This window comes from Mytilus trossulus, chromosome 12 (genome assembly GCF_036588685.1).
Source record: "Mytilus trossulus isolate FHL-02 chromosome 12, PNRI_Mtr1.1.1.hap1, whole genome shotgun sequence".
In the NCBI taxonomy this organism is placed as follows: domain Eukaryota; kingdom Metazoa; phylum Mollusca; class Bivalvia; order Mytilida; family Mytilidae; genus Mytilus; species Mytilus trossulus.
This window is the reverse complement of record NC_086384.1, coordinates 38,852,047-38,924,135: the sequence shown is the minus strand read 5'-3', so window position 1 is coordinate 38,924,135 and position 72,089 is coordinate 38,852,047. Positions and strand designations below refer to the sequence as shown.

The following is a 72,089-nucleotide window of genomic DNA, read 5'->3' as shown; positions in this document are numbered from 1 at the left end:
TGATTTCATTGATTTATCAAAATATTTCACTTTATTGGCATATGGCTTTGTCTAAGCTAAATTTGAAACAAACAATCATAGAGGAAATATTATAACAGAGTTTTGTGTGCTGACGAAGAAGAATCATGAAATCGCGTCGAAATCACGAAATTTATAACGTGTTATTTAAAGAAAAAATTATTATAATAATAATAATTGTTGTTTCAACAAAAAAAGAAATGTTATGTAATACACTGTATTTGATGTGGTTTGATAGGCACATTACAAGAGGGCTGCAAAGGGGATATCTACACAGAAGAACGCGATGAACGAACAATTAAAAATGTCTTGCTCGTTGATCTTTATACCGATTTTACGAAACACGGTAAATAACGAACCTCTTTATCGGCTGCATGTGAAAAAAGGCAAACTTAGTTGCACAGAAATAACTCTTTACCACCATCTTATAACTGAAGATCATCTAGAGTGCATATTGTATGTATTACACTTGTGATCAAATTGAAGAAATGAATCGTACTAAGATATACTGATAAAAAAAACTTGAAGATATTTATGCATACCAATGAAGGGAGAATAATGGCGCCTCCTATGTGGATCTTAAGTATCTTCTTATGAAAAACCTGAACTTATCTATTATTTATATATGCTTCGTTAATTTTTTTAGAAGCGATTAAGAAACTATGGATAATCTAAGGTTGAAATTGTTGCTTTATCAAATTTTCTTTTGGTCAAAGAGCTCTAAAAGTATAATTATTCATTGAACCCACCGGTTTTACCGTTCATGAGCGTGAATCCAATAGCAAGCTTCGGTGCATATACTGATCGTTATGTTGTTATTATTTGCTAAGTAGTATGTAAACGCTGAATGTCAAAGGCCGAATCATTTCAGTTGCATGCAAATGTCAAATATTAGAATTGTTCTCCATTTAATTCAGTATGATTTAGATTATTAATATAACACTAAATGCAAATATGAAAAAAATAATGATGAACATGATTATACACGTTATATGTTTTTATATAAGCTGATGCCAATATGTCGTCTTCGGCATTTAATAACACCACAGTTTTAGGAAACACTCTGGAAAATGAAAATGTGTGGCACATCCAGCAAAAGATAGAAAATAAAATAAAACGGGTTTCTTGTTGTTTTTACATACATAAAAGCAACAGTAGTATTTGGATAGTCAACAGTCATATTTTGATTTAAAAAAAAAGTACAAATAACAAAATTACTGAACTCTAAGGAAAATTCAAATTCTGAAGTCTCTAATCAAACGGTAAATCAAAAACCCAAACACACTAAGCAGGTGGATAACAACTATCATATTCCTGACTTGGTACAGGCATTATTTTATGTAGCAAATGGTGGATGAAAACAGGTTTTATAGATGGCAAAACCTCTTTGATGTATGACAGTCGGATAACCGGTGGAAACACGTCAACTACAGCATGACACAGAGGATCAGCAGAAACACTGACAACAACAGCAAAAGCAAACGACAACATACATAGAAGCTGACTGTAGATTAGAACTGCCACTTTCCTGACTTTATACAGGACATTTTAAGACAAAATGGTAGGTTGAACCTGGTTTAATGGCTACCCAAAATATTCGCTAATATGGCAATGATAAAAATCTATATTTCCACTTGAGTCGATTTCAATAGGCATCCATGTTTCAATATGTGTTAAAAATAGCAAATATAGTAAATGTTAAAATATGTTAAAAAGGGTTTAGCACAATATATAGCATGCATCAGACGCGCTTTTCATGATAACCTTCGTCAGTTACGCTTTTGTTGAATATATGAATTGTTGAAAAGTTCCTCAAACTCAAATCATGATGTGAATAATGCCGGTAAGTCTTGTGCAATCATGCATAATTATTAATCTACTGTAACAGCTACTTTTATCATTTCTTAATTTCAAAAAAAATAGGAGGATTTGCATGAAAGGCCATTCTGTTAGTAGCATTATGCATATTGAGCGCTTCTGTTTGCTATTTTTTATGTCTGTGAAATAATTTCAACGCATATTTTTTTCAGGTTTCATTTTTGTGCCATGAACACCTTTGACAACTGATTTCAATATTGAAAATATCGCATTAAATGTCATTGAGTTGACCCGACGAAAATACGCAGGGAAAGAGTATGCCGTACCTAGTCACAAAACGAAACAGCGCATGTTTATCTCAAAGTTACATGCATGAACAAAAACAGATACAGTTTGTTTATGTAATTAATATTGTGGTTTGATCGATGATTTCACATAAACAAATATTCAAAGATTGTTTTCGTTTTATTTTGAATTTCCCTTATAGCATAATTCAGAGATCATCACTGAAATGTATTGTATTCTATGAGTGAACTCATAGGTTTGGAATACGTTAGGTATCCTCGTTTTGATAATGTTACTAAATATAAAAATGAAGATATGGTATGATTGCCAATGAGACAACTCTTCACAAAAGTCCGAAGAAAACAGAAATTATTAAACAAATATAAGTCACCGTACGGTTTTTAACAATGAGCAGAGCCGATACCGCATGTTAAGCTATAAAAGGCATCACAATGACAATGTAAAACAATTCAAACTAACGGCCTAATTAATATACATAAAATTGACGAACAACAAATATATTAGCGGGATCCCAACCCTCCCCTAATCTGGGTCAGTGGTTTAACAGTAAAACATAAGAACAAACTATGAAAATCAGTTACAAAAGGCTTATATAGATACGAATGCAAATACTACACGGAGTGGAAGTCGCTGGGTATTTGTATATCACAACAACAAAAACGACTCTTAGTACAGATTTGAGAGTACTCGTAGTTACTGACAGCCAGATCAACTTATTTGTCAAAGAACGAAGTGTAAGAGAAACATGTTGACGCCATTCGATTAAAGCACGCGTTAATACACACTAATGATCATGTCGAAAAAAGTATAAATTGGTCAAGAACTAAAGAACTATCATTACGACGATTATTTTATGTTATTAAAACGGAATAACTTCACATAACGGAATGAAACCGAATGCAATCGATTTCATATATCAATGGAGTAATACCCGCAGCATAGGTAGCAAATGCACACTTTGAAATATTTCCATTACTATTTGCTAATTGGGTAAAAGAACGATTGTCAATGAAGACAGAACAGTGCTACCAAATCCAGTGGTGTTATCTGTCGGAATATACAGCTCCTATCCAACAATGCCGATCTGAAAGTTGAAAAAAAAACCCATAAAAATCTGTAGTTGAAAAAAAAAATGAAACATAGTTTTTTACGCTTTGTGTGTTATATTGTTTGATATCGAGAACGCTTTCTTGTTGGCGTCTTTCGTTTGTGTCTTTGCTACATTCATTGATATGTTTGATTGAGTTATTTAGTCAGTTGTGATAGATGTATGTTTACACAGTTTTTTAATACGATAGCCAAATACAAATTCAGAATAAGGTACGAATATATGGTTGTTAATATAGAGTATAATAGGACAATGTAGCGGAATCATATCAACATTCATGCTACATATATATTGGGACTTTCCTTAATGCACATTCATGTATTTCATCGATCTTGAAGTCAAGGGTACCACAGACGTCTTTAATAGAGGACTCCTACTCCATTTTATATGCATTTGTCAGTAGGCAATGCTTCAATTATAATACTGGTTATATCATACCTGTCTGAATTGTAGTTATATACTTCGCCTTAGATGAGATTGATTTCCGCCCTTTCTATTATGTTCCTTTTGGTTGTATATCTCCTAACATATTAAGTTCATATGCATCATGTGTTTTCCTTTTTATGTGGTATTTGAACGTTCCTGGTGATGTAATATCCAACTACATTGTATCTTACCATATTTACAAGGGAAAACTTTCGTGAAGCTAAAGTAATAACGGGGGTATGAAATAATTGCAAGACAATTTCCCTTTTAATGTAGCAAAATGTCAGCAATGCATACAAAAAAATTACATATCTCCCAGTTGATACAATAATTTATAGAATGCATTTCTTATCATGATTTTTTAAAACCTCATATGAAGCGCCGCTTACAGAAAACTGTTGAAACAAGGGACACTTATGTCGTTCTGTCGAAACTAGTAATTAGTAACTATTAATAAGAACATATATTGAAGCATTGTAAACTTCTATACTGGACTATCTGAAAATACCGCCAGTTGATCTGTGTTTTGTGTTATTCAGTTGTTCTTGACATCTGTTTATCTATTTTTCAATTCTCTTTCTGATCAAGGTATACTCTTTGCTAGAACAAACTATGTGTTATTGTGTCATAATAATGTTTGCTTATATATCTGTTTGGTTTTTTTAGTGTTTAAGAGATTAACACAACATTGACTGCTGTACCCAAATTTTTTGACCTTTTTCCTATTATGATTGTTTTTTTTTCACACATTGTTGTCAATATAATATAATGTTATACGACTTTCATACCAGTGTGAGGTTTAGATAGCTATTAGTTCATTTATTCATCACTTCAACATAAGAAAACGCCTGTGAAAAGTCCGGAATAGGACAGTTGTCCATTCTGTAGTATATTTACATCATCTTCGACCAATTGTTTATAACTGTTATCAAAACTTTTATTATCATAACTACGTTATACGTTCTACACAAACGTTAAGTATTACTAAACAGTATGTAAAATAATCCGTATTAAAATAAGACGACGGACTCATCCTACCATAACATAGAGCCCCTGGGTAGCTATGAACTTGTCATGTGATTTTTATTTTTACATTGTTCATTACAAATCAATGTCACATAACTTCATTGTCCCTCTAACGTAAGTGAATCATTTATTCAATTTCCGTAAATGGATGAAATCAATTTGTTGTAGATTTTATTATTTAAAAGATTTCTATACTGTGTTTGTTTTAAGATTGATCATGTTTTGTTCGTTATGGCATTCGGTATAATAAATTCATCTTTACACATTTATGAAACAAATTATAAATGCCGCATTCACAAGCTGTTGATTCAATTGTTTGACATATGTTATTTATGCCTTTAACGTGAGGGTGTCCAAATTGCACATATTTTGAAAGTTTTTTTACCCACGTTTATTCATGCTGCAGAAAAAAGTGTGCATTATGTGTTTATTTTGTAGATGTATTCTTATGTAAGGGATATAAGCCGATAACAGTCCATTCTGTAAAATATTGGACAGGTCTGAGGCCGCAGGCCGAAGACCTGTTCAATATTTTACAGAATGGACTGTTAGAGGCTTATATCTTACTTAAAACATTGTTTAACACGTCGATAAAAGTTAAAATAAAAGAAAAGCCAGCAAAGATTTATTTTCATCAAGTATGAAAATTGTTTTGTGAATAAACTTTCTTTACATTAAAATATATCCTACATGTTGGCCCCTTTAAACAATAACTAAACTTAATACAAATAGACAAAAAGAAAGTACAGCTGAAGGTAAACAACATGTATTGCTACATGAAGAATAACAGGTTATTTGTATCATGATTTTTACGTGCACAAGGACTACTCACATTTTCTGCTCATAGTGTCCGTGGATACCATTACATACGGTTTGTGTTTCAAAATGGATAAAGTGATGAAAGTATATTTTTAATGCAAAAACTAAGAAAAAGATGTCGTTGCATGTATTAGTGATTGTGTTGTTTCAAACTTTGGATTAAAATCAAATGTGTAATTGGAATCTATTCAGATACAGTATTCAGTGTGGATTACAAAGAGGATATAGACAAAGCAGCTAACAATGGTTAGTGTTATATATATTATATTTCAAATGTAGTCCTCCTCTTTTAGTTTCTTGTTTCTTCTTGGGTTTTATTTTTACTAAGTGAATGAAAAAAGAAAAAGAAAAGGATATGAAAACAGGTTCTTGTCGAACCATATCGAGTGCACCGCAGTCGATTTTATTACAAATACATATTAATTAATATGAACAAATGAAGAAATAGCAACATGCAATCAGTTATATTCTTTTATTGGATTTTTCAAGAGACTGTACCCAAACGGTACCACCTGAATACACCCCCCCCCCCTTTTTCTGTTTTTTTTTTCTTTCTGCAAGGTCGTGTCGCTCTTTTTTTTTCGTTTATTTGTTTATTGAGTCCTTTGTGTTTTATAAATGTTACCGAAATATATTCTTGTCTCTATTTTCTTTTGAAAAAAAAATCTCTCATAAAACAATCACTGCAAAAAAGTGCGAATCGGAAACACGATTGGTTTGTTTGACAGATAAAATGCGGTAATGTGTTCCTTTATTCTACTTTCCATATTCATCGTGGTTCATGAGCGAAGTGTAGCATTATATTTATATTTAAGCAATAATATCAGACTTAAAAAAACAATATTTCTTAATCAATTTAGAAACTTGAATATTATCAAAACTATTATAGTCCCCTAGTTCATGAAGGAAGTACAAAATTCGCACTTTCTACACAGGATAACTTAAGGTTTAGTTTGTTCATGGCCCTTGTATTGTAGCATGATCTATCAAATTTAAAAAATAATTACTTCATTGCTTTATTCATTTTTAATTGTAGTTGAAACTGATGTTAGGAAGAATAAGAGCAACACCAGAGGTCAATTTTGATAGCCTAAAGACGGATGAGGATAACTCTTTTGAAAAAAGAAATAAATTCATAAAATCCAAAGAACAAGACTTTCAACGAGCATAATCAACTTATTGAATTAGTCTTAAAAGAGACAACCCCAAAACATGAGAAAATGGCTGTGATATTAGTATTGGATGTGTTAAAAATCAATTTGAAAGTGATTTCTTTTCCTCAAGAAACCGTTTTGATGAGTGACAAATTTATTGTATTTGAAAAGTGACTTTAATAAAATGTTTTTATTTAACTGTCATTTGTTCTTTGTTTGTATTTAATGTTTACAAGATGAAAACAATTGGGGTAATCAATAGGTTTTTTATTTGAGTGATTTAACTATCATTTACCTGTAAGAATCAGTTATGCTACCTTTAGCTGTCCAATATTTTTAAGAAAGAGGAGGGCTATTCTTAAAAATATTGGACAGCTAAAGGTGACATAATGGTTTCTTACAGGTAAATAATAGTCCAATTACTGAAATAAAGAACAGGTAAAACAATAGAATGACGTCACAACAATGTTTTAATTACTATATAGTTTCACCAATTTTATTTTGAATCCATAAGGAATTATAGAAAAATTGGTCTGAACTGACCTCTAAACTACCAATGATTCTGTAATGAAGAGTACCAAAAGTGCACCCATGCTTAAATTCGTATCGTCAAAAGCCGAATAACAGAGCTGTTGTTTAATTTCTTCAAATATTTTGAACAATTGGATATTAGTCCATGCTTACTGTTCACTTTTTAAGAAATGGATACTTGTTACATATTGTATTAGCTCATTTTAAAAAGATGACGTTTTGATGACGGCGCATGGCGACATTTCAGTACATTTTGCTTTTTCGGTAGACACTTCATCTGCTGATAGATACTGTGAACGTTCTGTGTATATCTAAGTATTTTTACCTAGTATGTTGAAAGACGTGCATAATAAAACATTATAAAAATCCTTTTTTTTGGTCTCGAGGAAATCTTGAACGATTTCTGGTGCTTTTTTTTTTTTATTAAAAAGTGCAATTTGTGTACTCGGTGCAATTTGGGTACCGTTACGTTTAGTTTTCTTATGTATCTACACAACCAGTTCTACGCCGTTAAGTGTTCAAGCGCTTCATTTGTTTTCAATTCCAATTTTAATTGTTTTATACCGGGAATTATAACATTGGCCAAACATTTGAAAACGACTTTATGGTTAAACTGAACAAATTAAAAAGAACGATAAGTATTAGTTTTATTTATTCATAAATAGTGCAAAAAATCTATTTTTAGGCGATTGTGTCATTCAACGTAATAAATGTATTTAAGTTTGAAAAATACACTTCCTGATTGATATTACTTTGTCCTTTAACAGAAAAGATTTGTGATTTAGGGATTACACAAGAGCAAAACAGTTGAGGTAATTTAGAATATGCATACATGTAACTAAACGACTCTTTAGCATGTGTATAAGTCATCAAAAGTATAAATTTTAAAAGAATGTATAAGTGATCTTACTATGGAGGCGTCTCATTGGGGAGTGCCGATCCCGGATCCCGCTTACTGTTTTTTTTTTTTTAGATTCCTGTATCCCGCTTTCACTATGCACGTAAGCAATTCTCATTTTTTTTGTCTTTCCCGGATCCCACAAGACTTCATTTCCCGTTTTTACGACACAATAAAGCGACTTTCACGTTTCACGCTTACGAAAAATCGACAATCCCGCGTCACGCTTAGACCCACTATGGATTATACGTGAATAATATTTATTGAAACCGTGGTACATAATCCGTTGTGTTTATCTTATTCCTAATTTATATGCTAGATGTTCTGCATATTGTCAAACAAAAGTAAAGAAAAAAACTAACAATGCCATGGTCAAATTAAAACCAGTCAAATACAAACAAGTCTTACAATTGTTTTACATTGTCATATCGAGGCCTTTTATGGCTGACTATGCGATATGGGCTTTGCTCATTGAAGGCCGTAGGGTGACCTATAGTTATTAATGTCTGTGTTATTTTGGTCTCTTGTGGACAGTTGTCTCAATGGGAATCATACCACATCTTCTTTTTTATATACATTCTCACTACATTGAAGACCCATTTGTGGCCTTCGGCTGTTGTCTGCTCTATGGTCGGGCTGTTGTCGCTTTGACACATTCCCAATTTCCTTTCTCAATTTTATTATACAGTCAAAATGGAAACCTTTTTAATTGATATAACTTTTTAAAAGTAAGAATAATTATCTGTCAGAAAAAAAGAAAACTAAAGCATATCAGTGAGATTGTTTGTAAATCTTTTCGTTATTTTAAAAAAAAAGATGCTAAAACATTATTTCGTTAAATTCGTCTAACGCTGATCACATGATTCTTGTGTTAATTAGCTGTATTTTTTCGTATTGTAGCAGTGTGTAAATTGCATATCACAGCATCCCAGGATGGACGACACATATAAAAAAATGTTATCCTTGGTCGGAATGTTTGGGAACAAGAAATTCACAGATGCTCTGCAGTTGCATGTTTCGAGTCCAATTCAGGCCAAGGAACTTTACAAGAAAAATAAAAAAGTAAAGGATTTCCTTCAGCAGATTGATCAAATTCAAGGTTAGATATAATATGACAGTGTAATAAAACACGACGGGTGCAACATGTGAATCAAGATCTGCTTACCCTTCTAGAGCACCTTAGACATGTTAGATCCCCCCAGTTGTTACTTGTTTTCGATTGAGAGGTTTAGCTAGCTACAAAAACCAGGTTCAATCCATTATTTTCTACATTAGAAAATGACTGTACCAAGTCAAGAATATAACAGTTGTAGTCCATTCATTTAATGCGTTTTATTCTTTGATTTTGCCATTTGATAAGAGACTTTCCGTTTTGAGTTTTCCTCCCAGTTGAGTACTTTTGTGATTTTACTTCTTCATATTGCTAAAAAAGGCAACAGTAGTATACCGTTGTTCAAAATTCATAAATAGATACGGAAAAAACAAATCCGGGTTTCAAATTAAAACTGAGGGAAACGCATAAAATATAAGAGAACTACGACACAACAGAAAAACAACATTAAAATGTAACACACACATAAACGAACTATAATATATAAACGACCATTTTTCTGACTTGGTACAGTCTTTAGTTTTCTACGTTGTGTTTTGTGTACCTTTATTTATCTTAATCATTTTTAGCCATGTCGTTTTCCGTTTATTTTCGATTCGTGAGTTTGAATGTCCCTCCATATCTTTAGCCCCTCTCTTATGAAGAGCATACCGTAAATTTGGTTATTTTGGATGTAGTTTTTTTCTTTATTTGGTCCCTCCAATGACAGTGCTAAAATTAAACACACGAAAATAAAGCAACACTTAAATTTAAAACTCCAAAATCGAGTACGTGTACTAATACGACAATATTTAAGTGTGAATTATTGAGAAAAAAAGTTTTATATCTTCTGTATATGTCCTACAATTCTAAAATTGCAAAATGTTTTAACAAAGTTTTCATGAGTAAAGCAGTATTTGTTTTTCCTCCAAAAAATTTCAATGACTGGGCTGGCCAAATTTTAGATTTTCAATGACTTTAGAAAGTTTATTTACATTCGTGCTGCAAATATAACATGGCATATCAAAATGCACTTGATTCTGTTTTTTACTGTTTTTTTCACAATCATAGGTATTTCTTTTTAAAACAAGTGTACAAGAATACAATTAAATATATCTGCAGGTGTTCACGATACTTTTTTCAGGTACCCCAAACTGGTCATACGCGTTATACTATCTACAAAGATTTATTTATCTCTTAACCTTACAGAAACCTTTGAGCTCGTCAATTTCTACGACTATCCTTTTGGAGTACCACAGGATTACCCAAAAGCTACAGAAATCAAAGATATTCTGCAGATAAGTTTTTACATGCAACATGCTTTGGAAGCTGAAAATGCTTGTGGTAAAGTGTGTTTACTGTTGCATAAATGTTTTGAGTCTATATGTGTAAGTAGTAGGGTTGTCTACGGTGTATTCGAATGCGCAGGGCTTAAGAATGCTCATGTTTGGTTGTATGTTGAAGATCATTTGGTGGATAACACATACGTTAGTTTGACATCAATGGAAGATTATGTTGCAGTGAAAATGGCTATGAAATATATAGAAATCGATCCAGACACCGTTACGGATCTTTTCCTTGGCGACGAAGACACTCGAAAATTAGGCATCACTGACCACACCACTAGAGCTTTTAAATGGGAATTACAAAATTCAGATAAAAGTCTTGCAATAATGAAAAATAAAATTCAGCTCAAACACTATTTTAGTGTCATGAAAGAGTTCATGACTAAACGATATAAAGTAACAATTGATATATCTCCAAACGTTTATGAAACTTGTTGGAACTGCAACGACAAGTTCGATAAATTATTGAAGTGTGGAAAATGTACAGTCGCCTTGTACTGTTGTAAAGAGTGTCAGAAACTAGATTGGAAAAGCATACATAAATTGATTTGTTTACCACCAAACACATTTTAGAAAAACCTTTGATTCTAGATTTTATTTTTTTGATGTCATTGTTATATTTTATACATTATTCGCTATGGCTACATAGACAATAACTGTTTAGTGTCTTTAAATATCAGCTGTATTTGTACAAGGGTAGGACACAAGGTGTATGCGAGCTTTTAACGAACTGTTACACCTGTTTCAGCTGATATTGTCTTCATCCTGCAATTACTTTTGTATATTATCTGTGTTTTAAAGACACAAAACACATGTTTTGCATTTATTTTCGATTTTAAATCCCTTGAGGCCCGTGTAGTAATCACACATTCAGCTGAAGACGGATTCGCAAAAAAATGAATCTCGAATGGTCAACAATAATACATCGCTCAAGGTGAATAATTATTTATTTGTACATAAGTTCAACAATGAAAACAAATAACAAAACATCGTTCAATTTGAAACAGGAGTTTACGAGTTGTCCTACACTTCAGACTCGACATTTGCTAAATATGCATGCTGAAAATGACATGGTTGTTTTTGTTACACAATCATACACATTCAAGTTTTGAAATCGATAGTTGTCATCGTAGAAAAGACTGCTGTTCTTGTGTGTATGATATAAGAACATTGATGTGTTTTGTATTGCTCTAAAGAAATGTTTGAAAACCAACAGAACGCATAAAGTAATCGTTAATTCGCAATCGATACTTCATTAGAATGCAACTGCAATACACATTATTGGGTCACGCAGGTTCATACAATACTCAGTCCGGTATTGGGAGGAGCTTTTAAGCGATATGTGTATAGTATACATTTAGGGCTATATCTGTACAGTTGAACACCCAATGGCAGGATAAGCTAACACTGCGCATGCATACCGCTTAAAGATGGAGATACTTAGTGATACAACTTGTTTTAAATACTTATAGTAGACCAATCTCTGTACAGCGCTCTTTCCTTTCCGTATACTTAGTACACTACAATACATATTTAGTGTAGTGATACTAAGTAAGTACGGAACGGATGTGAGCTCTGCGCCGCAGATTGATAGAAGACGTGCACGTAATTAATCTATATATTAAATCGAAAAAATGAACGAGGTTTAATATTTTTTTTCTATTAAATTTTATGTTCTATGAATTCTAGCTCGATGAGAACATGTAATTACTGTACGTTTACTGACGCTACATAGTAATATCTCATTGAAATAAAACAGTGTCCAGCTGTTTAAATCAGTAGCTTTAAGAGGGACGAAAGATACCAAATGGACAGTCAAACTCGTAAATCTAAAACAAACTGACAACGCCATGGCTAAAAATGATAGTACACATGACACAACATAGAAAACTAAAGAATAAACAACACGAACCCCACAAGGCGCCCGCACAAAAACATCGTCCGTTTTTATTTTATAATTTTCTCAAATTGGTTTTATAATCTTGAAATATTGAAAAATGCAAATGTTGACATGTCAGTGTTTTGCATTGACCGATATGTGTGGAAATTTATGACAAATATAAACAATTGATATTAGATATCACACCTCAAAGACAAATTCAACATACCTTTACTTTTTATCTGTAATCTAGAAAATAACAGATAATTTTCTAACTATATTACAGATAATTCAAAGAAATAAAATTCGTACGTTTTGGCAATTTACGGGAACACTATTGTATTTACGTTTCTAGCAAATAAGATAACGAATTTACGTCACGAGATCTTACCATTATACACATGACGAATATATCTATTGGAGTCTGAATGGTTTTTTTCTCGTCAGTTAGTATTTTCTAGGCAATCACAGTCATAACATCATAAAATTCATGTATTATACTGAATATAATCATTTTAAATCGTATTATTTCCCTTTAAAATTTTAGATCACAAATTAAACAGATTTCTAGTTGATCCCAGCTTTTTGTTTTGATTTGTTAATCCTTCACGAAGAGGTTACATGTGCATGCATATTCAGTTGTTCATGTCAGTTATTGTTTCTGTGAATTTTAATATAACGGTTGAACATTTTCACCGAAAGCTGTATCTTTATATATGATTTTAAAACAAGACGTGACTTTTGTTTTACATTGATCATATATTACATGCATAACTAATATGTAATATTTTTTTCCCTACGTGTGCTGGTCTTGCACCTATAACACATACATGTACATTGTATTTATTCACGCTTTTATCACAAAATAATGTTTATTAAATATGTGTCGAAATTGATGGTTTTGTTTTGTACAAAAAATAATAAAATTATTTGTTGTAGTTGTTAACTAGTTATACACATAAATATTGTAAATGTTCGTTTACATAAATAAAATCATTTCAAATTTCAGATTTGATTTTTGACTTGTTTTCAAAAATCATACATATTTTATTTAGAATTTTTATGGATATCGAGGAGCGTTTAGTACAGTGATTTTGTCATAGTTTGGATAAGTTTGACATGATGTTGTTAAGTGTTTTTGATGCCAATCAATGCAAAAATGTAAACATTCGGATATTTTGTAAAAGTAACTTCTGATCAGTAATTCAAGCTGGTAAGTACCTTTGTATCAAGTAAATATGTTAGTACATCACAAGTTGTATCATATAGTTAATGATTTAACACAGAACAAAGCTTGCGTATGACAAAATTTAAAAGTTGCTAATTGGTTTAACGTGCATAAAAAGAGTTATTATCTTTCTGTCTGTCACATCACATATTTCTTCGTGATATAATACTGCCGTCCATTTATTCTGAAAAATACCTACTTTTGCACTCAATTCAAAATTACTGAAATACCTGTGTCATGTTTTGGTTCATTCGTGTCATGGTTTAGTTCATGATCGACATGGTTCAGTTATGTAATTCTTGTCGTGTATCATGAAGAGTTACTATCAAAATTAACAACAATTGTTTCATTTGAAACACTTGAAAAGGGCATAAAAATGCACATACAATGTAGTAATATGCTTTAGCTATAAGTAGATGCAATATCATTGCCAATAACAATAATACAACTATCCATCTAAGATGAAATGACGTAGATGTTAGCAACTATATGTCATCAAGAGGCCTGCAACATTTAACAATGAGCAAAACCATACTTCTTAGCAAGTGATAAAAGGCTGCGACAAAATTCAATGTATAGGAGTTGCAATAAGAAAACCACCAGCCTAATTTCTGTTCAAAATAAATAGCTAAATATGATATACAGGTACAAAAGATAGTCACGGCATTACAGAAAATTAACTTGAAACAGTATACACAAAATCTTGCAGAGTTAAACATGTTTGCGGGCAACCCAACCTCTTTTTTGCCTTAATCATGGCAGACATGTAAGATTTACCATATCGGTTTTAAAAAATAAAATCAAGTTGATTTAGTGGGACCTATAAAAAAATAATGATTCCAAGATAGCTTCCTTTTAAATTTCAGCCAATATTGTGAGCTGTACAATTAAGACATATTTACAATTCTAGGACACACCATCCAACATCATTACATAAAAAGTAAGATATTTGAAAGAATGAAGTGATACTTTACACGATGCATTTATACAATATTACTGCCATTGTATATAAAGTGCGAATCCAGTTTGTTTATTTTCACTGTTATATGGCGAGTACAATGTATGTCTATCGTAGAATAAAGAATGACGGGGAAAGCTGCGTTTGTTTACTTTTTGAAAGTACGAAATAATTGATTTAAATATATGTTTTAACACAATTAAATAAGAATATAACTTTGTAATGTATAATCACAAGATTAAAGTCCAAAAAGGTGTAATTAAAGCAGCTGAACCTATAATATCGTTGACTGGATGCTATTCATTTTAACTATAGTTGCGATGAATTTTCACTGAAAGTGCAATCATTTTTTTGATTTGGAATTTTTGCAGGTGCAATGAATTTTCATTATAATTCTATATGATAATTCGACATGCAGTAACTGAAAATAGTCTTAAAAAATGACTTTAATACTGATGATATTTAAAAAGCAAGCTGGTCATAGATGATCGCTTGAATATACACGTGTATAACCAATTTGTGGTTGATTTCGGACATTGTGTACTGTTCGTCGATATTTTTTCTGTACTTAATTTTATGAGGTTTTTTTTCGTTATAGTTCTTTACCGTTCGTAAGTAAAACATCGAGAACATAAATCGAGAAATTCAAACATATATCAAGGTGACTTGATTGTTGCTCGAATTTTCTTCACTGTATAAGTGGTACATATAATGGCATTACAAACATTTTAAATTATACAACCATCCAGACGTCAAATGTAATGCAATTGTTTGTGCGAGACGGAAACGTTTACACTCATTAATCGTGAAATGAAGATCTCTATGTGACTTCTCTTTGATTTTCACGGAGGCATCAATTAGAGCTATTTTCATAATAATTTTAGTTAAACGGTTTGGATGGCTAATTTGCTTTTTTTAGTATACATGTGTGATCTATCTCAATTACAATGCATGAATACAAACCAAGCAAGCAAATCTTAAGTATGTGTATATTTAGACCGAAATCGTAAACTGATTTTCTGGGATTAATCGGAAGCAAATGAAACTTGACTGCTCGTGTACGCTCTGTTCGTTAACTATTCTTAATATTTGTCTATCTGTCTATCAATTTTACACCTGGATGGCTGTAGGGTCCGCATCAAATACATTTATCATGAATTTATAAAAACAGTAAACATTGTATATCATTTCTTATTTCATTCAAAAATCGTGAATTTGTCGTTTTGTCGTCTTTTTATTTATCATTCTACATAAGAAATTCATCATGGATACAGTGAAAATGGCATTTTAGGATGCGCACGTTACATACACTGATTACAGAGATTTTTATTGATTCGTTATTATAATTGATAAACTTGAACGTTATGTCGGCTTGAATACTTGAAGACTTGGGATGTCCTCTTTATATCTTTTGGTTAGTTTTGTAGCAGGTTTACTGTACTTTGGACCCATAACCCCACATCTACTTTTATTCATCATGAACTGGTTCAATAACAGGCGCTATCAAATAAATTTTCAGTATTAAAATGAAACACTTATATATTTATTTCGATCTAAACCATGACAAACTTGACCAAAACCATGACGAATTTCTAGACTCTTAACCGAACCATGCCAATCGCTTAACCAAACCATAGCAATTCCGATATCTTGCTTACTCGGTATTTATTTCGAGAAACAACAATTCCAATGTAGATCGTTTGACCTCTAATACAGATTCAAACATCTTATTGAACCATGTCAAACTTATCCAAACTATGACAGAATCACTGTACTAAACGCTCCTCGATATGACGACCTTACTACCCGTGTCTGTGCAGACCCAGTGTAACCTGCTGTTTTGGATACTTGCTATATTTACGGAATTGATTAGTTTGATATCATTCAAGGTTTTATAATAAAAATATTGTTAAATCAATGGTAGGACATTGGGTACTGAGTCATGTAAAATTACGAAAGTAAGTCATGCTAAAAGACTGATAAATTGCTGCAATTTGAGAAGAATCAAATGATTTTGGATTATTTTGTCAAGTACATACAACTGTAACAAATTTTTTTCCCAATTGCACCGATTGTTAGTTTTATTTCACTTGTTTAATTTGATCTTATTAAGCCAAGTACAAAAAAGTTCCACAACAGATTAGGTAACCTGTCAAAAGAAAATAATACCTATAGTCGTAAGTAATATTAAAACTTGACTAAACATAAAATCTGAGGGTCAATCATAGATGTTAAATCAACAGGCATAGCTCATAGTTGTTGATATGAATACATGTAATCCGCAAACAATAAAAATTGTATTATCTATATAAAAAAGCAAATATAGCCTGGGGACCTTTACCTATCATTACACATGTGCATGTTTTCAAAGAAAGAAGAATGACATGAATTCCCTAAAATAAGATATCTACTTCTATGCTATGATTATATAGTGTTGTTATCAAGTATTCAAAGCAAGAAGAATATACTTGTGTGAAGGCACAGTTTTCCAACACCTACTTTACTTTTATCACTGACAGACACGACTCGGCATTTAAATTTACATCATTACCAGGCATTAAGTATATGGTATCACTAATATCTAAATCAATGGCAAAGCTTCCAGATACTGAACGGTCGGCAATATCTTTAGAATACATGTTTTGTATAGAAAGCATGGTTGTGTTGTTCTTTTTGATCCAATAGTAACAATAAGAAGAAATGCCACGAATAAACACCATGACGATATAAAGTCCGGGTTTTTCGCAAATAAATATACCTGATGATAGCAATCTAACTGAATCAGATATTCCTGTACTAGTTCTTATAATGTCGTATTTTATAACTTGATCTTGGATGTAATAAACATTTGTCGTGGTACAACAAGCTGTAACCATCACTTCAACAAAACAAAAACAAACAATAAATAATTATATACAAGCTACCATGATCATAGTGTATATAGCTCCGCCATATTTATTATGTGTTTGATTAATGTCAGGAATCATGTAATTCTGTTTTAGTTCGTTGCCGTCTATCCTTTTAGTTTTTTGGTTGTTGTTATTTACGATAACAAATGTTTGTTTTTTATTTGTACATATATCATTTGTTTTAGATTACGTTATGTAGGAGTCTGCTTATTACTTACTATAAAAGAGGTACGAAAGATACCAAAGGGACAGTCAAACACCTAAATCTAAAACAAACTGACAACGCCAGGGCTAAAAATGAAAAAGACAGACAGAAAAACAATAGTACACATGAATCAACATAGAAAACTAAAGAATAAACAACACGAACCCCACCAAAAACTAGGGGAGATCTCAGGTGCTCCGGAGGGGTAAGCAGATCTGGCTCCACATGTGGCACCAGTCGTGTTGCTTAATATGTGATTAAAAATCCGGTAAAAAGTCTAATTTGGAAGGTCACATTCATGAAAGGGGAGGGGATTGTAGTTACGACGTAAGGAACATATCCGATATCATTTGTGAAACGGTTATTCCATAACGGTCAACCAACTCGTGATGGCGTCCGTAAAATTTATGAAGGGATGATTTCAACTTCACCATTTGGAACTCTTGGTTGAATAGCTTCCTTGTGAGCAGTAATCCTCTATCAAGAAAATCATGATAATAAATGCAAGCACGTGTATATCGTATTAATTGGAAGATATATACCCCGTATGCAGGTGCTGCTGGAATGTTGCTACTTAGAAACGGAAAGTTTCCTAAGAAGTTCCTGCATGAAGTCAGCCTCATAATAATAAAGAAACTAGTCGGCAAGTAGAGGGGCACATCTTGTTGCCATAGGAATCCCGACAGTCTGTTGAAAAACACATCCTCCGAACGTAACAAATATGTTGTCAATCAAGAAATCAAGCATCTTGATAATATCAGTTTCAGAGAATTTTTTGTTTGAATCAGAGTGAATCTTTACAAAGTAGGATACATCCCTCCCTAAAACAAGATACTTGTATCTACGTTGGCCATTCTTTTCTATGAAGCAAAGTAATACCAACTCTTTCAATTTGTCTTTTAGTTTGGAATGTGGAATACTTGCGCAAAGAGTAGAAAAGTCAAATGTTTAAATACTGTAACAAGATGAAAGAGAGTTAGATTGTATGTACTCTAAAAGATCTTTGGAATTTTTAAGTATCCACATCTGATTCACGCCACCTCTAGAATAGGCAGTTTCACAATAACTTTGAAGCCCGTCTTTGATTGCTGATAAAATAGATGTTGATAATTTAGAAAGAGTTTTCGTGGAGCACATGGAAGACCCAGCAATATACCGTTAAAAATAAAATCGAGAATGGAAATGGGGAATGTGTCAAAGAGACAACAATATACCGTTGTTTGTAAGGACACTTATGTAGTTTTGGTATCCAATACAGTGATGGAAGATCCAGTTCTTCATCTTTGGTTGAAATTCCAAAGGAACAAAGAACTATCCAGGATTTCCTCTTTGGTAAGTGTCGTGAGGGTATATGTTGGGTATAAGGTTTGGGTTTTGTTCATTGTAGAACGATCACGATTTTTAAATAAAAGGCAATTTTTCATAGTTTAATATATATCATATTGGCAATGATACCGCCCCTCCTTATTTTTAAGTATGTGTAATTGAGTAAATAGACGAGTTTTCGGGATAAAGCAATCTTAGCGTTTATCCTGAATTACATATGTAATTATTCACTATAATTATTTATTTTGAAAAACATTCCGCTATGTGTCACATTATTTCGAATTTCTAATTGGTGCAGATATTTATTTGTATGATTTTGTTCATCTTCCAATTTCTTCAAACTGTTTTCCGCAGTAATGTATCTTTCCTTATCAATACTTTCTGACTGGTTCATACTGTTTTGAAATAGGTTAATGAAAAATGTATTGTTTGTAACGTAATTTTCTGTTGTTTGTGCTTTCCTGTATAAACCTAAAAGTTTCTGACTGGTAGCCTGACTACTGCTTTCCAATTGGTTTGACTTTAATTCTAATGTTTGCACTTCTTTATGTAGAGAGTTCAAGATCTGCAGTTGATTTTCATTACTCAGATTACGTAAGTCAACTAATTCCTGTCGTAATTGGTTAAACATTTGATCTGTTTTACGTTATCGTATTTATAACTGTCTTAGAATGTCATCTGTTAGATTTTGTCTGGATTTCAAATTCTTCAAAGTTGCTTCCGTCGTATCGAGGTTTTCTTCCGAAATGAGTCCTGACATGTTCATGTATTTATGAATTTGACCTATATACAATGTATTGTTCGTAACATAGTTTGCTGTTGTTTGTGTACTCCTGTATTACTCTAAAACATCTTGACTTCTAGCTTGACTACTGTTTTCCAATTGGCTTGTTTCAAAGTTTAAGGTTTGCACTTCATTTTTCAGAGAGTTCAATGTCTGGAGTTGGTTTACGGTCTTCAAATTACGTAAGTCACCGACTTCCTATTGCAGTTCATTAAGTCGTTGATCTGTCTCGTTACGGGCATGGTATAACGTATTGTTCTTTGTTTCCAGGGCACTTAGTTTCAGTTCAATGTTCATGATTCTTTTAAAAAGTATTTCAATGGCATCACTATCTGATTGACACGACCATGTATTATTTACCGGTAATGCTTTTGTCTGTTCAACTGACGATATTCTAGTTTCAAGCTTTTTAATATAGTTTTCCATTTGATACATTTTGCTATCCTGATTAACAGAACCTTGGCGTCTTTCTAATTCGGTATATGTATAACAGTACATCATACGAACGAACTAAAAAAATCAGTCAAAAAAGGCTTCACTCATCAGATTGCCCATTGATATGTCAATAGCATTGAAAATTTCATTTGATATGTCTGATTTCAATTAATTCACATCATCAGATCTTACACTTGAATATTTTTTCGTGATGAACATTACTATTTGGTTGATTATGTAGGGAATCACTGAAGCATGACTGGAGAAGTCGCCCACCTCCCCCACCCCCACTTATTGTCCCAGCTGACCTGATAATTTGTTCCTCTATAACTATTACTTTTCCACTGTGGCATCATACATTTTGTATTAAAACATCAAATGTTTACATGGAATATTTGTGATGTACATGTTCAGTTTGTAATGGCAGACATACACCTATACACATTGTAGCAATAAGGTGTATTCAAAGCAAAATAATTAATATTTAACCAACTCAATGGATAGAAGCATACTCGTAAGTCATTTTTGCACACAGCATCTGTATAGAGTGATGAGATGTAAATCAGGAGATCAATCACTGGTTTTAGAAGTCAAGCATTTTTATATTTTACTTATTTGGGTAGATACATGTAAGTTGTAACACAACATTTATCTTGTCATAATACCTGTGCGCTCAGTGTTCTTCCTGAAAACTGTCACACTGATTTTAAATCATTATAAGAAAGCACAGTGTATAAGCAAACATTTCAGAAGGCACTGTTTGTCAATACTTCTAACCTTCTATATAATTAACAAAAAGTTAAAAAAAAAAAAAAAAAAAATCAATATAGGAAAATACGTGTAGTCTTAAGTTTAGTTATGTATTGCTTTGAAGTAGTAAGTGTAATTGTTATAAAATTCTTTCAAGCTAAATTTTCAATTAGAGTTACATGTACAATATATCTTATTGCCACGATATAGCCTTTTTGTGCTAATGCAGCAAAAAACAACAATCAATTAATCAATCAATTTATGTTAGAATAGATAACCATTGATTCGTCATAATGGTATGACATCAAATAAAGTTATATTTATATCTTAGTGTTTATACTTGAATTCGTATGAAGCTTCAAGATATTTGTAAACTTTAGTATAGACAAATTTTCATAAACAGTCGATTATTGTACAAATCCATGTGGATCTTAAGGAAAAAATGCAAAATCATTTTGATAATCAACCAATGCATTGAAATTTTTATTCAGTAATAGATACATGCACACTAAAATGGATATTGTTTATGATTTTGAAATCTCAACAATCTTCTTGTTTTTACTTATCAGATGATCAAAGACTTCTAATCAAGGAGACACAGACTTTGTTTTGATATCAATTAAGTCTTTTGTATATAAATGAGAGATGTATTCACTATATATGTCCCTAGGTTATAACTTATTCTCCATTGTCAGTGTTATTAGGTGTAATTAGGGGGATTATCCAAAACAAAGGGAAGCATTTATTCATATTATTATAGATTTCCATCTTTTAACTTTAAAAAAAAAAAAAAAAAAAAAAATCTCAGAGGAAGGAACCCTCTCAGCCAAGATGGATTTTTATTCAAATATATCTGTTAATAATAAGTTAATATATCAAACTGAAGTTAGAATAACAGAAAAACTTTGCAAACCATTGAGAAAATCAACTGCAATATTAAGAAGCAATTGATGTAATGGTTGCATATGCATGTTCTCATGTTGATCATCACTCACTTAAGAATCTTTAAATTGTTTAAACCCTCTGAAAGAGCTTCAATTTAGAAAACAACTGTTAAAATAACATTTTATTAACCATGCTTTTAAAGCTGTTTTTGTAATGTTCTAAATTTCCACTCTTAATAAGTTGAGTAACATAGTTGTGTTTAAACTTTGTTCATTATTCTAAAGCGTGTAATCATCGGTAATCGAAAAGTAATTACTAATCGATTGTAATCGATTACATACAAAAATAAGTGTAATCGATTATTAATCGATTGCACAAAAATCCTTCATAATCGATTACATTTGTCAGTAATCGTGCCCATCCCTGGAAGACAGAGTCTTTTATAGGCTGACTGCAATAGTCTGTATATTATCTGAAAAAGCTTCCCTATTATTTCAAACATTTTAATAGATGTCTCCCAAATTTGGTGTTTTTCTATTAGATTTTGTCAAAGTCATTTTCCTTTATTTTTCAACCCGGTCCAGACGTGATATAGCTGATTTGGAGAAAGGCCGCCTAGGTCACCTCTAACAAAGGCTATATTTATTGTCAATGCAAACATTTGACCTGTTCACCACCAAATGCTGTCAAGCTTAGGGCCCCTGGCCATGGCTCTTTTTTTTCATAATTCATCTTACCTGTACATCTCCTTTCAATTTTTTGCTTATTTGTTCTATGGTCTATCTATATACCACATTGTCATGGTCCAACAAAAATGTTTAAAATATATAGATACTCATGTGATAGCCATACCTTTTGGGTCACTATTTATGTGTTGCGTTTAAATATGAATTGTAACACTTTACAGTGACTGCACAGGTAAAACAAATACTTCTCAAGAAACAGAAAAAAAGAAGACTACTGGGAACAGCACCAGATTACATGTATGTATGAATAAAAACTCAGATCAGAATAGCATGAAGGGTATTATATGTCCTTGTGAATAAGCAAGGAAAGATTTTAATAATACATGTAGTGCCTATTTTTTAATTAACTAGATGTTTCATTCATTATCTGTGTAAATTTTAACATTATTTGTCATCAATTAAATTGTTATCTAACTTTACTCAAACTTTCAGTGGTGGATCCAGAAATTTTCATAATCAGAACCCACTGACTGCCTAAGAAGTCATGCCTCAGTGTTTCCTTATAAAAACAACAAAACATTTCCTACAAAAGGGGTGGCCCAGGCCCCCAGAAAAACCCTCTAACTCAACCTCTGACTTTAATTTAATATGACAAGTGTTTCATTCACCAAAAAACTGGTGCGTTTCTGTGATAAATATCATGCACAATTTTATAAATGAGAGGGGAAAGAAGATCCACATGTGGTGTACCTGCACATGACAACTGCCCATTTTTTTTATCACAACCAATCAACTAATAATGCTGTTATTAATGTAAGTACCAAAGAAGACAACTGTCTATCCAAGTCACAATTTATAAAAGTAAACTATTAAAGGTTGTAGTTTGGTCTTCAATGCAAAGCTTGGTTCACACCAAACAACAATTTTATATAGTCCATATCAATCATGACAATGACGTTTGGGGTTAAACATGTTTTCGTAGGTAAATAATATTGCCATTTTTCATGAGAGTGTTATAGTCTATAGAGTATTACTTCCTGTTTGGTGGAATAGTGAAATAAAAGTCAATATGTTCGTGCTCAATCCTTTGTCGCTTTGAAGGTGTCATGATTGTCATCCTCAGCTTAAGCAATGTGTTACAGTGATTTGAATTTCAAAATTACTGAGCGACGTTTTTCGAAGCACTGGTCAACTCCACCATAGCGAATCACATGACCTTGACAATCAGTAAATTATGGCGAAAAAATCTTTTTAAGTAAAGAATTGTCGCATTAAAATTAAATAATAGAGTAAACAGGAAATGGCGGAGTTCAAATAGTCTAGTATGATTCATCATTTAAAAAAAAAAACAAGCAAAAGGGGGGGGGGGATGGGGCGTACGCACTCTACGCCCCCACTCTGGATCTGCGACTGCCTTCTGTTGTTGTCCATTTTGTCAAGTAGTAATCCTCAAAAGTACATTCATGTTGCTGTTTTTATCAAGTTGATTATAGACACAGAATACATTTTATTATAATATCATTCCCCATTTCCATTCTCACTTTTATAAAGTCTCCTTCCATTATAACACAGGTCCACCAATAATACAACAAAAATGACATATTAGTACAAAAAAGCGCTATGTTTTCATATTGCTTGAAGTGCAATATTCCAATAAAAATAAACTACTCACAAACCACTGATCTCAATATAATCGGCTAAAATACGGCAAGTATTTTAGAAAAGCTTTTACTTGTTGTTTTATGATATTCAAATATTTTGTTTATATATAGTACTAAGTCATGTAAGGAAGATTGCTTCAAAAGAGAACCATTTAAATATCCACTAAAACCATTTATATTGTTTTGAGAAATAACGCACCACAACGACCTATTCTTATCGACAAACTATCGCCAGATTGTTTCTTAAAGGAACCATTAAAACTCCAGCTAAAACCGTTTATAATGTTTAAGAAGTAATGCACCACTACGACCATTTAAATCGACAAAACCATAGCCAGATTGTTTCTTTCAAGAACCATTGTAAATTCAGCTAATACCAATTTTAATGTTTTAGAAATAACGCACCACAACGACCTTTTTTAATCAACAATCTATTGCCAGATTTTTTCTTATAAGAACCATTTTCAGTTCCAACTAATACCTTGATAAATTTCTAAAAAAAAACACACATCACAGCAACCTTTCTAAAATAAATGTACTGCACAACAGAATACAGAATCATAAACGCTAACGATAAGGAAACAAAACACAGGGTGAAAATAATAATGACGCATGATAGCTGTATGCCACCATACATAACAATGAACTGAGCAACGAGTTAAATTAGCTAAGTCGTTATAAAAAGTTAGCTAAATTGATAAAACTAGTTAGCTAAGTCGTTAAAACAACTTGGCTAAGTCGTTTAAATAAGTTAGCTAAGTCGTTGTAACAACTTAAAAATAAAACACTACCCCGAAACTAACTGGCTTTCGTACTTGTGCATGAAAGTTGTCTGTCAAATATTTATTTCACAAAAATGTATTGCATACCAATGAACTGAGCTTAAAGCAAAGCACTTTAATAATACACTTAGACAGAGCTCAATCCAGTGACATACTTTGTACTACAGGTCCTTCATGAACATCCATCAACCAAAACCATATCTCAATAACATGCCACACTAGATGGTTTGATCAGAAGTCCTGAAAAAGACATGCTTTTTTTTCTGTATTACTTCTTCATCGTTAAGTCAGAAAGAGCGAATAAAGACATTACATTCGGAGAATAATAAATGCATATACTACTATGTAAAAGTGTGAATTTAGGACCCCTTGACCCATTTTATCCCGTTTGAGCTAGCACAAATCAGATTTAAAAACACAGGCAGGACTTTTTCTTTCGCAGAAAGTTAGACTTATTATAGACTAAATGACAACTTAAAAACTGTTTATTTCAGAAGGTAGAAGACCTAGATGCTTCATACTTAGTATACCTTAGGTTACGAACTTTCCGTCTGTCATATGCCCATTGTCCTTCACCTCATTTTCATGGTTCAGTGATTACTTGAAAAAAAATCGGGTTTTTTGCACTTTTAGTTTCTCACTAATTGTAAGCAATAGAATTACTGTATTTAGTTTGTGTGTACCTTGCAAGGTTCTCATGTCTGTCAGACCGTTTTCACCTGACCTCGACCTGTTTTCATAGATAAGTGAACAAGGTTATGTCCATACCTCGGAAACTATAATCAATAGGTCTACCATATTTGGTTTATGAAATGATTACGGTGAACATGCCCAACTGGCAGGTATCATCTGACCTTGAAATCATGTTCATGGTTCAGGGGTTAAAGATATGTTTTTGTGTTTTGCTCTTTTTATAGATACTATAAGCATCCAGTCAATTATATTTGGTGTATGTGATATTTCTAAAGTATACATTCTGTCTCGCGATAAACATCTGACCTTGACCTTATTTTCATGGTTCATTGGTCAAAGATAAATCTTTTTACTGGGAACCTCGAGACAGACAACATGTGTATATATTGACGGAGCGGCATACTAACTGTTCATTTTGTTCCTCAATAGCTCGCATATCACACGATACATGTATCTTATCTTGTACAATTCAATTACACGCTTATCGATTGATTTCAGCTGATGTATATATTGTAGCAGGTGTTTGATTAACGGATGTGTACTTTATTGCAAGTGCAGAAATGTCAAGTATGTGTGCTTTTCGTGTTTCTCTTTCTCTCAGTGGCAATTTTCTCTTGAAAGCACGTTTTTGTTTAGAATAGAAGCACGTTAAATTATATATTAGTTTTCTTCTAGCATATTCTAGAAGATGTTTTGCAGTACAGATTTGTATTTGATCGTTACACATACTCATGTTACAGAATTTCGCCTCAAATTTGCGAGGTATTTTATGGGTTTTTTTTTATGTTTTTTTTGCTGTTTCCATGACAACGGCGGCAATTTTGAAAATAAAAAGGACAGATGACTTTTCAATAGCATTTAATCGGGAATGAGCTTAAAATACGTAACAAAATGGTACTTTGACGTGTTTTCCCATATGGGTCAATATTGCACTTTTAGTCTCATCTCCATGGTAACAGCAGCAATCTCAAAAATTCTAACGGCAATGCATTTTACAGTTCATGCTCTTGTTACATGGTGGTAGGTTTGGGGGTCATATCTGTAATGATTGGTTTACTATGAATTAATTAAGGATTTATTTTTATTTTTTTTTACGTTTGGCCTGTTTTCATGACAACGGTAGCCATTTTTAAGGTTTTTAAGATGGATTTAACGTTTCCGAATGATGAGTTATTATGTCTGAAAGTTTCATTAAATTTGGACCATTTTTCGTTTTTTCACATTTTTGCCGTTTCTATGGTAGCGGCGGCCATTTTAAAAATTCCAGAACCATAAGTGCACATCTGCACATGAGGATTGTCATTATGGTGCAGTTTTATGAATGTATGTCAAGTCATCTCTGAGAACTAAGATGGACAAAAAGTGTGGAAGAATAATTCGGAACAATAACAATATATCATCCCTATTTCAATAGGGTTGACATAAATATTGAAACAAACAAAAGATTGATTACACGTGCAACCAAATATAAAGCACTAAAGGCTTGTACTAATATGAAGCTCTCATCTATTGATTGTCAAGATTACAAATCACAACGTGATATATTAAGAAATATAAGAAGACGGGTGGCAACATGTAACAGAAAATTATTTGCATTTAATATTTCCTTCCTATTAATGATCAAGTTACAACAAAATATCTTTTTCCAGTATTACTACATCTGAAAATTAGTAATAGCATCATTTAATGTGTACCGTCAAAACTAATTGCTTCTTTAATGACAAAAGTCAGATAAGATAAAATCACTTCTTTACGTATAAGATGTAACATTCTCAAATTTGAAAGGCCTTCTATAGTAGTCCATTTTGTCAAGTAGTATTCCTTAAAAGTACATGCAGGTTATATACTTTTTTATCAAATTAAAATAGACACAGTATGCATTTATTATAATATCATTCCCCATTTCCATTCTCAGTTGTATTAGGTCATCCATTATAACCCTGGTCAACCAATAAAACAACTAAAATCACAAATTTCTAGAAAAAGTGATATGTACTAATATTGATCTAATATAATTGCTTGGAGTACAATATTCTTATAAAAACAACCTTTACTCACAAACCACTGATCTTAATATTATCAGCTAAAATACGACAAGCTTTGTAGAAAAGCCTTTACTTGTTGTTTTATGATATTCCAATATTTTGTTTATATATAGTACTAAGTCATGTAAGGAAGATTGCTTCTAATGAGAACCATTTAAACATCCACTAAAACCATTTATATTGTTTGGAGAAATAACGCACCACAACGACCTATTCTTATCGACAAACTATCGACAGATTGTTTCTTAAAGGAACCATTAAAACTCCAGCTAAAACCGTTTATAATGTTTAAGAAGTAATGCACCACTACAACCATTTAAATCGACAAAACCATAGCCAGATTGTTTCATTCAAGAACCATTGTAAATTCAACTAATACCACTTTTAATGTTTTAGAAATAACGCACCACAACGACCTTTTTCAATCAACAATCTAATGGCAGATTGTTTCTTATAAGAACCATTTTCAGTTCCAACTAATACCTTGATAAATTTCTAAAAAAAAAACCGCACCACAGCAACCTTTTTAAAATAAATGTACTAACACCACATCTTCCTATATCTATGCACAACAGAATACAGAATCATAAATGCTAACGATAAGGAAACAAAACACAGGGTGAAAATAATAATGACGCATCATAGCTGTATGCCACCATACATAACAATCAACTGAGCAACGAGTTAAATTAGCTAAGTCGATATAAAAAGTTAATAAGTTGATTAAACTAGTTAGCTGAGTCGTTAAAACAACTTGGCTAAGTCGTTTAAATAAGTTAGCTAAGTCGTTGTAACAACTTAAAAATAAAACACTACCCTGAAACTAACCGGCTTTCGTACTTGTGCATGAGAGTTGTCTGTCAAATATTTATTTCACAAAAATGTATTGCATACCAATGAATTGAGCTCAAAGCAAAGCACTTTAATAATACACTTAGACAGAGCTCAATCCAGTGACATACTTTGTACTACAGGTCCTTCATGAACATCCATCAACCAAAACCATATCTCAATAACATGCCATACTAGATGGTTTGATCAGAAGTCCTGAAAAAGCCATGATTTTTTTTTCTGTATTACACATGTACTACTTCATCGTTAAGTCAGAAAGAGCGAATACAGACATTACTTTCGGAGAATAATAAATGCATATACTACTATGTAAAAGTGTGAATTTAGGACCCCTTGACAATTTTTATCCCGTTTGAGCTAGCACAAATCAGATTTAAAAACACAGGCAGGACTTTTTCTTTCGCCTGCGACTAAATGATTACTTAAAAACTGTTTATTTCAGAAGTTAGAAGACCTAGATGCTTCATACTTAGTATACCTTAGGTTACGAACTTTCCGTCTGTCATATGCCCATTGTCCTTCACCTCATTTTCATGGTTCAGTGATTACTTAAAAAAAAATCGGGTTTTTTGCACTTTTAGTTTCTCACTTATTATAAGCAATAGAATAACTGTATTTAGTTTGTGTGTACCTTGCAAGGTTCTCATGTCTGTCAGAGCGTTTTCACTTGACCTCGACCTGTTTATATAGATAAGTGAACAAGGTTAGGTCCATACCTCAGAAACTTTAATCAATAGGTCTACCATATTTGGTTTATGAAATGATTACGGTGAACATGCCCAACTGGCAGGTATCAGGTTCAGTGGTTACAGATATTTTTTTTTGTTTTCCTCTTTTCATAGATACTATAAGCATCCAGTATATTATATTTGGTGTATGTGATATTTCTAAAGTATACATTCTGTCTCGCGATAAACATCTAACCTTGACCTCATTTTCATGGTTCATTGGTCAAAGATAAATCTTTTTACTGTGAACCTCGAGACAGACAACATGTGTATATTTTGACAGAGCGGCATACTAACTATTCATTTTGTTCCTCAATAGCTCGCACATCACACGATACATGTATCTTATCTTGTACAATTCAATTACACGCTTATCGATTGATTTCAGCTGATGTATATATTGTAGCAGGTGTTTGATTAACGGATGTGTACTTTATTGCAAGTGCAGAAATGTCAAGTATGTGTACTTTTCGTGTTTCTCTTTCTCTCAGTGGCAATTTTCTCTTCAAATCACGTTAAATTATATATTAGTTTTTTCTAGCATATTCTAGAAGATGTTTTGCAGTACAGATTTGTATTTGATCGTTACACATACTCATGTTACAGAATTTTGCTTATAATTTGCGAGGTATTTTATGGTTGTTTTTTTGGATTTTTGCTGTTTCCATGACAACGGCGGCCATTTTGAAAATTTCAAGGACAGATGACTTTTCAATAGCATTTAATCGGGAATGAGCTTTAAATACGTAAGAAAATGGTACTTTGTCGTGTTTTCCCATATTGGTCAATATTGCACTTTTAGTCTCATCTCCATGGTAACAACAGCAATCTCAAAAATTCTAACGGCAATGCATTCTACAGGTTATGCTCTTGTTACGCGGTGGTAGGTTTGGGCGTCGTATCTGTAATGGTTGGTTTACTACGAATTAATTAAGGAATTATTTTTCGTTTTTTTTTACGTTTGGCCTGTTTTCATGGCAACGGTAGCCATTTTAAAGGTTTTTAAGATGGATTTAACGTTTCCGAATGATGAGTTTTTATGTCTGAAAGTTTCATTTAATTTGGACTATTTTTCGGTTTTTCACATTTTTGCCGTTTCTATGGTAGCGGCGGCCATTTTCAAAATTCCAGACCCATAAGTGCATGGGAATTGTCATTATGGTGCAGTGTTATGAATGTATGTCAAGTCATCTCTGAGAACTAAGATGGACAAAAAGTGTGGAAGAATAAATGGAACAATAACAATATATCATCCCTTTTTCAATAGGTGTGACGAATAAACAGATTCATCCTTAATTTACAAGCTTTTTCTGCATATGATTATTAGATATTATCTGGAATATTATCAAGATAGGTATTAAATGTAAACAACAATAATGTTCAGCAAAGTTAGGATTACAAATTAACAATTATTTTGCTTTTCATTTCATAACTGGGCCTAATTAAATAAAACCCTGCCTCAATCCTCATAAGGGTATATAATACTAAATATAAATTTTCAAAATTATTCTATTAAACTTCTTTTTCATTTACTCAACTAATTATAATTACATATGATGAATTAAATAAACAAAGATCGTGGTCGATCGTTTCTCCACTTATTATTGATGTGTTTTCCTTCGTTTTATTTTGTTAACAGGAATTATTTGGTCTCAATCTATTAATGACTATTTAACAGCGGTATACTACTGTTGCCTTTATTTATCTTTATTATATTCTTCTGTGGAGGTCAAACTCATAATCTATACATTTGGGATAAAAAAATAAATAAATCAACTGACACTTGCGGCATTAATTTTAACAATGTATGCACTGTACTGATATCTAACATACTAATCATATTTCATATCAATACAAATATGATGACAACTGGGCTAAAGTTTTGAGAAAAGAAGCTACTTTGACCTTCCAAACATAGAAAATGTCACACACGACATTTATATGACTAAACAATGCTCTTTATCATTCAATAAGTCTTAATAATTTAAACAGATATGAAAAAAAACTAATTATTTAATAAGTCAACGTTCCAACGTTCAGTTAAGGTTTCTTTACACACTGATTTCATTGATTTGTCAAAATATTTCACTTTATTGGCATATGGCTTTATCTAAGCTAAAGTTGACACAAACAATCATAGAGGAAATATAATAAAAGATTTTTGTGTGTTGACGAAAAAGAATCATGAAATCGCGTCGAAATCGCATAATGTATTACGTGTTATTTATATTTAAAGAAAAAATATTATTGTTGTTTCATCTGGCAACAACAATGAAATGTTACAATGTGTGTAATACACTGTATTTGATATGGTTTGATAGGTACATTATAAGAGGGGCGTAAATGGGGTATCTACAAGGAAGAACGCGAAATAAAATTGCCTTTTCACGATGAACGAACAATTAAAATATTTTTGCACGTTTTTCTATGTACCGATTTTACAAATCACGGTGAATAACGATCCTCTTTTACGGCTGCATGTGAAAAAAGGCAAACTACGTTGCACGCAAATAACCCTTTACCACCCTCTTATAACTGAAGATCATCTCGAGTGCATATTGTATGTATTACACTTGTGATCAGCGTGAAGAAATGAATCGAACTAAGATATACTGATAACAAATACTTGAATATGTTTATGCATACCAAATAAGGGTGAATAATGGAGCCTCCTATGTGGATCTTAAGTATCTTCTTATGAAAAACCTGAACTTATCTATTATTTATATATGCTTCGTTAAAATATTTAGAAGCGATTAAGAAACTTTGGATAATCTTAGGTTGAAATTGTTGCTCTACCACATTTTCTTTTTGGTCAAAGAGCTCTTAAAGTATAATAATTCATTGAATTCAAACCCACCGGTTTTAGCGTTCATGAGCGTAAATCAAATAGCAAGCTTCGGTGCATCTATTGATCATTATGTTGTCATTATTTGTTAAGAATTATGTAAACGTGCACCTCATGCAAAAACACAGCTGAATGCCAAAGCCGATTCATTTTAGTTGCATTCAAATGTAAAATATCAATATTGTTCTCCATTTAATTCAGTATGATTTAGAATATTAAAAAATCATAACGGTACTTTCTTGATATTAGGGGAAAAGAGTTTGGGAATTGATTACGGAAGCCGATGTTTTATGGATTCATCATCACGAGCAGATTTTCTATCATATATCACATAACACTAAATGCAGATATGCAAAATAATAGTGAACATGTTTATTATACACTTTACATGCCTTTATATAAGCAGATGCCAATATTGCTTTTAAGTTATCATGCATTTAGAAAACACTTTGGAAAATGAAAATGTGTTGCACATTTACATCCAGCAGAAGATAGAAAATAAAATAAAACGGTTTCTTGTTCTTTTTACCTACATAAAAGCAACAGTAGTATTCTGATGGTCAAAAGTCATATTTTAATTTAAAAAAAAAAGTAAAATAACAAAATAACTGAACTCAAAGGAAAATTCAAATTCTGAAGTCCGTAATCAAACGGTCAATCAAAAACTCAAACACACAAAGCGGATGGATAGCAACTATCATATTTCTGACGTGGTACAGGCATTATCGTATGTAATAAATGGTAGATTAAAACTGGTTTTATAGATAGCTAAACCTCTCTCATGTATGACAGTCGGATAACCGGTGGAAACACGTCAACTACAGCATGACACAGCAGAAGAACACTGACACCAACAGCAAAAGCAAACGACAACATACATATAAGCTGACTGTAGATTACAACTGCCACATTCCTGACTTTATACAAGACATTTTAAGACAAAACGGTAGGTTGAACCTGGTTTAATGACTATCCAAATATCCGCTGATATGTCAATGATATAAATCTACATTACAGCTTGAATCGATTTCTATAGGTATCCCTGTTTCAAATATGCGTTGAAATGATTTTAATGACATACTAATGAGTAAACAGTATGTTTTTGTATATGGAAATAGTTAAAGCTTTCAGGAAGACACATATATTCTAAATAAGGGCGATATTAATACCAATTTTAAAAGTTATTGATAAATTTGACAATCATATATAGTAATAGGAAGATGTGGTGTGAGTGCCAATGAGACAACTCTCCATCCAAATAACAATTAAAAAAGTAAACAATTATAGGTTATAGTACGGCCTTCAACACGGAGCCTTGGCTCACACAGAACAACAACCTATAAAGGGCCCCAAAATTACTAGTGTAAAACCATTCAAATGGGAAAACCAACGGTCTAATCTATATAAACAAAACGAGAAACGAGAAACACGTATATATTACATAAAAAAACGACAACTACTGTACATCAGATTCCTGACTTAGGACAGGTGCAAACACTTGCAGCGGGATTAAACGTTTAAATGGATCCAAACCTTCTCCCTTTTTCTAAAACAATAGCATAACATCACAAAATAGAAAAACACACGATAAGATATCAATAAGCAGACTTAACTCAATCAAAAAACGTATCATTGCACAATGAACGAATAAATTTCATCTGCGATATCTGAATACAAATGCACAGTTAATTAAATATTGAAGACAAACATTCGTGACCAAAAAGCTAACAAACAAATTCAAACAAAGCCATGGCAGGACATCAATGAGAAATATTTAACCCTTCGAAAATATTGATCAATATTCATTTTAGAAAAAAAACGGTTTAAAAAAAATTAATTATAATCTTAAAGTCTATACAAATGTAATAAAAATAAGTGAAAAATTGAAGATATTGTAATACAAAAATCAAAGCTGGTGTACAGACAAGATACCTATAGATAAAAAAATAACAAAAAAGGATTATAAACAGTATCAACAGGTCGAATTAACAAGAAACTACGATTTGAGAGTACTCGCAGTTACTGACAGCTAGATAAAAGCCAAAACCAATTAATAATAAAAAAATCATGCATCAGTGACAAAAAATCAACTAAAACACATCCCATGGATTTAGTATTTTAACGTTATTAATAGTCAAAGAAGACATGACTTGTGCAATGCCAAAAAAAAATGTATCGACAGGTAGAAGGATAGTGAAGAGCGACTTCTATAGAAATAAAAATTAACGTGTCTGTGTCTCTATACATCTCGCCTCAAAAGATAATGAAATTTAGTTATGTTTCAATTTGCTGATGACAAAATCAATATAAGTGCCAATGTGAGCTATATTCAGAGATCTAATTACAATATTGGTACGATAACCCTTACTTATAAGTTTATTTAAAGGTTCGATGAGTTTACAAGGATCACATTGGAATTTCCTCGCTTTAAGTACAGTATTACCATAAAATTTAGGATGTGAAATACCATTTTTGATAAGCTTTCTACAGGTATAGCCAAATTTACTAATCAAATCTTTGTATCTATGTAAAAATTTAGTAAAAGTTTTAAGTAATTAATGGTATCGAAATCCCTCAACAATTTACATGTACCAGTGATACATTGATGACGTTCGTTAAAATCTATGAAATCAGAACAAACACGGGCAAACCGAACGAGTTGCGATATATTAACACCGTATGATGGAGCCAAAGGCACATCACCGTCTAAAAAAGGAAAATTAACAATATGAAATGAAAATTCGACTCTTTTGTCGCAAATTTTAGTGTGAAGTTTCCCGTTTGAAATTGAAATTGTCTAAATCTAGAAAAGGACAACTGCTGCTGTTTATGTTAGATTTAGTTAAAATAAGTTCTTTTGTGTACATTTCTGAAGTATATTTAGAGAACCCGGAATTATTCAACGAAAAAATATCATCCAGATAACGGTAGGTATTTTTGAATGTATCAACCAAATATAACAATGATGGGTCTTTATTTAGTTTGATCATAAACTGAGATTCATAGCAATGTAGAAATAAATCTGCTATTAAAGGGGCACAGTTGGTGCCCATAGGAATACCTACTACCTGACGATACACTTTATCCGAAACGTACATAAATGTTATCTAGCAGAAAGTTTAAAGCTTCAATCATATCCTCACATTTCCAGTAAGCGTATCTAGCATACTTTCCTTTTTCGTTACAGATAACATGATTATCCCTGATTTTGAGATTAACAAAAAGCAATGTAGGATCTTCAAACGTTATGAAGTGTGTATACATGTATGTGTTAAATATAGTAAATGTTAAATAAAGGAACAACATATATTGTATGCGTAAGAAGGGCTTTTCGGAATTCACTTTCATAAGTTACGCACTTGTCGAATATTTGAATTGTTAAAATGTTCATCAATTGAAAGCATGTTGAGAATCATGTTGGTAAGTTATTTGCAATCAGGCATTATTATAAATCTACTGCTTACTTACATTATTTCTCAGTTACAAAACAATAAGAGAATGTACATGAATTGCAATTTTTGTTATTAAAAAGAATGCACCGTTGACAATGTAATGGAATTTGATGCCACTGTCATACCAGTGAGAGGTTTCGCTAGCTATAAAACCAGGTTCAATCCACCATTTTCTACATAAGAAAATGCCTGTACCAAGTCAGGAATATGACAGTTGTTATCCATTCGTTTGATGTGTTTGGACTTTTGCCTTTCGATTTTGGATTTTTCTTTTTGAATTTTCCTCGGAGTCTAGTATTTTTGTGTTTTTACTTTTGATTATTTTTGCATTTCTTTTATAGAATACCAAAGAGACCATCACTAAAAATGTATTGTAATCTATTAGTATACTCATGAAGGTGTGGAATGCTTTAGATATCGTTTTGTATATTTAAAAAAGACATTAATATTTCTTTAAATTACTAGTTTCATTGTGTTAGCGTGTTCTTTATTCAAACGATGATTTATTTTATTTGAAAACTAAACATATTTTGCTGTATTTCCGTGAGTGATAAAGATTCAAATACTTGTTTAAATGGGATTATTTCTTCTGTCGAGATTCTATTTTAATTCAAAAAAGGAGTCTCATTATATTAAAGTATATAGTCGAATTTGGACACAAATCGTATTTCATAACACACAACGGTAAAAACAGGGACGAAATATACCAGAAGGACAGTCAAACTCATAAACTGAAAATAAACTGTCAGCACCATGGGTCAAAATGAAGAAGACAAACAGCACAAACATTAGTACAAATGACACAACATAGAACACTATAGAATAAACAACACGAACCACACTCTGTCCCTCTGAAGTGTTCACTTTTTTGTCAGACAAAAGTATCCATTATTTTTTTTTATCTTATTAGTAATGTGACGTCATTGAGCCTGATAATCTTATAACATTCGTTACATAGCAAACTTGAACGGAAAGTGAAAATTTTGACGCCATTCGATTGTTAATACACACTAGTTCATATGTCGAAAAAAGTAAAACTGGGTAAAGAAATAAAGAAAAAAGAAGAGAAAAATCATTCGTGATATCCTCGTAAGATTCATTAAGACGATTATTTAATGTTATTTAGACGGATTAACTTCACATAACGGAATGTAACTTCGACTGCAATCAACATCGATTTCAAAAACCAACGGAGTAATACCCACAGCATAAGAAGCAAATGCACACTTTGATGTTTTACCAGTACTATGTGCTAATTGGGTGAAAGATCGATAATCCACTAATGCAGAACTGTGCGACCAAATCCAGTGGTGTTGACTGTCAGAATATACAGCATCTATCCAACAATGCGGATCTGAAGTTGAAAAAAATAGATTTGAAAAAATAAACAAAACATAATTTTGTCATCTTTGTGTGTTAACTTTGATATCGAGAAAAGAACATGATTATACAAGAAATATAGGTCAACCACATTAATATACACTCCATTTACATCATACAGTAATGCAAAGTTATGCACTATGGTCTATTGGGCTTGTATTTTGTTCTTTTACGTTTCTATTTGAAACTTGAATTTTTGTTCTTTCTCAAACTTAGTATCATCTACAAGACCTTTTTGTTGGCGTCTTTCACTTGTGTCGTAGTTACATTTATTTGTATGTTTGTTTGATTAATTTAGTAAGCTGTGATGTATGATTACACAGTTTTACACGAAAGTCAAATACCACCAGGAGTAAACAGAATTTAAAATACTTTTAAAGGATTTAGTGAAGGATTGATTAAGTCAATGAACAAAACGTGAAATAAACTGCAGATAATATAGATACTCATTCATAATGAAGTATGAATATGTTGTTGTTGATATAGAGTAAAATTAGACAATCTATTAGGATCATATCAACATTCATGCTACATATATATTGTTACTATCCTAATTGAACCTTCACATATCTCATTGAACTTAAAGTCAAGGGTACCCCAGACTTCTTTATTAGAGGACGCCTACTCCATGTTTATATATGTTTGTCCGGAGGCAATGCTTTAATAATGATACGGGTTATATCATACATGTCTGAAATTATTAGTTACATACTTCGCCTTAGATGGGATGTTTTTTGCTCCATCTATTATGTTCCTTTGGTTGTATAGCTCATACTATATTAAGATCGAATGCATCATGTGTTTTCCTTCTTGAACGTTCATGGTGAAGTATTTTCCAACTACATTGTATCTCTTTTTGTGCACCATGCTTACAAAGGCTTACTTTCGCGCTGCTAAAGTTTTAACGGAAGTAGGAAATAAATAGCAAAATAATTTCCTTTTTTAGGGCATACGATACAGTTTTGATCCTGTATTTACAAGTTGATGAAAATTTGCATATTGGCTATTTTTTACCTGATCAAATCAAATATGTAATAAAAAATACCTTCATGTGCTACTTTTTGAGTAAAATGAGATCGAAATTTGGTATCATTGCTCAAAATTCGGATTTGTAGCCGTATTTTCATTTTCGAAAGAAAGGCATAACTTCTGTGTTTTAAAAGATAAACACAAATCGTTTTTTGTCAAATATTTTGTAATATCTGTAATTTATAAGCAACTCAAAAATTAACATATTTTTTATTCAGAAATAACTCGTATTTATCAAATGTTCAGGAATGTAGAAAAAAAACCAGAATTTTTTGCTGTAGATTTAAGAATTTAAAAAAAATGCACTATTTACGTTTTCATGAAAATAGGCACACACAATCTTCTCGCGTAATCAGACCAAATTGCATTGTAAGAACTGGGGTCCATGAACAAGTTTTCAAGTTAAAGAAATTTGAGTGATAAAAATCAGTCAAAAACTGCATCTGTTCCCAAAAAGTCATAGTTTGACGTGGCGAAAACAACAATTTCCGTTAGCAACGTCATTACCTTCCTTGTTACTGTTTCGTATGCCAAAATTCCAGCATTGCATACAAGAAAAAATACATATTTTCCAGTTGATACAATATTTCAAAGAATGTATTTCTTATTTTGATTTGTTTTATCCTCATATGAAGCGCCGCGCGCTTACAGAAAACTGTTGAAACACGGGATACGTATGTCGTTACTTACGTGTACAAACATATACCTACAATTAGTGAATACTAAGTACATGTATTCAAGCACTGTATATCTACTCTACTGGACCACCCAAAAATGCCGCCAGTTGCTTTGTGTTCGTGTTATTTAGTTGTTTTTGACATCTATTTATCTAATCGTCAATTTTATTTTGAATCAATGTTTTTTTTTTTTTTTAATTCGAGTTCATTTTTCTGTTTTTTTTTTATTTGTTATCTTATGACTCTTTTAAACGATGAACTTGCGGCATACTTTGAATATTTTATGACGTTGGTACCAGTTGTCATGCAAGAAGAAACACTTTTAAGTTTGTGGATAATGAATTGTGTGGTTTTTGTAAAAGTCTACGTACAAGCTAAGAGAACATGCGTCATTCATTGAACATCGTGATTCACCTGTACAAAAGAAATCTACGAAAATAAGTATCCGTCGAAAAATAATGAATCCACAGTAGTCAAAATATTTAAATTGTTCCAAAGTTATCTTTATGTTATAAAACAAAAGAAAACACAAACTTATTAATGCAGCTATTCATCACATGCGTTTGACAAGACTTCGTTAAAAATAAATATCAAATACAGTAATTAGAACAAACTCATACCAAAGAATTGAAAATGAGATGACAGTGGTATTACTGCTTTTTGTATTACAGGTCTCAACTGATATCTTGTAGTAAAATCCGCTAAATGTGCACCGTGACTTCGGCAAAAGTCCTAAAATTATAAAAAAAAAAAAAACAAGAAGATACGGCACGTCCATTTATTTCAGTTCATTAAGTCAAACCACAGTACACTAGACGAGCAAAATAAACAAAATGAACTGATATTGTTACAGTTAGAGCTTTTACTTAATACCCTAATGCAAAAAAAGAAATATACAATGATGTTCCTTAGCTGAACAATACTTTAACCCACAAAAAAACCCACATCAACATGGATTAAAAAAACTATTAAAAAAAAAGAAAGACAAATTTGATAATAAAATGTTGTTCAATTAACATTGCTATGTTTGAGTATTTGAAAATCGTTTAAAACAATTCGCTCGATTTCCCTCTGAAAATATAGAATTGTCGATCATTTAAGTTGAAATAACATCTGATTCCTGGTCCTTAAAAACTTAATTGGTGGCTTTGGCTCTGTGCTTTGTTAAAGGTCGTACAGTGATACATTGTATATAGCTACTTACTTCTACGTCAAAATACCATTGGAGGAGTCATATTGTTATCTTCCAAAGTTTATATTTAATTAAGATATAAAAGAAATGGAAGAAATGGGAGAACATGATTATTACTTACTCTGTGAAATCTGTTCTAACATTTTTACATTCAAAAAGGTTGATAAACCATACTCAGTGAAAAGCTCAATCATAAATGTGTAGATATCTATCATCCAACCTTTCACCAGTATTCCATTATTTATTTATGTATTTCTCTGTCCTGATAATTTATCACGTAATATTGTCATTTATGCATGTTATGCTGTGTATTCATTATCATTAGTTGGATACTAATTTTTGTTGAGTTTGTGGGTACAGATTAGACATGAAAACAAATGTTTTACGAAACAAAATGTATGTAGGGTTTGTATGTAGTGATTGACAAAACCTCGAAATCTTATATACTCGAAAACGTAATTTTTCCTCAATCCAGGAAACTCGGTACCGACGAAAATAAATGAATGCACAGTACACTATTTGGGACAATATCCCTAATGCTTTTCAAAATGAGGAACTCAAAAGTCACGAACCAAAAAAATCCCTGTGTTTCTATTTTTTTACAAATGACTGAGCTTAACAATTTGTGGTGATTAGGAAAGTAGAGGAACATTGAATAAATGTATAAAAACTCTGGAGCTATTAAATGTGTTCAAAGTGTTAAATATTCAGAGAAATTATTGTGTTAAAAAGGGGATATTTTACGACAAGGAGCCGCATCAGGAAAGGTTGTTCGGGATATGCATATTTACCGAAAAAACAATCTCACTTCGTACCCCAAAAATTGAACTGCATATGTCGAAATGTTACAGCTTTGAAACGAGCTATCATATAAATCCAAGTTAACGAAATAGACGGAGCAACAGAAGAAAACATTACCATTACCGCCTATGTAAAAAAAAATTAAAGATAGTAACCCATTTACTTCAATAATATTTACCTGTGCCTGTGACCATGTCATTGTGGTTAGGTTCACCAAATAACACGACCCACTGACATATTGGAATCCACTGGGACAGTCTATAATACACATTTGAAAAATTGTTGTAATAACATGGTTACCTAATAATAGCGTTTTTTATAAACATGTATGTATACTGGTAAGCTCGGTAGAATTATTAAAGTGACAAGTTTAGGCAAAAGTAGCTAACTAGTGTTCGAATCTGATTAGTTGATTAAGATTACAAATCAAGGACACATGCACTAAGATGATACGTCTAGTCTGCTAAACAAGCCATTGTGCTTTCATGTTCATAGTCTTTGAAATAAGATTTACTTGTTACGGAGGTTTCTGTTGATATTCTGTAGTTTACATGTTTCTTTTTCATTTTGCTTTGAAAGGTGTGAATACGCTTCGTATGCTTACAAATAAAGACGTCTGATAGGGTAACATAATTTGTATATATCGGAATACAAACTCTGACGTGTTGATTTCACATAAAACTTAACAATGAGATCTTCAACACGGATCAATAAACAATACAAAAATGTGAAAGTGCGGTAGAAATTATCAAATGAAGATAGTATTTATTTTTGTCGAGCTTAGACTATTATCGAAAAAGCGAGACATAGTGATCGTACATTCCATCGGCGTCGTTGGCGTCGGCGGTGTTCACAAATATTCATTCTGTGGTTAAGGATTTTGAAATTTTAATAACTCTCTTAAACTATCCTGGGTTTCTACCAAATTGGACAGAAGCTTGTTTATGATCATATTATAATTTCTAGAAGTAAATTTTGTAAAAAATAAATCCTTTTTTTCCGTATTTTACTTTTAAATGGACTTAGATTTTCAGCCAGGAAACAAAAGAGGGACGAAAGATACCAAAGGGACAGTCAAACTCATAAATCTAAAACAAACTGACAACGCCATGGCTAAAAATGAAAAAGACAAACAGAAAAACAATGTACACATGACACAACATAGAAAACTAAAGAAAGTATCCAGAAACATGAGAAACAACAAGTGTTAAACTGTTGTACCTGTGTATCTGTATTTAACTTATAAATTTACTTAGTTTTTCTCCCTGTTCAAATTACATACAATCTAAAGTTAAAGTTTTAAAACATTTATTAGATTCATAATCTATCCTGGATTTTTTCGCAAAATTTGAAAGAAGCTTCTTACAATCAAAAGATAGTATGAAGAAGAATATTTTTACTGAATTTTTCCTCATTTCAGTTGAGCCTGCGATTAACAGCAAAAGTAAGCAAGACACTGGATTCCACGAAACCCTTACGATTTGTTCATACATTGTACTGCCTACAGTGTATAGATTATATTTTTTATTACTAGTATTTTACATGTTTAGAAAGAAAAAAAACTTAATCAAAATGTCTTACATAATAATTGTTTAAGAACTACTAATATATATTTCCTTACATGGGCTCGGAGGAATAGTTGGCAACACTGTAGTAGGTGGCAGAGGTTCATGATCGTTACACAGATCATTTTTACAGCAATATGGAGTAAGGTCAAATGCGGATCGACGTCCAAAGCTACTTCCTGTCTTGCTACAAGACTATTTAAACAAACAGGAAAAAATTATTGGTACAATGAAAGCTCAGGAAATACACTCAGGGAGGTGTTTATTCTAATGCTTTTACATATGTTGATAAAGGTAACACGATACCGAATGACGTTACGCCACGAGTTATCGTTCCTGACGTTATCGAATAACGTTCACACATTCAAGCCAATGCATCAGTATTTGCAATCACAAAGTGATAAAATTAAAAAAAAAAATATTGGGTATTTCTGTGACATTTTTAATGGTAGCTTTTTCTGGATACTTGATGGAGCAAAGACTTATGGCCTGACCGATGAAGAAAATGTTAATAACTTTTTTTATTATTGCTCATTGTTTTAAAATCTTTAACAATGTATTACTTTACTTTTAAATATTCTGTTTCTTTAAAATTTAAGCATCTGAACGATTATCTACATATAATAGACTGAGTTTTATCACAAGTCTTTATTCTTGGTATATGTTTGCAATAAATACTTTTTCTTGATCATGATGAACCATGAAATTTTGTTTTGAAAGAAGAAATATAATCTATAGAAACTTAGGATGATGTGTAAAAAAATCACGGGGAATTGTTGGTACATCTATTAATTCTTGTTAAAATGGTCGTCTAAAACACCGCTCTGGAAAAATGGAAAAATGAAATTTATCTGGATGACAATACGGATAGAATAAGCCGATAATGCACAATACAAGCATACTTTGCAACTCATACAAAAATAGTTTGTTTGTATGGAGGCGGGAATTTCAAAATTGATAATTGTAAAATATTGATTTATTTCATAACGGTACACTTTTTTATCACAAACGTTGTTAAAAATATATTTATATAATAATTTTCTATTAATTTATCCATTTTTTTTTTGGTTTCCTTCTCCTTTAAGAAAGGGGTTTACTTGGTTATTTTGCCGAATATATATCTTTCTCTATGTCCAAGTATAAAAGGTCTCTGAAATTCATTATTCTGTACAGAGTAGATCCAATATCGTTTCGGAATTATTTTGAAAATAAAGTGCTAGGTTTGTAATGCTATAGACCAAGTCTACACGGGATATACAGCAACATCGGAATGAAGCCTCAAAAAGTTAACGTAGGCTGAGAAATACATGGAAACTTGATTCGGCAAACATAAAATGAAAAAAGCAGGTCCCGTTACAGTATGATTAAAGCCATCCCCAAGTTGCTACTTGCGCTAATAAACGCAAGTTGATAGTCGGGACTGGCTATAGTCAGACTGGTTTCGTTACAATTTTTTTCTCTCCAAATTTACAATCAAACGACTGACTAATTATTATTCAAACGGAAAAAAGAGACTGACATAGCTAGATCTTGAAATCCTTTAGATTTCATTTTCGTGTTAATTACGCTTGCATGGGTATTTGGTGGTAGTGTGTTTTTTTTGTGTGATTTGAGGTGGAAATAATGTACATGTACAAGTTTGGAGACAACGCGACTGAAAGAGAATTAACATAGTTGCCTTTTTTGGCCCTGAGGGACATATTGCTCACATACTTAGGTAGGAACCATTTGATTTTCGAGGGGGGGGGGCTATGGATTTTTTTCTAAACAAACTTCTTTTATCGGCTTTGGCGAAAGACAATCTATTTTTTGGCGACAAGTCGAAAACATTTTTTTTCTTTCAATTTTAGCATTACATATAGTTGCAGCTGAGGGTGAAACAAACAATTTTTTTTTCTCAGGGTAAAAAAAAACCCTCCTCCTCCCCCCGAAAATCAAATGGTTGCTTCCTTATCGTCTGGAAAAGCCCGAGGAGTTTCATAGTATTGAAAGGAGTTTTTAGAACAAGCCTGCAAAAGAAGAACAAGTTTTTAGAACAAGCAAGCATGCACAAATATATATATATATTTATTAGGGTTGAGATCTCACAAACATGTTTAACCCCGCCGCATTTTTGCGCCTGTCCCAAGTCAGGAGCCTCTGGCCTTTGTTAGTCTTGCATTATTTTAATTTTAGTTACTTGTGTACAATTTGGAAATTAGTATGGCGTTCATTATCACTGAACTAGTATATATTTGTTTAGGGGCCAGCTGAAGGACGCCTCCGGGTGCGGGAATTTCTCGCTACATTGAAGACCTGTTGGTGACCTTCTGCTGTTGGTTTTTTTATTTGGTCGGGTTGTTGTCTCTTTGACACATTCCCCATTTCCATTCTCAATTTTATATAAAACAAAATCATATACATGTATGCATATTGTAATACTAGTATAAAATGTATTAGCATGAGTTTTAGAAACACGATGGAAAGCGAGACTCGCCGAGCTTTCCACTTGTTTCGTAGCGAGTGCAACAACCTTTTATAATTCTGACAATGTATATTGCACATAATTTTATATTTTATTTATATCCTACAATTTACACCCCAAGGCCTAGGGTGAATAGGGATAAAAATATGGTCACTTGGTCTTCTTCCGACCGGCAGTAAAATGCTTCCAAAGTGAGGCGTCCATTTGGCTGTGCGGGATGTATTATTTATTGTAAACTGCGTCTTGAACATGCATAAAATATTTGCCACTGGACGTAAAGTTACCAGCAATCAATCCTACAATTCAAAATCGCCACTTGAAACTAATAGAGCACGCAACATCATATTGTTTCACCCGTGTACATTCGACCGTCAATCCCACACTTGATAGTCTTTTTGCTTCAGGTTTAAATTGTGCACCTGTTTTTTAAAGGTACGCATACCGTTTGGATTTTCTTATTTTTTTTTTGTTCATGACAGGTTGCCTGATTAGGCATTTTGATAGATTATAAAGGCCCGCCCAGTACAGACTCCGGATAACATCTCCTGCATTTTGAATTTCAAGCTTGAGCTTTTATGTTTCGCAGTTTGTTTTACTTATAAAGAATGCATATATGATCTCAAGATTTGTTTTATAAAATAATTTTCCACAAATGCCAGACTGTGAAATTTTGCTACAGTTTGCAATGTTTGTCCGACTTGCTTAGCAAGCAACTCGCACATTTACACCACGCAAAGTACACTATACAAATGTACGTAGCAAGTCAAGAATCATGAAAAGTTTTGAATTTTTCTTTGAGTTTTGTTATTTTATTTATCATGCATGAATTATTTGCCACTGAACGTTTAACAACCATCCAAAACAGAGCAATTATATCACTGTCAACTAAATGGAATTTTTAAAGTACTATTTTTCTACATGGATGAAGCAATGACAACACCATTGTCATAAAAGATGGAGTTAAAAACTCAGTAATTCAAATAAATCATACGTAAAACATTTTATGTTATTTTCACTCGAATTTTACAAAAATATGAAGGTATTTTATATGCTCGTTAAGTGTAAAAAACAGACGAGATTAATGTTAAATTCATGTTAGTGAAATTTCTATGTGTAGGACGAAATAAATTATATCCGTAGAATCTCATCACTAGTAAATTTACGGAAACCTGACAGGGGAAACGAAAATAAAATAAACACCCTTCAGATCCCGACACATTTTGTGTCTTCCATTTCTCTGGAGAATAACGTTACATTCTGTATTCAATAACGTCACACGTTTTCGGTCAAATTCTAAGGGTATCAATCATTTTTGAAGCCATTTATTTCAAAAAACAAGGATGGTGACATATGATTTTCTATACATGTATGAATTCAGTTTGTAATTCTGAATATTATGTTAGTTTTTTGTTGTTCTCCGTATATAAGAACATAGCCATCCATTGGAAAATCTTAAAAGGTTAGCCGAAAAACAGGCATTTCCCCTATATACCTAAGTAAATTTGTCGCCCAAATCGACGTTTTCCAATGAAAATACCAAGAAAACAAAAATGGTGACCCCCATTTTTTATTACATATTTCGATGTAATTCGGTGCAAAGAACGCGTATGCCAAAAAGTTTGGAAATCGGGAGATATGCCATTCGGTATCGTGTTACCTTAAGTGAATCAATTTCATATTTTACTGCTTTATTTTGTTTTTATCATTTGATGATTCAGTCGTATGATAGCAGTACATGTCTATCACATAATATCAGATTTAATTGCTTTCCTTGTCCTGTTTTTTTTTCTCTGTAATAGTGCATTTATGAAAGAAGTAGACATAAAGTTCATTCCAAAATTCGTTGTGCAGCATAATTGTGATTAGATTTTTTTTGATATGTAATGCTGTTGAAGTTATTGACAGTGTATAAAAAATATGTATAATTACTTTTGAAAATCCTAATCAAATACACACAAAAAACAAAACAGATTAAGCCATATCACTATAATCTTCCAAGAAATCCATTATTAATCGATAACTTTGACAATTATCTTGACTGTTTCTGATCAGAACATGGTTTATCACATAGCTTCATAAAACCTATGTCCTTAAATCATCACATCGGTACAATTCATACTTAAAACAAAAACAGTTATTTTTCAGGGAGTTAAATCATAAGATATCTCGAAAAAGTAATGATATATAAAGGAGTAGGTCCGGTAAGAGGTCTTTTTGGTCTCAAAATCAAGCAGTTTTACATAATTGATAAAATGTAACCTTTTAGTTATTTATTAAATAGAAGAGTGCTTCTGCTACATAAATACGGGCAATTTTCGACTATACAATGAACATTTATCGGGTGCTGGCTCCTTAAAGTTATGCTTAATTACTGAATTCTTCAAAATTCTAGCATTATTATAAATTAGTTGAATTTTAGACGGTTTTCGTGTTAAACGAAAGTGGCCGCATTCGTGTTCATCCTTAATATTGAAATGAAAGTTATATTTTATGATAATACAAAACGTATATAAAGGTTTAGGATGAACACGGATGCGGCCACTTTCATTTTTGACGAAAACCTTCCGAAAAGTGACATTTTTCGGCATATTTGATTGATTTTTCATATTTGAGCTTGAATCATTGTGAATTGGATCGTTTTTTAATGACTTAACCAGTTAAAATCTTTCACATTAACTAATTGATTCAAATGAAATAGACACTTAAGTGTTTAAAAAGTGGTTAAAATATTTTGTCAGATGAACCTGAAATAAGAGGCCGAAATCGGTCCTTGCCGGACCTACTCCTTTACAATTCTAATTTATCGAAATAGGCAAAGATGAAAAATATGTCATTGTTAAATGGTTAAGACGTTATTTACTTTTAAACGCATATAAGAAAGGATTGATGAACTGAAATGTGAAAATAGTAAGAAAACAAAATTGCCTTAATATATAGATCATTACACATCCTTATATCTATATGGCGTATCAAAGACTGATTAGTCTTCACAATTGCATACCGGAATTACTCATACGTAAAACGAAAATATTTTCAGTGACTACAGAAATAAGAGATATTGATTCATGTGATAAGTAGTGATATACTAATTTTAAATCAAATCCGAACCTCACTTTCAACGACCAAACAAAACTTCATTCTTTGAATGTGAAGCATAATTTGCTTATACATGCAACAAGGAACAGGTATGAATGATGATTTAATGTTCTTTTTATGATTACTCTAGCATGTCTTTAACACTTAAGAGAATAACTCTTTGTATCAGATGATAGTTTTAAGCACCTTCTATAAGTAAAAGAATTCAAGTAACTGAAAACTATCAAAATGCTATATTCATAATATCCCCCAAAAATTGTTTCTGTATATTTTTGGGTTTAAATTTCTTTCTACATTTTTGCCAAGTTTATTTTTTTTCGAAATGTTATGAAAATTAGACCAGACAATACAAGTTATTGGGTTCCTGCTCAATATTTTAAAGAATTTATTATACCTTTTCCAACATACACCCCATTTCAAATAGGGTCCAATATATACGACCTCCAGTTAAAGACTTCTTAATAGAGCATACCTGCAAATAGAAATTATCGATATCTTAATTTGTTAACTCAGAATGAAACATCCATCTAAAAGATTTGCTGTACTAATAAGTTGCAATTTTACTTATAATTGCTAAATTACTTTTTTGTTCATTCATTCTTGAGTCGTTTAATTTTTACCACTTTAAATGTCTTTTTTTTCCTTTTGCATTTTTGTTTGTGTACTGGTTTTTATATCTTGTATCGATCTGATCTATCAAATATTTTGAAAAATATAGTAATGCATTGCGCATAGCTTACAAACGACATACACAATAAGTTACATTTGGGGCATGAACACCAGAAGCCAATCACATTTATTTGCTAGTATTACATAGATATAGGACGATGTGGTGTGAGTGCCAAGTACGGCCTTCAACACGGAGCCTTGGCCATGCGTGTATATGTATTAAGAAAATCAATGATACTATTATCTGTAATCCATAAGAGGGTTTCGTTATTCTTGAATTGTCCGTTATCATTTTTGTATCTAGGATTCCTCAAAATCTATGTATTATCTATTTGTTATTGATCGAATTTGGTTTTCTGCTGTTTTTACTTTCCTATTTGAAACTAACATTTCATTTTGCTATTGCTTTTAATTATTGACCTTTCCAAATGTATTCAATCGAGGACGAGGTGTCTGTGTCTCTGGACATCAATCAAGCAATCAATGAATTAATCTTAATTAGATATATGCATATGTTCACGTTATGCAAACTGTCAATACATCAATCAATAAATCATCAAACCAAACAATAATTAATCAGGACACATACCGACCAACAAACCCACCATTTATGAAAGACTTAATTGACATTAAGAAAACATTGCATCAACCAATCAACCAAGAACATATCAAGTATACACGTACTACATATGAAGGCTGTATGGATTATGGTTCCATTCAACTTAAAAATTAGCGATATGCTTACGTATCCAGGCTGACATTGTGTAGTATTTGTGCATGCGCGTTGATATGACATATGCTTTGGGCATTGGTAGCAGGTCACTGAGGAAAAAACAATTGTATACATTTTAACTTGATATTCAAAACGATTTGAAAAGACACTTTTAATATGTAATAATATCAATGTAAACACTACCAAATCATGTGCGTGTAATACTTTTTTTTCAAATAGTATAAATCAAATAAATACATTAGTTCACATAAAACTGCTTTTAAAACCCACCACCAATTCAGAGCATTTACCATGATTCTAAAAATATTCATTCCTTTTTGTAAGAAAAAATCTCTTTTGAACTTGTTGAAACTCAACTTTTAATCAATACCATCTTGAACTACCAAATAAATATTGACCTTTTTCGTACTTGTTATGTCAATTCAACCCATCTGTATTATCAATTATTATTTTTTAAATTTTTACTTTAATCGTGTACATCCAGACATTGATTTCACTACTTTTTATTGAAACTAACTTACGACTGCCTTGTCTAGCTGTGCTTGGATTTCTTTTTGCTGAAGCTATAATCATGGTAATGAGAAAAATAAGATCGTTTACACTTGGTTTCTTTAGACTTATTCATGGTTAGGGTACTTTGATAATTTACGTGCAATGAAGATTAAAATGGAGGAGATTTTATGATAAAAGTGTAAAAACTAAAACTGTATGAAATAGACAATTAGACAAACAACAAGTGTTAAACTGTTGTACCTGTGTATCTGTATTTAACTTATAAATTTACTTAGTTTTTCTCCCTGTTCAAATAACATACAGTCTAAAGTTAAAGTTTTAAAACATTTATTAGATTCATAATCTATCCTGGATTTTTTCGCAAAAATTGAAAGAAGCTTCTTACAATCAAAATATAGTACCAAGAAGAATATTTTTACTGATTTTTTCCTCATTTCAGTTGAGCCTGCGATTAACAGCAAAAGTAAGCAAGACACTGGATTTCACGAAACCCTTACGATTTGTTCATACGTTGTACTGCCTACAGTGTTTAGATTATATTTTTTATTACTAGTATTTTACATGTTTAGAAAGAAAAAAAACTTAATCAAAATGTCTTAAATAATAATTGTTTAAGAACTACTAATATATATTTCCTTACATGGGCTCGGAGGAATAGTTGGCAACACTGTAGTAGGTGGCAGAGGTTCATGATCGTTACACAGATCATTTTTACAGCAATATGGAGTAAGGTCAAATGCGGATCGACGTCCAAAGCTACTTCCTATCTTGCTACAAGACTATTTAAACAAACAGGAAAACAATATTGGTACAATGAAAACTCAGGAAATACACTCAGGGAGGTGTTTATTCTAATGCTTTTACATATGTTGATTAAGTGAATCAATTTCATATTTTACTGCTTTATTTTGTTTTTATCATTTGATGATTCAGTCGTATGATAGTAGTACATGTCTATCACATAATATCATATTTAATTGCTTTCCTTGCCCTGTTTTTTCTCTGTAATAGTGCATTTATGAAAGAAGTAGACATAAAGTTCATTCCAAAATTCGTTGTGCAGCATAATTGTGATTAGATTTTTTTTGATATGTAATGCTGTTTGAAGTTATTGACAGTGCATAAAAAATATGTATAATTACTTTTGAAAATCCTAATCAAATACACACAAAAAACAAAACAGATTAAGCCATATCACTATAATCTTCCAAGAAATCCATTATTAATCGATAACTTTGACAATTATCTTGACTGTTTCTGATCAGAACATGGTTTATCACATAGCTTCATAAAACCTATGTCCTTAAATCATCACATCGGTACAATTCATACTTAAAACAAAAACAGTTTTTTTTTCAGGGAGTTAAATCATAAGATATCTCGAAAAAGTAATGATATATAAAGGAGTAGGTCCGTTAAGAGCCCTTCTTGGCCTCAAAATCAAGCAGTTTTACATAATTGATAAAATGTAACCTTTTAGTTATTTATTAAATAGAATAGTGCTTCTGCTACATAAATACGGGCTATTTTCGACTATACAATGAACATTTATCGGGTACTGGCTCCTTAAAGTTTTGCTTAATTACTGAATTCTTCAAAATTCTAGCATTATTATAAATTAGTTGAATTTTAGACGGTTTTCGTGTTAAACAGAAGTGGCAGCATTCGTGTTCATCCTTAATATTGAATGAAAGTTATATTTTATGATAATACAAAACATATATAAAGGTTTAGGATGAACACGGATGCGGCCACTTTCATTTTTGACGAAAACCATCCGAAAAGTGACATTTTTCGTCATATTTGATTGATTTTTCATATTTGAGCTTGAATCATTGTGAATTGGATCGTTTTTTAATGACTAAACCAGTTAAAATCTTTCACATGAACTAATTGATTCAAATGAAATAGATACTTAAGTGTTTAAAAAGTGGTAAAAATATTTTGTCAGATGAACCTGAAATTAGAGGCCGAAATCGGTCCTTGCCGGACCTACTCCTTTACAATTCTAATTTATCGAAATAGGCAAAGATAAAAAAAATGTCATTGTTAAATGGTTAAGACGTTATTTACTTTTAAATGCATATAAGAAAGGATTGATGAACTGAAATGTGAAAATAGTAAGAAAACAAAATTGCCTTAATATATAGATCATTACACATCCTTATATCTATATGGCGTATCAAAGACTGATTAGTCTTCACAATTGTATACAGGAAATTACTCATACGTAAAACGAAAATATTTTCAGTGACTACAGAAATAAGAGATATTGATTCATGTGATAAGTAGTGATATACTAATTTTAAATCAAATCCGAACCTCACTTTCAACGACCAAACAAAACGTCATTGTTTGAATGTGAAGCATAATTTGCCTATACATACAACAAGGAACAGGTATGAATGATGATTTAATGTTCTTTTTATGATTACTCTAGCATGTCTTTAACACTTAATAGAATAACTCTTTGTATCAGATGATAGTTTTAAGCACCTTCTATAAGTAACATAATTCAAGTAACTGAAAACTATCAAAATGCTATATTCATAATATCCCCCAAAAATTGTTGGGTTCCTGCTCAATATTTTAAAGAATTTATTATACCTTTTCCAACATACACCCCATTTCAAATAGGGGCCAATATATACGACCTCCTTCAGATAAAGACTTCTTAATAGAGCATACCTGCAAATAGAAATTATCGATATCTTAATTTGTTAACTCAGAATGAAACATCCATCTAAAAGATTTGCTGTACTAATAAGTTGCAATTTTACTTATAATTGCTAAATTACTTTTTTGTTCATTCATTCTTGAGTCGTTTAATTTTTACCACTTTAAATGTCTTTTTTTTCCTTTTGCATTTTTGTTTGTGTACTGGTTTTCATATCTTGTATCGATCTGATCTATCAAATATTTTGAAAAATATAGTAATGCATTGCGCATAGCTTACAAACGACATACACAATAAGTTACATTTGGGGCATGAACACCAGAAGCCAATCACATTTATTTGCTAGTATTACATAGATATAGGACGATGTGGTGTGAGTGCCAAGTACGGCCTTCAACACGGAGCCTTGGTCATGCGTGTATATGTATTAAGAAAATCAATGATACTATTATCTGTAATCCATAAGAGGGTTTCGTTATTTTTGAATTGTCCGTTATCATTTTTGTATCTAGGATTCCTCAAAATCTATGTATTATCTATTTGTTATTGATCGAATTTGGTTTTCTGCTGTTTTTTTTCTTTCCTATTTGAAACTAACATTTCATTTTGCTATTGCTTTTAATTGTTGACCTCTCCAAATGTATTCAATCGAGGACGAGGTGTCTGTGTCTCTGGACATCAATCAAGCAATCAATGAATTAATCTTAATTAGATATATGCATATGTTCACGTTATGCAAACTGTCAATACATCAATCAATAAATCATCAAACCAAACAATAATTAATCAGGACACATACCGACCAACAAACCCACCATTTATGAAAGACTTAATTGACATTAAGAAAACATTGCATCAACCAATCAACCAAGCACATATGAAGTATACACGTACTACATATGAAGACTGTATGGATTATGGTTCCATTCAACTTAAAAATTAGCGATATGCTTACGTATCCAGGCTGACATTGTGTAGTATGTGTGCATGCGCGTTGATATGACATATGCTTTGGGCATTGGTAGCAGGTCACTGAGGAAAAAACAATTGTATACATTTTAACTTGATATTCAAAACGATTCGAAAAGAAACTTTTAATATGTAATAATATCAATGTAAACACTACCAAATCATGTGCGTGTAATACTTTTTTTCAAATAGTATAAATCAAATAAATACATTAGTTCACATAAAACTGCTTTTAAAACCAACCACCAATTCAGAGCATTTACCATGATTCTAAAAATATTCATTCCTTTTTGTAAGAAAAAATCTCTTTTGAACTTGTTGAAACTCAACTTTTAATCAATACCATCTTGAACTACCAAATAAATATTGACCTTTTTCGTACTTGTTATGTCAATTCAACCCATCTGTATTATTAATTATTATTTTTTAAATTTTTACTTTAATCGTGTACATCCAGACATTGATTTCACTACTTTTTATTGAAACCAACTTACGACTGCCTTGTCTAGCTGTGCTTGGATTTCTTTTTGCTGAAGCTATAATCATGGTAATGAGAAAAATAAGATCGTTTACACTTGGTTTCTTTAGACTTATTCATGGTTAGGGTACTTTGATAATTTACGTGCAATGAAGATTAAAATGGAGGAGATTTTATGATAAAAGTGTAAAAACTAAAACTGTATGAAATAGACAATTAGACAAACAACAAGTGTTAAACTGTTGTACCTGTGTATCTGTATTTAACTTATAAATTTACTTGGATTTTCTCCCTGTTCAAATTACATACAGTCTAAAGTTAAAGTTTTAAAACATTTATTAGATTCATAATCTATCCTGGATTTTTTCGCAAAAATTGAAAGAAGCTTCTTACAATCAAAAGATAGTACCAAGAAGAATATTTTTACTGATTTTTTCCTCATTTCAGTTGAGCCTGCGATTAACAGCAAAAGTAAGCAAGACACTGGATTCCACGAAACCCTTACGGTTTGTTCATACATTGTACTGCCTACAGTGTATAGATTATATTTTTTATTACTAGTATTTTACATGTTTAGAAAGAAAAAAAACTTGATCAAAATGTCTTACATAATAATTGTTTAAGGACTACTAATATATATTTCCTTACATGGGCTCGGAGGAATAGTTGGCAACACTGTAGTAGGTGGCAGAGGTTCATGATCGTTACACAGATCATTTTTACAGCAATATGGAGTAAGGTCAAATGCGGATCGACGTCCAAAGCTACTTCCTATCTTGCTACAAGACTATTTAAACAAACAGGAAAACAATATTGGTACAATGAAAACTCAGGAAATACACTCAGGGAGGTGTTTATTCTAATGCTTTTACATATGTTGATTAAGTGAATCAATTTCATATTTTACTGCTTTATTTTGTTTTTATCATTTGATGATTCAGTCGTATGATAGTAGTACATGTCTATCACATAATATCATATTTAATTGCTTTCCTTGCCCTGTTTTTTCTCTGTAATAGTGCATTTATGAAAGAAGTAGACATAAAGTTCATTCCAAAATTCGTTGTGCAGCATAATTGTGATTAGATTTTTTTTGATATGTAATGCTGTTTGAAGTTATTGACAGTGCATAAAAAATATGTATAATTACTTTTGAAAATCCTAATCAAATACACACAAAAAACAAAACAGATTAAGCCATATCACTATAATCTTCCAAGAAATCCATTATTAATCGATAACTTTGACAATTATCTTGACTGTTTCTGATCAGAACATGGTTTATCACATAGCTTCATAAAACCTATGTCCTTAAATCATCACATCGGTACAATTCATACTTAAAACAAAAACAGTTTTTTTTTCAGGGAGTTAAATCATAAGATATCTCGAAAAAGTAATGATATATAAAGGAGTAGGTCCGTTAAGAGCCCTTCTTGGCCTCAAAATCAAGCAGTTTTACATAATTGATAAAATGTAACCTTTTAGTTATTTATTAAATAGAATAGTGCTTCTGCTACATAAATACGGGCTATTTTCGACTATACAATGAACATTTATCGGGTACTGGCTCCTTAAAGTTTTGCTTAATTACTGAATTCTTCAAAATTCTAGCATTATTATAAATTAGTTGAATTTTAGACGGTTTTCGTGTTAAACAGAAGTGGCAGCATTCGTGTTCATCCTTAATATTGAATGAAAGTTATATTTTATGATAATACAAAACATATATAAAGGTTTAGGATGAACACGGATGCGGCCACTTTCATTTTTGACGAAAACCATCCGAAAAGTGACATTTTTCGTCATATTTGATTGATTTTTCATATTTGAGCTTGAATCATTGTGAATTGGATCGTTTTTTAATGACTAAACCAGTTAAAATCTTTCACATGAACTAATTGATTCAAATGAAATAGATACTTAAGTGTTTAAAAAGTGGTAAAAATATTTTGTCAGATGAACCTGAAATTAGAGGCCGAAATCGGTCCTTGCCGGACCTACTCCTTTACAATTCTAATTTATCGAAATAGGCAAAGATAAAAAAAATGTCATTGTTAAATGGTTAAGACGTTATTTACTTTTAAATGCATATAAGAAAGGATTGATGAACTGAAATGTGAAAATAGTAAGAAAACAAAATTGCCTTAATATATAGATCATTACACATCCTTATATCTATATGGCGTATCAAAGACTGATTAGTCTTCACAATTGTATACAGGAAATTACTCATACGTAAAACGAAAATATTTTCAGTGACTACAGAAATAAGAGATATTGATTCATGTGATAAGTAGTGATATACTAATTTTAAATCAAATCCGAACCTCACTTTCAACGACCAAACAAAACGTCATTGTTTGAATGTGAAGCATAATTTGCCTATACATACAACAAGGAACAGGTATGAATGATGATTTAATGTTCTTTTTATGATTACTCTAGCATGTCTTTAACACTTAATAGAATAACTCTTTGTATCAGATGATAGTTTTAAGCACCTTCTATAAGTAACATAATTCAAGTAACTGAAAACTATCAAAATGCTATATTCATAATATCCCCCAAAAATTGTTGGGTTCCTGCTCAATATTTTAAAGAATTTATTATACCTTTTCCAACATACACCCCATTTCAAATAGGGGCCAATATATACGACCTCCTTCAGATAAAGACTTCTTAATAGAGCATACCTGCAAATAGAAATTATCGATATCTTAATTTGTTAACTCAGAATGAAACATCCATCTAAAAGATTTGCTGTACTAATAAGTTGCAATTTTACTTATAATTGCTAAATTACTTTTTTGTTCATTCATTCTTGAGTCGTTTAATTTTTACCACTTTAAATGTCTTTTTTTTCCTTTTGCATTTTTGTTTGTGTACTGGTTTTCATATCTTGTATCGATCTGATCTATCAAATATTTTGAAAAATATAGTAATGCATTGCGCATAGCTTACAAACGACATACACAATAAGTTACATTTGGGGCATGAACACCAGAAGCCAATCACATTTATTTGCTAGTATTACATAGATATAGGACGATGTGGTGTGAGTGCCAAGTACGGCCTTCAACACGGAGCCTTGGTCATGCGTGTATATGTATTAAGAAAATCAATGATACTATTATCTGTAATCCATAAGAGGGTTTCGTTATTTTTGAATTGTCCGTTATCATTTTTGTATCTAGGATTCCTCAAAATCTATGTATTATCTATTTGTTATTGATCGAATTTGGTTTTCTGCTGTTTTTACTTTCCTATTTGAAACTAACATTTCATTTTGCTATTGCTTTTAATTGTTGACCTCTCCAAATGTATTCAATCGAGGACGAGGTGTCTGTGTCTCTGGACATCAATCAAGCAATCAATGAATTAATCTTAATTAGATATATGCATATGTTCACGTTATGCAAACTGTCAATACATCAATCAATAAATCATCAAACCAAACAATAATTAATCAGGACACATACCGACCAACAAACCCACCATTTATGAAAGACTTAATTGACATTAAGAAAACATTGCATCAACCAATCAACCAAGCACATATGAAGTATACACGTACTACATATGAAGACTGTATGGATTATGGTTCCATTCAACTTAAAAATTAGCGATATGCTTACGTATCCAGGCTGACATTGTGTAGTATGTGTGCATGCGCGTTGATATGACATATGCTTTGGGCATTGGTAGCAGGTCACTGAGGAAAAAACAATTGTATACATTTTAACTTGATATTCAAAACGATTCGAAAAGAAACTTTTAATATGTAATAATATCAATGTAAACACTACCAAATCATGTGCGTGTAATACTTTTTTTCAAATAGTATAAATCAAATAAATACATTAGTTCACATAAAACTGCTTTTAAAACCCACCACCAATTCAGAGCATTTACCATGATTCTAAAAATATTCATTCCTTTTTGTAAGAAAAAATCTCTTTTGAACTTGTTGAAACTCAACTTTTAATCAATACCATCTTGAACTACCAAATAAATATTGACCTTTTTCGTACTTGTTATGTCAATTCAACCCATCTGTATTATTAATTATTATTTTTTAAATTTTTACTTTAATCGTGTACATCCAGACATTGATTTCACTACTTTTTATTGAAACCAACTTACGACTGCCTTGTCTAGCTGTGCTTGGATTTCTTTTTGCTGAAGCTATAATCATGGTAATGAGAAAAATAAGATCGTTTACACTTGGTTTCTTTAGACTTATTCATGGTTAGGGTACTTTGATAATTTACGTGCAATGAAGATTAAAATGGAGGAGATTTTATGATAAAAGTGTAAAAACTAAAACTGTATGAAATAGACAATTAGACAAACAACAAGTGTTAAACTGTTGTACCTGTGTATCTGTATTTAACTTATAAATTTACTTGGATTTTCTCCCTGTTCAAATTACATACAGTCTAAAGTTAAAGTTTTAAAACATTTATTAGATTCATAATCTATCCTGGATTTTTTCGCAAAAATTGAAAGAAGCTTCTTACAATCAAAAGATAGTACCAAGAAGAATATTTTTACTGATTTTTTCCTCATTTCAGTTGAGCCTGCGATTAACAGCAAAAGTAAGCAAGACACTGGATTCCACGAAACCCTTACGGTTTGTTCATACATTGTACTGCCTACAGTGTATAGATTATATTTTTTATTACTAGTATTTTACATGTTTAGAAAGAAAAAAAACTTGATCAAAATGTCTTACATAATAATTGTTTAAGGACTACTAATATATATTTCCTTACATGGGCTCGGAGGAATAGTTGGCAACACTGTAGTAGGTGGCAGAGGTTCATGATCGTTACACAGATCATTTTTACAGCAATATGGAGTAAGGTCAAATGCGGATCGACGTCCAAAGCTACTTCCTATCTTGCTACAAGACTATTTAAACAAACAGGAAAACAATATTGGTACAATGAAAGCTCAGGAAATACACTCAGGGAGGTGTTTATTCTAATGCTTTTACATATGTTGATTAAGTGAATCAATTTCATATTTTACTGCTTTATTTTGTTTTTATCATTTGATGATTCAGTCGTATGATAGCAGTACATGTCTATCACATAATATCAGATTTAATTGCTTTCCTTGCCCTGTTTTTTCTCTGTAATAGTGCATTTATGAAAGAAGTAGACATAAAGTTCATTCCAAAATTCGTTGTGCAGCATAATTGTGATTAGATTTTTTTTGATATGTAATGCTGTTTGAAGTTATTGACAGTGCATAAAAAATATGTATAATTACTTTTGAAAATCCTAATCAAATACACACAAAAAACAAAACAGATTAAGCCATATCACTATAATCCTCCAAGAAATCCATTATTAATCGATAACTTTGACAATTATCTTGACTGTTTCTGATCAGAACATGGTTTATCACATAGCTTCATAAAACCTATGTCCTTAAATCATCACATCGGTACAATTCATACTTAAAACAAAAACAGTTTTTTTTTCAGGGAGTTAAATCATAAGATATCTCGAAAAAGTAATGATATATAAAGGAGTAGGTCCGGTAAGAGCCCTTCTTGGCCTCAAAATCAAGCAGTTTTACATAATTGATAAAATGTAACCTTTTAGTTATTTATTAAATAGAATAGTGCTTCTGCTACATAAATACGGGCTATTTTCGACTATACAATGAACATTTATCGGGTACTGGCTACTTAAAGTTTTGCTTAATTACTGAATTCTTCAAAATTCTAGCATTATTATAAATTATTTGAATTTTAGACGGTTTTCGTGTTAAACAGAATTGGCAGCATTCGTGTTCATCCTTAATATTGAATGAAAGTTATATTTTATGATAATACAAAACATATATAAAGGTTTAGGATGAACACGGATGCGGCCACTTTCATTTTTGACGAAAACCATCCGAAAAGTGACATTTTTCGTCATATTTGATTGATTTTTCATATTTGAGCTTGAATCATTGTGAATTGGATCGTTTTTTAATGACTAAACCAGTTAAAATCTTTCACATGAACTAATTGATTCAAATGAAATAGACACTTAAGTGTTTAAAAAGTGGTAAAAATATTTTGTCAGATGAACCTGAAATTAGAGGCCGAAATCGGTCCTTGCCGGACCTACTCCTTTACAATTCTAATTTATCGAAATAGGCAAAGATAAAAAAAATGTCAGTGTTAAATGGTTAAGACGTTATTTACTTTTAAATGCATATAAGAAAGAATTGATGAACTGAAATGTGAAAATAGTAAGAAAACAAAATTGCCTTAATATATAGATCATTACACATCCTTATATCTATATGGCGTATCAAAGACTGATTAGTCTTCACAATTGTATACCGGAATTACTCATACGTAAAACGAAAATATTTTCAGTGACTACAGAAATAAGAGATATTGATTCATGTGATAAGTAGTGATATACTAATTTTAAATCAAATCCGAACCTCACTTTCAACGACCAAACAAAACGTCATTGTTTGAATGGGAAGCATAATTTGCTTATACATGCAACAAGGAACAGGTATGAATGATGATTTAATGTTCTTTTTATAATTACTCTAGCATGTCTTTAACACTTAATAGAATAACTCAGATGATAGTTTTAAGCACCTTCTATAAGTAAAATAATTCAAGTAACTGAAAACTATCAAAATGCTATATTCATAATATCCCCCAAAAACTGTTGGGTTCCTGCTCAATATTTTAAAGAATTTATTATACCTGTTCCAACATACACCCCATTTCAAATAGGGGCCAATATATACGACCTTCAGATAAAGACTTCTTAATAGAGCATACCTGCAAATAGAAATTATCGAAATCTTAATTTGTTAACTCAGAATGAAACATCCATCTAAAAGATTTGTTGTACTAATAAGTTGCAATTTTACTTATAATTGCTAAATTACTTTTTTGTTCATTCATTCTTGAGTCGTTTAATTTTTTCCACTTTAAATGTCTTTTTTTTCCTTTTGCATTTTTGTTTGTGTACTGGTTTTTATATCTTGTATCGATCTGATCTATCAAATATTTTGAAAAATATAGTAATGCATTGCGCATAGCTTACAAACGACATACACAATAAGTTACATTTGGGGCATGAACACCAGAAGCCAATCACATTTATTTGCTAGTATTACATAGATATAGGACGATGTGGTGTGAGTGCCAAGTACGGCCTTCAACACGGAGCCTTGGTCATGCGTGTATATGTATTAAGAAAATCAATGATACTATTATCCGTAATCCATAAGAGGGTTTCGTTATTTTTGAATTGTCCGTTATCATTTTTGTATCTAGGATTCCTCAAAATCTATGTATTATCTATTTGTTATTGATCGAATTTGGTTTTCTGCTGTTTTTACTTTCCTATTTGAAACTAACATTTCATTTTGCTATTGCTTTTAATTGTTGACCTTTCCAAATGTATTCAATCGAGGACGAGGTGTCTGTGTCACTGGACATCAATCAAGCAATCAATGAATTAATCTTAATTAGATATATGCATATTTTCACGTTATGCAAACTGTCAATACATCAATCAATAAATCATCAAACCAAACAATAATTAATCAGGACACATACCGACCAACAAACCCACCATTTATGAAAGACTTAATTGACATTAAGAAAACATTGCATCAACCAATCAACCAAGAACATATGAAGTATACACGTACTACATATGAAGGCTGTATGGATTATGGTTCCATTCAACTTAAAAATTAGCGATATGCTTACGTATCCAGGCTGACATTGTGTAGTATGTTTGCATGCGCGTTGATATGACATATGCGTTGGGCATTGGTAGCAGGTCACTGAAAAAAAACAATTGTATACATTTTAACTTGATATTGAAAACGATTTGAAAAGTAATTTTTAATATGTAATAATATCAATGTAAAGACTACCAAAATCATGTGCGTGTAATACTTTTTTTCAAATAGTATAAATCAAATAAATACATTAGTTCACATAAAACTGCTTTTAAAACCCACCACCAATTCAGAGCATTTACCATGATTCTAAAAATATTCATTCCTTTTTGTAAAAAAAAATCTCTTTTGAACTTGTTGAGAATCAACTTTTAATCAATACCATCTTGAACTACCAAATAAATATTGACCTTTTTCGTACTTGTTATGTCAATTCAACCCATCTGTATTATTAATTATTATTTTTTAAATTTTTACTTTGATCGTGTACATCCAGACATTGATTTCACTACTTTTTATTGAAACTAACTTACGACTGCCTTGTCTAGCTGTGCTTGGATTTCTTTTTGCTGAAGCTATAATCATGGTAATGAGAAAAATAAGATCGTTTACACTTGGGTTCTTTAGACTTATTCATGGTTAGGGTACTTTGATAATTTACGTGCAATGAAGATTAAAATGGAGGAGATTTTATGATAAAAGAGTAAAAACTAAAACTGTATGAAATAGACAATTAGACAAACGTGAATATAAGACAAACAAGAGGCTCTCAAGAGCCTGTATCGCTCACTTGATTCTACTTGGGTTTTTGAAAGCATATAACAAATTATAAAATATGGCTAAAAGTAAGAACACAACCTCATAAGGAAAGGAACATTCAGGCTATGTTTAATATCATTCAAAAGTCCCCCACTGGCGGCCATTTTGAATGATGGATACGCTACAAAGTAACAGCACTTGGTCAGCACTTCATAAGGAACATTCATGCAATGTTTTTTTTTCTCCATTTAGTGGTTCTCTAAAAGAGGACATTTGAATGCATTTCCCATAGGTCCTATATTAAACTAAGTCCCCCTGGTGGCGGCCATCTTGGATGTTGGATAGGCTACAAAGTAACAACACTTGGTCAGCACCTCATAAGGAACATTCATGCCATGCTTGGTTTCATTCCCTTCAGTGGTTCTCTAAAAGAAGTCATTTGTATGCATTTCTCATGGGGTCCTATGTTAAACTTAGTCCCCTGCTGGCAACCATCTTGGATCATGGATCGGCTTAAAGGTAACAACTCTTGGTCAGCACCACATAAGCAACAGTCATGCCATGATTGGTTTCACTCCATTCAGGGTTCTCTAAATGAAGTCATTTGTATGCATTTCCCGTAGGGTCCTATGTTAAAATAAGTCCCCCGCTGGCGGCCATCTTGGATGATGGATCGGCTACAAAGTAACAACACTTGGTCAGCACCTCATAAGGAACATTCATGCCATGTTTGGTATCATTCCATTCAGTGGTTCTCTAGAAGAAGTTCAAAGTGTAAAAAGTTAACGACGACGACGACGACGGACGACGGACGACGGACGCCAAGTGGTGAGAAAAGCTCACTCGGCACTTCGGGCCAGGTGAGCTAAAAATAGATATATATATATAAGAGCATGTGTTTGTGCACGTTTACTTTTTAAATGATAGTAAAAATTTGGCAATGGCATTGTCAGTTTATTTTCGATCTATGAGTTCGACTGTTCCTCCGTTATCGTTTGTCCCTCTTTTAAGCAACTTGCTGCTTTATGTTTTAAAAAAAAATGAATCAATTAAACTATAATGAGACACACATCAAATAAAACAGCATTAACATTAAATCGTCTAGATTTATCTGAATCTGAAATGCCTAAAGATAAAAATTGCAAAGCATTTTTTTCTCAACGAAATAATTTGTTTTTAAGGATGTAGAAGTTCAGATTTATCAATTTGGTCATTTTTCAGACATTTTTCGTACCGTTCCCTCTAAATCAACATTAAACGACCAGACAAGATGTCATTGTTTGAATGTAGAGATATAATTTGCTTATACGATAACCATGTCTCATAGGAGAATATAACTCAATGTTTGCTCTCGAAGTATTTTTTTTTTATAACGTATTTATGCTCATGTAGAAGTGCAGACGTATTTATTAGATCATTTTTCAGACATTTCTCTCCACTCGTAAAGTTCCCTCATGCCAGTTCATAAAATGATACTAATACCCTATTTGATGTGTAAATTCGAGGATCTTTTGTATGCATGTATCTACATTTACAATGTATGAGGAACGCTATAAACCATAAATATTCTGAACTGAATCAGCTGCATTTAAAAAAAAACCTAAACATTGCTTAATTAACATAGGTCAACTTTGCGTGTATAAACTATGCATGGTTTCCTAAAATTTTCTGAATTCTTGAATGGAAAATTCATGACAATGTCGTATTAGTTTATATCAGGATCTTAAATTTTACTACTGTGTTGATGGGACCATTAAGGAACATTTGTTTGTGTTTCCTTTTTTTTTCTTCGTCCAAATGCAATTTATGATTATACAAATAATGTTAACTGTTTTACGAATAATGGAATTGGCTGATCAATCTCATATTTTATTTTAACAAAATTTTAAAATAACTTTTCAAATTCAGCTGTTTCTTTTAAGGTTTTTAAACTACAGGGATATAACTCTGTAAAGTACGCGAAACGTTCTAGTTACGATGTGTTGTTAAGCGAATATTAAGCGAATTATTCGTGTTGTTTATTCTTTAGTTTTCTATGATGTGTAATGTGTACTATTGTTTTTCATTTTTAGCCATGGCTATGTCAGTTTGTTTTAGATTTACGAGTTTGACTGTCCCTTTGATATCTATCGTCCCTCTTTTAAGCTTCTCGATGATCAAAATCGGTATTTGTCAAACTACTATATAACCAGTGTAATTTTTCTGACAAAACGGTTGTTCAAAAATTTTGAAATTTTTATATTTTTGTCAAAGTAAAAACATTGTCAAAAATTTAGGAAAATTAAACGAGCCAAATTTATTTTAGTGAAAGTGTTGGGTACCACCTTAAATAATATTTACTGTGCTTTTTAATATTGTATTGAAACAATCATGGCACATATACAATGTACCATGTCATTTATACAAGGAAATAATTATATTACGAATACCAAATAGCGTTCAAAAACAGTATGGCTGTAACTCTGGTTCAACCTTTTACTGTATTTTAAGGAAACATTAACATGGCTTGAAATACTATAATGATATTCAAAACAAACGACCTGATTTGTTCTTTATAAACGATAAAACAAATATGGTGATATATTTGAAACTTACGACAATTTCCACAATGCTTCTTACACTGTTTTGACATATATGGTTCACTGCACATGCCAGGTCTGATGAGTTTAACCCTTTCACATGCTGTTGTATCTACATCTTCGCATATTTCTGCCGTTGTTACACAAATTGCTAATGCTATAAAAATAATTCTACCAAACAAATTATACAAGTATATTCCATTTCACAATATGAATAAATGGATTTTGGTGGGAAATTCCAATTCTGATAATAACTGAAGAAAACAATTGCTCATACCTACCAGTATGTGTATCATTTTTACTTTATTTTTATGCATAAATTAAAGATAAATCAACCATCAGCCCGATGTTTCCGTTGTTTTCAAGTGTTGAGCGACTGAAATATCTTGACAAATTATGAATTGTAATTGAAGATTATTTTAAACATACTTGCTAGTATTGATTTATCTGAAACATTATTTACAGTAATCCTGACTGTTGAAAAGGGAATGCGTTATTATCCAGAACACGCAAGATCGGTCCCGATTATTTCAAATATTGTTTACTTTTTAAGTGTTGTGATTGACATGTTGTATACTGTTGTTTGTCTGTTCGACTGTTTTTATGACTTATGAAAAATAACGGGAATGCTCGTATTGTTCCTAAAGGTTAATATACCACATTAATTTCCTCAGTGTCTTTTTTTTTCCATATCTGTATCGTACGCAAGGTATCATAGTCATAATATTAAACTGTTTACCAAAAAGAAGAATTTTAAACATAATCCACATTCAACCTGTTCTATGCAAAAAATCAGTCACCACTCCGTGCTATATATATGATACCTTATCTTCTTATGTTACACGACTTTGATCTTCAGATAGATAACATATTTACATGAAGTTGTAATACCACCATTGATTTTCCCCTATTAGTCTTTGAAAAATTTGCACTTTTCAAAAAATTGTGCAGAATTTATCTTTGTTTCAAATAAAGAAATACTTGGCATGAGTAAATTTTTATCCTGTCCAGTTCTATAAAAAAAAATTCACATAACATTTCATTGCTTATAAGAAAATAACCATCATTAGAAGTTAACCAATCAAATTTCTCCCCTTGTTCTACGTGTGCACAAGGTTTAGTCACCATGTAACCTCAAGATTACCAAATTTTTTATACCAATCACAAATAAAAAAAAATAGTGTTTAAAATACCCAAGACATATGTTTATGACACAGAAATAGTTTTACTGCAATAAAAGGTAGGATTAATTACCTACAACGGTCAAATTCAAGGGAATATTTGTTTATACCTACTTTCGTATACAACCGGATGTGATATACCATGATTTGGTGGTATTACACCCTTATATCAAAGAAGACCCTTTTGTTCAATAAACTGAATGAGACTTTTTTCCTTTGTTATACTGGTTATTTTAAGCATATTTATTAAGTTTTGTCATAATCAGTTCAATAGTTTGAGAAAAATCTAGTATAATGAAAGACGACATCTACCAATATGTGTATCAATTTTCTTTATTTTTATGTATAAATTAAAGATACATCCACCATCAGCCCGATGTTTCCGTTTTTTTCAAGTATGTGTTGAGCGACTGAAATATCTTGACAAATTAGGAATTGTAATTGAAGATTATTTTAAACATACAAGCTAGTATTGATTTATCTGAAACATTATTTACAGTAATCCTGACTGTTAAAAAGGGAATGCTTTATTATCCAGAACACGCAAGATCGGTCCCGATTATTTCAAATATTGTTTACTTTTTAAGTGTTGGGATTGACATGTTGTATACTGTTGTTTGTCTGTTCGACTGTTTTTATGACTTATGAAAAATAACGGGAATGCTCGTATTGTTCCTAAAGGTTAATATACCACATTAATTTCCTCAGTGTCTTTTTTTTTCCATATATGTATCGTACGCAAGGTATCATAGTCATAACATTAAACTATTTACCAAGAAGAAGAATTTTAAACATAATCCACATTCAAGTTGTAATTCCTCTTCTATACAACAACTCATTCACCTCTCCGTGCTTTAGATGTTACCTTATCTACTTATGTGAAACGACTTGGATCTTTAGATAACAGGCCTAAATTTATGACCCCAATGGTTTATACTTGTAACAAATACTTCATTTAACCAGTTTCCAGACAGCTGCTATCTACTTTAAACATTAAAATAACAAATGCAAAAGTTTCCTTTTATTATAAATCGTATTATTAACCAAACTTATCAAGTGTTTTGGGAAGATAAATCCCATCTCTCTGGTCACTGTAATCTAAGAAGAAGAATGAATTTGCCTAAAATATACTCTAAGTCACACAAATTTGAACTTACAAAAAGCACTGAACGCCTTTTTTACATATTTATGAAACAAATTATAAATGCCACATAAACAAACTGTCGAATCTATGGAACGCCGCAGCTGTTTTATGTTGAACTCTGATATATTAATTTATGTTGTTTTATTATTACTTAATGATATCTTGTCTTTATGTAATATGGTTTTGACATTCCGTAATGTTGGTTTGATATGACTCAATATGGAATAGTCATCACTTAATGTTATTTCGATATAACCTGATATAATTTGGTTTTGATTTGATATAGGTTTGTCATTACTCAATATGGTTTTGTCATTACTCGATGTGGTTTCACCATTATTTGTATGGTGGTGGCATTGGTCAATGTAGTTTTAACATGTTTATTATTCTTGATATGTATGTGACTAGCACCTAACGTAATGTAGTTGTTGTGGTTTTGTTATTTCGTAATGACGATCTGTCTATATTTTGATATGGGCGTCACTGACATGTCTTATTTAAACGAAACGCGTGCCTGGCGTACTAAATTATAATAATTGTACCTTTGATAACTGTTTACACCACTGGGTCGATGCCACTGTTGGTGGACGTTTCGTTCCCGATGGTATCACCAACCCAGTTGTCAAAACTTCGGTGTTGAAATGAATATCAATAAGTTGATCAATTTTATAAATTTACTGTTTACAAAATTTTGAATTTTTCAAAAAACTATTGAATTTCTTATCCACGGCATAGATTACCTTAGCCGTATTTGGCATAATCTTTTGGAATTTTGGATCCCCAATGCTCTTCCATTTTGAACTTGTTTGGCTTTATAAATACTTTAATTAGACCGTTACTGACGAGTCTAATGTAGACGAAACGCGCGTTTGGCGTACTAAATTATATTTCTGGTACCTTTGATAACTCCTTAATATGGTTTTTATATAACGTTAAGATGTTTTGAAATTTGACTATTGTCATTTGACTTAACCTCATTGTCATGGTTCAGTGGTCAAAGTCTTTTTTTCTAATACTATAGGCCAAAGGTCAACTATATTCAGTGTATGGAAATATTTTATGATCTAAATGGTTTGCTGTTCATGCCTGCCTTGCATGGTTAATCTGATCTTGATCTCATTTCCATGGTTCATTGGTCAATGTTTAGTTTTCTTGGTTTATATTACGGTTATGTGACAGTTGTTATAAAGCTTTATATTTAGGACTATCAACATAATATCCATGATTAGCAAAGAAGGCGAGACATTTCAGCAGTGTCGTTCATATCAATACATTACTTGGTGTAATCGGTATGCGTCTTTTTGTTAAGTTTATTCAATTGTATTTGGTGAAAAGATAATGATGAATAAATAAATAGCTTGATATAGTTTTTTGCAAATGCCTTCAAAATAAATATAAAAAACACCACAAAATGTCAAATTTCAGATCAACAAGATATCAATAAAATTTAAAGAAAAGACAAAAATATAGAGAACTAAATATTGGATGACAAAAAATTAAATTGAGATCAGTTTTTTTTTAAATGGTGCTGTTATTTATTCACATAAAACAAAGAAGGCATTTTGTGTCACTGTTTTAAATGTGCTGCATTTACATGATTTTGTATATGATAGAAAATATCTATTGTAATTGATTACTTATGAAATATGGTATAATTGTAATGTAATCGATTACATTTTCAAGTAAATATGTCATAATTTATCAATTACATTAGATTACTTTTTTTGAAAATAATCCACACAAAAAGCTAATTTTGGTGATCTTTTTAAAAACCTAAACTTTATCATATTAAAAAAAAATATTGACAAGTACAGTGTAACATGTGTACCTTTATAAAATAGCTATAGAAAAGTGTCCTTTCTTTATCAAAAATAATAACTTTCTTTTACAAATTTTAACCCACTGCCTAATTAAAAAAAAAACCTGAGCAAATAAGGACAAAATAATTAATATAAAAAATAAGATGTGGTATTAATGCCAATGAGACAACTATCTTCAAAAGACAAAGATGACACAAACATTAACAATTATAGGTAAACGTACGGACTTCAACAATAAGAGGTTTAGTTTTATTGTCTGCTGGGACATAATTGACACAGGTGTTAATCACTACTTTAAAAACTTTTAACAAACCATAGGTGAGCTTGGGTATTAAAATTGTATTGTCATAAAAGCAATATCAATAAAGTTTAAAGTGGTTGATTGTCATTATTTGTTTGAAAATATTTAGTACTTGATCTAATTAATATCCAATAGTATTATTGTCAGGTGAAAACACAAAACAGCTTTGTAACTTAGGACAGTCGTGAAAGTATATACATTTATCTTTAAATTAAAAAAAAACCAGTTCATCGTAATACCTATTGTTTACTGTGCATATAGTTTGTTATATTATGCCATATGTATACACTGTACATGTACTTGTGTATATTGATGAGCCGTAATGATCATAGTTAAAAAATAATAAGAATTAGACTGCACATATTATATGCGAATTTATTGACCAAAATTTAATCAATTTGTCAATAAATGAAATCTGTTTTTAACTTCCATTTTGAATTAAGTGGGCTCATATATTTATGTCGACCATCAAGGTCGATTTGGAACTAAATGTGTTCTGCATTCGAATTTCAATAAAATTGAGAATGAAAATGGGGAATGTGTCAAAGAGACAACAACCCGACCAAATAAAAAACAACAGCAGAAGGTCACCAACAGGTCTTCAATGTAGCGAGAAATTCCCGCACCCGGAGGCGTCCTTCAGCTGGCCCCTAAAAAAATATATACTAGTTCAGTGATAATGAACGCCATACTAATTTCCAAATTGTACACAAGAAACTAATATAAAAATAATTCAAGATTTACAAAGGCCAGAGGCTCCTGACTTGGGACAGGCGCAAAAATGCGGCGGGGTTAAACATGTTTGTGAGATCTCAACCCTCCCACTATACCTCTAACCAATGTAGAAAAATAAACACATAACAATACGCACATTAAAATTCAGTTCAAGAGAAGTCCGAGTCTGATGTCAGAAGATGTAACCAAAGAAAATAAACAAAATGACAATAATACATAAATAACAACAGACTACTAGCAGTTAACTGACATGCCAGCTCCAGACTTCAATTAAACTGACCGAAAGATTATGATTTTATCATATGAACATCAGGCACAATCCTTCCCGTTAGGGGTTTAGTATCATACCATCATAACATATATGAGAAGCACATAACCCGTGTCATGCCAACAACTGTTTTTAGAATAAATGTCTTTAGTTCCGACGCAAAGACCTTATCAGTGACTCAATATTAACGCCAAAATATGCAATCTTTAATGACTTGACAACAGTATCGTAATTATATCCCTTCTTAATCAGTCTATTTAAAGGTTTTGTAAGTTTCTGAGGTGAATACTGACACCTTTGTGCTTTATAAAGAATATTTCCATAAAAAATTGGATGTGAAATACCTGAACGTATAAAAAGTCTGCATGTTGAGCTATATTTACGAATGATGTCTTATACCGATTATAAAAATTAGTAAAAGTTTTGACTAGTTTGTGATATCGAAAACCCTGGTGTAATAATTTTTCAGTAATACATAAATTTCTCTCGTTAAATTCTAAAACATAGTTACAAACACGAGCGAATCGTACAAGTTGAGATATATAAACACCGTAAGATGGTGACAAGGGAACGTCACCATCTAAAAACGGATAATTAACGATAGGAAATGAAAAATCATCCCTTTTATCATAAATTAAATAATGTAAATTCAGCAGGATAAATTTCATTAATATACATACTGAAGTCGTCATTATTGAGAGCCAAAATATCATCCAAATATCTAAAAGTATTATTAAATTTGTTTATCAGATGTTGTTTTGATGGGTCTTTGCTTATTTTTGTCATAAATTGTAACTCATAACAATACAAAAAGAGGTCCGCAATAAGTGGTGCACAGTTAGTCCCCATTGGAATTCCGATAATCTGACGATATACGGAATCCCCAAAGCGAACAAAAATGTTATCTTTGTGAAAGTATTTGGTAAACTAATATTAAATTAGAGTTCATATCAGAAATTTTCAAACAAGAAAAAAAAAATGCATTCAATGCATATAATTGTATAATAAGAGCTCAATCTCACAACGAGATATTGGAGAGGCAATTTCCTTTAGTAAACTGTTAACAAAATAACACACTCGGTTATTCAAATTTGTTATGTAGATGATACAATTCATCACACTAAACAAGGTCCCATCATTATGAATACTAGTTTCAAGATTTTTCATTCAAGCTTTACATTTTCTTATTTTCATCTTGTCTATCAAAAACTGTTTTCATATACATATATATATATATATACATAAATTTGTAATCAGTAAGTAATCATATAAATGTAATCTTAAAGTAATCTAAAGGTTATCATAATTACACCTGTTTTTGGCAATGTAATCGATTACATTACGATTACCTGAAATCAGAAATGGCATGATTACTGATTACATAGGATTACACTGCAAAATGTGATCGATTACAGTGGATTACGATTACCGATTACGATTATCCCATGGCTGGTCCCTTTAGTATCTTTCGTCCCTCTTCTATAAAAAGGTTATTATTTTGACTGTGTAAGAATTTCACAGACATTATAACGCATACAAAGCTCTCAAAGATATTTCACAATTTTTCAACTTAATTGTTCCCTTGGTTGCTTTATTTAAAAAAAAAACACATGTAGGTAATTGCCAATGAGACAATTCTACCAAAGAAACCAAATGCCACCAAACATAAAATAAAAAAAGTC

The 72,089-nt window shown here is 31.6% G+C and overlaps 2 protein-coding genes across 2 annotated transcripts; one reads left to right on the top strand and one right to left on the bottom strand.

Annotated features, from left to right (window-relative positions):
- Positions 1 to 7,905: 7,905 nt before the first annotated feature.
- On the top strand, positions 7,906 to 13,386 carry LOC134692037 (uncharacterized). The gene is made up of 3 exons (XM_063552390.1): positions 7,906 to 8,018; positions 9,005 to 9,203; positions 10,404 to 13,386. Exons 2-3 carry the CDS (start codon positions 9,038 to 9,040, stop codon positions 11,111 to 11,113), a joined length of 876 nt encoding a protein of 291 aa, XP_063408460.1. The 5' UTR covers positions 7,906 to 8,018; positions 9,005 to 9,037; the 3' UTR covers positions 11,114 to 13,386.
- Positions 13,387 to 36,764: 23,378 nt separating this feature from the next.
- On the bottom strand, positions 36,765 to 67,018 carry LOC134692434 (uncharacterized). The gene is made up of 21 exons (XM_063552886.1): positions 66,913 to 67,018; positions 64,975 to 65,115; positions 62,154 to 62,195; positions 61,646 to 61,722; positions 60,626 to 60,703; positions 58,668 to 58,806; positions 58,036 to 58,077; positions 57,528 to 57,604; positions 56,505 to 56,585; positions 54,538 to 54,676; positions 53,906 to 53,947; positions 53,398 to 53,474; positions 52,373 to 52,453; positions 50,406 to 50,544; positions 49,774 to 49,815; positions 49,265 to 49,341; positions 48,245 to 48,322; positions 42,347 to 42,485; positions 40,904 to 40,983; positions 39,353 to 39,464; positions 36,765 to 37,000 (listed from the first exon to the last, which is right to left on the bottom strand). The coding sequence occupies exons 1-21, from the start codon at positions 66,941 to 66,943 to the stop codon at positions 36,765 to 36,767; spliced, it is 1,950 nt and encodes a 649-aa protein (XP_063408956.1). The 5' UTR covers positions 66,944 to 67,018.
- Between the last annotated feature and the right edge of the window lie 5,071 nt (positions 67,019 to 72,089).

Bases quoted from the DNA above. Each gene is read 5' to 3' on its own strand.
- LOC134692037 (XM_063552390.1), top strand. From the start codon at position 9,038: ATGGACGACACATATAAAAAAATGTTATCCTTGGTCGGAATGTTTGGG. The intron at 9,204-10,403 runs GTTAGATATAAT...TTAACCTTACAG, and splicing joins GCAGATTGATCAAATTCAAG to AAACCTTTGAGCTCGTCAAT.
- LOC134692434 (XM_063552886.1), bottom strand. From the start codon at position 66,943: ATGTGGATTATGTTTAAAATTCTTCTTCTTG. The intron at 56,586-57,527 runs GTAAGCATATCG...TTCTATTTGCAG, and splicing joins CACAATGTCAGCCTGGATAC to GTATGCTCTATTAAGAAGTC. The intron at 49,342-49,773 runs GTAAGTTAGTTT...TTTTTTCCTCAG, and splicing joins CACAGCTAGACAAGGCAGTC to TGACCTGCTACCAATGCCCA.